This window comes from Thrips palmi, unplaced genomic scaffold, assembly GCF_012932325.1.
Source record: "Thrips palmi isolate BJ-2018 unplaced genomic scaffold, TpBJ-2018v1 HiC_scaffold_6, whole genome shotgun sequence".
NCBI classification, from domain to species: Eukaryota; Metazoa; Arthropoda; class Insecta; order Thysanoptera; family Thripidae; genus Thrips; species Thrips palmi.
In genome coordinates this window covers 8,033,379-8,104,594 of record NW_023144633.1, presented here as the reverse complement: position 1 = coordinate 8,104,594, position 71,216 = coordinate 8,033,379, and the positions used below count along the sequence as shown (strand labels likewise).

At 43.5% G+C, this 71,216-nt stretch overlaps 4 protein-coding genes across 7 annotated transcripts; 2 read left to right on the top strand and 2 right to left on the bottom strand.

Moving 5' to 3' along the window:
• Window positions 1–28,584: 28,584 nt before the first annotated feature.
• On the bottom strand, window positions 28,585–32,890 carry LOC117652028. The gene is made up of 4 exons (XM_034396660.1): window positions 32,732–32,890; window positions 30,779–31,006; window positions 28,698–29,009; window positions 28,585–28,596 (listed from the first exon to the last, which is right to left on the bottom strand). The coding sequence occupies exons 1-4, from the start codon at window positions 32,837–32,839 to the stop codon at window positions 28,585–28,587; spliced, it is 660 nt and encodes a 219-aa protein (XP_034252551.1). The 5' UTR covers window positions 32,840–32,890.
• A 4,538-nt stretch (window positions 32,891–37,428) lies between these two features.
• On the bottom strand, window positions 37,429–49,364 carry LOC117651890 (putative beta-glucosidase 6). Of its 4 annotated transcripts, none has more exons than XM_034396433.1 (12): window positions 49,152–49,364; window positions 48,385–48,496; window positions 47,898–48,054; window positions 47,170–47,309; window positions 46,851–46,985; window positions 46,391–46,516; window positions 46,078–46,261; window positions 45,641–45,847; window positions 44,145–44,326; window positions 42,635–42,772; window positions 42,105–42,211; window positions 37,432–38,113 (listed from the first exon to the last, which is right to left on the bottom strand). In XM_034396433.1, exons 2-12 carry the CDS (start codon window positions 48,397–48,399, stop codon window positions 37,915–37,917), a joined length of 1,590 nt encoding a protein of 529 aa, XP_034252324.1. In that variant the 5' UTR covers window positions 48,400–48,496; window positions 49,152–49,364; the 3' UTR covers window positions 37,432–37,914. The 4 variants fall into 4 exon arrangements, with proteins under 4 accessions (XP_034252323.1, XP_034252324.1, XP_034252322.1 ...); XM_034396431.1 differs by lacking the exon at window positions 49,152–49,364 and adding an exon at window positions 49,012–49,134 and having other exon boundaries at window positions 37,433–38,113; XM_034396434.1 differs by having other exon boundaries at window positions 37,496–38,113; window positions 48,385–48,505; window positions 49,152–49,351.
• An 8,424-nt stretch (window positions 49,365–57,788) lies between these two features.
• LOC117651478 lies at window positions 57,789–59,476 on the top strand. The gene is made up of 2 exons (XM_034395508.1): window positions 57,789–57,923; window positions 59,128–59,476. Exons 1-2 carry the CDS (start codon window positions 57,879–57,881, stop codon window positions 59,410–59,412), a joined length of 330 nt encoding a protein of 109 aa, XP_034251399.1. The 5' UTR covers window positions 57,789–57,878; the 3' UTR covers window positions 59,413–59,476.
• Window positions 59,477–62,047: 2,571 nt separating this feature from the next.
• Window positions 62,048–64,827, top strand: LOC117651479. Its single transcript, XM_034395509.1, has 2 exons — window positions 62,048–62,198; window positions 64,479–64,827. Exons 1-2 carry the CDS (start codon window positions 62,154–62,156, stop codon window positions 64,761–64,763), a joined length of 330 nt encoding a protein of 109 aa, XP_034251400.1. The 5' UTR covers window positions 62,048–62,153; the 3' UTR covers window positions 64,764–64,827.
• Window positions 64,828–71,216: the final 6,389 nt, after the last annotated feature.

Genomic DNA, 71,216 nt, shown 5'->3' with positions numbered 1-71,216 from the left:
TCATTGTAAGACATTTAGAGTGCACACTTGCTGCCTACGCTAGCTCTGTGGTTTAATGCCAAGGGTCCCACGCCTGCAAGTGGAGGACAAACCGTGTCTCGCACTTGCAAGTGTGAGACATCGATGTGTCACACTTGCAAGCGTGAGACAAGCGTGGCTCACACATGTAAGCGTGAGACAAAATGCCCCACACCTACAAGTGTGAGACTGTCTTACACTTGGATTGGCAGTGTAAAGCTAAACATATTAGTTTTAAATTTACAAACAAATTAACTGGTCTCCGATAGCCCGCCCTTACCGGCCCTTACTCTGCAAACTCAACCGTGTATCCAGTCACTCTCATTCCAGGAACGTGACATCATATACACAATGCTCAAAGGAACGTGATCACGTTCCTTTGAGCATTGTGTCACATTCGTCTGAATGTGAATTTGTTTGAATGTGAATTCGTCTTAATGTGAATTCAGACGAATGTGACACAATGCTCCAGGGAACGTGACATTCTGTCACATTTTTTTGAACGTCATGTCCCGTTCCTGGAACGAGAGTGTACTCTCTCTTTAGAAAGTACTGACGAGTACACTCTCTTCAGCGTGTACTCACGAGTACACTCCCACGAACGTGTACAGTTGCACATATTTGCATGGGGCTCATGAGAACACTTCAATGACAGTGTACTGAGTGCTTTATTGAGTTTGTACACGGTATAAGTGCCGCCTTGAAGTCCAAGGGAATATCTTTTTATCCCAGTGAATTTTCCAAGGGGTCCAAATCAAGATCTTCTTACAGTAATGGATTCATCTCGTCAAGACAAACAAGAAATGTCAACACATGTCAAGGTTTGGATGGAAAATGAAAAGGCTATTCACCTACAAACTTTGTAGAATGGTCAAAAAATGACCTTTTTGGTACTTTTGAAGCTCAATAACGTTTTCATTTCCCATCCAAGACCTATGAGATGTGTTGACATTTTTTGTTTTTCTTGTCGCGACGAATCCATTTCTGCCTTGATTTGGGTCACTTGAAAAATTCACTCAAACCTTGGAAATATAACAAGACATCCCCTTGGATTTCAAGGGTCACTTTTACCGAACAGAGCATGAGCCGGGCGCCCAGCAGGACAAACCGGAATCGAGCCATGGATCGAACCACAAAGAAGGCACTTGATTGTTGCACACCCAGCACATGTCTTGGTGCGACCTGCCTGGCGTGTAACGAACTAGACTGTGAAAACGGTTCCTGCTTTTCACAAGTAGCAAAGTAAAGACAAAAGCGGGGTCCCTTGGGAAAACCAGTAGCCGTTTTTACAGCAGGTGGCAACTACTAGGGCTGCCCGTGAACCTCGCCCGTTGGACCGGGCAGCGCTGGCGTCGCGCCATTTTGAGTTCTTAAAATCAAGACAGTTTCAATACAAATCTTAATTAGACTGAAAGATGTATCGTTTCTGGTAGAAAAAAGGTCAAGGAACTGATTGGCATACATGAGATATGTCGAAAGTGACTGAAAAAAATGAGAATTGTATATACTCTACAAACTGAAGTGTGTACTCAGTATGCATCTACAGATGCATACTTGCAAGTACACACCTACAGATGCGTACTCAGCTGAGTACACATCTACAGATGCATTTGGCTGAGTACACACCTACAGATGCATACCTAACCTCTCCAAGTATGCATCTGCAGATGTGTACTCAGCTGAGTATGCATCTGTAGATGTGTACTCAGCTAAGTATGCATCTGTAGATGTGTACTCAGCTAAGTATGCATCTGCAGGTGTGTACTTGCAAGTATGCATCTGTAGATGCAAACTGAGTACACACTTCAGTTTGTAGAGTAAACACAAATGGTGCGGCAACTTATCTAAATCTTTTTAGGCTAGAAAAAAAGCTTCGGAGAAGTATACATGCTGCGCGAACCATTAGCGCTGGGTCCGATTTTTCGATATCACTCTGTAAAAGAATAAAATGGCCCTGAAATATGACGCTTAAATGGCGGTCGCAGCATGTATACCATTTCCAGGCCCAAAAATGATCCAGGAAGCGGAAGAAGGGGATGACTCCATTTTGACCACTTTTCAGGAGCAACAAAACACTATTAGCAGGGAAATTTAAAACTGAACAATGGAATGTTATAGATGATAACAAGTCAATAAACGTAAGTTAAATTTTGAGATAAACATCAGGAGTGTCAAGTCACTGCGTATAGGTTATCTGCACTCTAAATGTCTTACGAAGAAATTTCCCATAATACGAAGGAAATGGCGCATGCATAATACGAAGGTGGTTTTCCTTCGTATTACGAAGGTTTTTCTTTGTATCTTACAATGAAAAGCTAAAAAGATTCGTATTACGAAGGAATATTGCTTCGTATTATGCTTGCACCGAATTCACTGTAACATACGAATAACACAGGTCAAATTTCATTGTAAGACATTTAGAGTGTGTGACCTATCACTTTCCGCTAAAATGGAAAACAGAGTCATCTCAACTTATATTTCTTAAACGAAGTGGAATTTGGAGACATGTCAAGTGGATCTATAGTCAGCAGAGAGTGTTGGTTCCTCTGGTGCATTTTTTGGACTTAGCTCTTTTTTCCGTTTAAGTTCTTAAAATTAAAGGGGGGAAGTTGACTTGATTCTTTTTACAATGGATACATAAAAACACAAGTTGAGTTAACTCCTATCAACAAAATGTTGAACGTAGTCATGTTGACTTTGGTTGGGATGATTCCATTTTCCGCTAAATTGAGAGTGTAAAAGGGGTCAAGTTGAGTTACATCCTTTTTCGAAGTGGATTTTCTCTTTAACTGCTAGGAATTGAGTCAAATTATTTGGTGCAATGATGCAAACCATTCTAAGGCACAACGACATAGTAAAAACTCAATTTGGAGTTAAGCCGAATTCGAGGGATCCTATTCAAAAGATCTTATCTGCGCGTTCCCCCCAAGACAATCTTATCTTAAACGCAGGCGAATTTCACTCAGTTTGACCACTTGGGATGGCTACGAGAGTAAGCGGGATATATTTCTGCATGCACTATTGGTTTCTTTGATCTTTCATCTTTACATTTCAGTGAATTTAATCACAAATTTTATTGATTTGTAGCTGTATCAAATGATCAAACTGAGTGAAATTTGCCTGCGTTTAAGATAAGATTGTCTTGGGGGGAACGGGCAGATAAGATCTTTTGAATAGGACCCCTCGAATTGTTCCCCTCTTCCGCTTCCTGGATCAAATATAAAAGTAATTTTGATTTCAAAATCCATAGCCACCCTACGCCATGTGAAATTTTGTCTAATTTCCGAATCTGTGCCTGGACGTTTGTCTACCAGAAACGATACATTTTTGAGTCAAATTAAGATTTGTATAGAAACCGTCTTGATTTTAAGAACTCAAAACGGCGCGATCCAACGCCCGGTCCAACCTCCCGAGCGGCTGCGAGGGTCACGGGCGGCCTTAGTAGTTATGCTACCGGCTGGTTTTTACCTTGCAGTGTGGGCTCTGCGCACCATGTTCAACTCCAGGGTGCTGCGTGCATGGCGCACACAGCGCTCTGCAGAGACGTTTTGCACAAGGTTTTGCAAGTGCTTCGTTCAATTTTATTTCGCCGCGCAACGCAGAGAACCGCGCAACGTCCGCCGGCCCGTGCGATGTATCGTTTGACGCGCGTTCGATGCTGTTACCGCCCCCTGGTTTTAAGTGGGCAATACACTGAAAAAAGCTGAAAATCTACTTGTGCGTTTGCTTCAAAACGAGTTATTTCACGTGGTTCGAAATTCTAGTTGTCAAAAGTGCATACACAACTAACACTGTAAGACCAGAAAATCGTCGATCAGACTTCAGGGAGCGGAGTAAGCTGCCATCAAGACACTAAATGTCATGGGACTTTGATTGATCCATGAATGACGCAATTTTAAGCACATCCGTCGGTGATACAATTTTGTATCGAACAGGTAACACAAATTGACCAACGAGAGAGCAAATTGCAATAGGCATCGGACAATTTGTGTCACGTGGTGGACACAAAATTAATCATCGACGGACGTGCGGGACAAAACAGTGCCATGACATTTAGTGTGAAAGTTCCGTCAAAAATCCAACTGGTAGAAGCCCGCTAAAATTAGGACCTCACAACCCCGTTTGCGCCAAAATGTAGGTCATTGAAATACACTCTCAGACCTATATGAACTTTTCTCTCTCTTGCTTATAGCGTTTTTTGAGCAAACGTAAAATGTACTATTTTCTTCTTAACTATGCACAATTTTGATCGTATAAAAAATAAAACTGTCAATAGATCATGTAGAAATTGAAAAGTACATTGAAAGTGACAATAAGTCCGGTTTAATGGACTAAATACATTATACAATGAACAAAATAGTGCATAGCTATAAAGAACATAGTACATATTACATTTGCACAGAAACCTTTATGGCAAGAGATAAAAAGTCAATACGAGTCTGAGAGTGTAGCTATCGCATGAACTACAACCATGAACATGGAGACTTCAAAAATAACACGGAAATCGTGTTTTGATCAATTCTGCTAAATCTTTTAAAACTGTTCTCGGATGAAATTTGCGGAAATTTGTATCTTGTAGTTGCCCTTTCTGCATGGTTGTGGTCCATGCGATAGACACTTCAACTACCTACCTTTAGTCGCAAACAGAGTTTGGATATTTGAAGTTTTGAGGCTGAGCGACTTCGACCAGTCGGGCTTTTAGAGCTGCTCCGTTACCTGACGTCCAAACGACGCCATTCGAATGGCTTTAAAATGTTTCTCGTTTTATGCCTTTCAGACGTGGAAAGTTTTAACAGCGGGAACAACCTCCGATAAAGAAACAGCATAAGTCAGTTTTCGGATACTTTCAGTGTATTTGCCTCGTTCGTAAGTTTTGTCATGGTCGTGGCTCGTAATTTAAAAGTGTCCGTTGCGGGGTCACACACTGTCAGAAATTTTGTCGTAAATTAGCGACGAAAATGTCGCTAATTTTGGTAGCGATGGTTTTCCAAAGAAGGGTCACATTCCGTTGGTTTGCAGGTTTGAACCGAGGGGTCGGCAACTCATATATTACTTCGTACGCGGGGGCTATATTACCCGTATATTACCTATTACCACAATTTCGCCTCTATAATACCCCTATATTACTATATAATATTACTTTGTATTACTTTATATTACACATATATTACCTATATTACTGGTAATATACGTATACTCCCTCGTACACGGCCAAGGGAAGTTGCCGACCCCTCGGTTTGAACCGAACGGTGGGACCAAGAGAATTCAAACTTGGGTGAGGACACGGCAAATGCAAAGGCGACACTTAAGTACACAGTAAAAAAAGATTCGCCGATTCGGTGACGTCTGGGCGCCAAAACGAGAATGTTACAAGAACAGCGACACCCTCAAACTGTTCTGGCGGCCCTCTGTTCGTTTCGGCGACGCTCGGTCTAGTTTCGGTGGCGCTCGGTCCGTTCCGGAGCGGCCACCTCACCAGAACGGCACTGCAGTCACCCTCCCGCCAGCGACTTTTAATCGTCGTATTAATGTGAAATAGGACACAAAACAAGTCAGGGGCTGTCAGTAAACATTCGCGTGACTCATCAAAGCGTAACGTTGCCGGCGGGCACGCACAAATATACACAAACAGCTCAAAAACAGTTGTTGTGATCATCCTAACCTCTCTGGCGGAACACCACCTGGTGACGCAGGTCACCGTTTTGGTGACGGACCGTCGCCGGGTTTGTATCGGTACCCGTTTCGGTGAGATTGGATATAGAACGACCACCAAAACAGCGAATCTTTTTTTACTGTGATACATTTTTGGCGATACCATATAGTATCACCAACAAACGGCCACACTGAAAAGTCTTGCCTTCAGAACGGCGATACACAATTTGGCGATACTTTTGTGTATTGTCGTTTTGAAGGCAATACTTTTACGTAAGGCCGCTAATTGGCGATACTCAATTGTGTCGTCAATAAAGGTACTAAGAGTATCACCTTTGGATTTACAGTGGAACGTTGTCGCGTGAGGTAAGGAAAAAAAATTAAAATTCTTTTTAATATTTCAAACTGCTCAAAAAAAAGTTTGGAAATATGCAAACGGCAATTTGAGCCCACCCCGCGAAAATGAATACCCGGGGACGGGCAATGTGCGCTTGTGCGCTGTTACGTTTCGAATCGGATTGAAAAGGGTCTTTAGACTGCGTGCCATTGAACATGCATCTGCGAAGGGGGTACTTGCAAACTCAACAGTACACTCTCCTCAGCGTGTACTGACGAGTACACTTTCTTCAGCGTGTGCTCACAATCACACTCCCGCGAGCGTGTACTCGACTACATATATTTCCAGGATCTGAGCACACTCTCGTTAGAGTGTACTCATCTAAGCACACTCTCGTTGGAGTGTGCTCATCTAAGCACACTCTCGTTGGAGTGTACTCATCTGACAAGGGAACACACTGATTTTTTAAGTGTAATAATGAAATAATTTAAAAAGCAATAACATTTTTATTGCATTAGTAGCGCCATGAAAAAGTTATTGCATTATAAGTGCAATAATTATTGTATTGCATTGGCGCATTTATCGCATTATTAGCGTAGTTATCATTTTATGGCACCAAAACTGTGATAATCTGGGCACAGATCGGCCAAAACCTAAGGGACTTATTGCATTTTTAATGCGATAATTTTTTTATTGCTGCCACAGATGCGATAATTTGAAGGAATCACACTTGCCTTTTTATCGCAGCAAATTGTATGAAACTTATCACATTAGAAATACCAGTGCATATTCAGGTGGTACACTATTTCAGCCAAACTCCTTTTTTTCGTAAGAATAACATATAAGATTAAGAATGCACCCCAAAGTTGGTACCAAGATACATATCCACACCCCTCCTGACTTTTTTTTAAACCGAAAAAAGGGGTAAAATGGCCTATGATTTTACATGCAACGAGCAGATTTTCGGTCGTAATTGGGCAGTCCATCCAAATATGTGCAAACTATGGTAATATACTCTACAAACTGAAGTGTGTACTCAGTATGCATCTGTAGACGCATACTCGCAAGTACACACCTACAGATGCATACTTAGATGAGTACACATCTGCAGATGCATACTCAGCTGAGTACACATCTACAGATGCATACTTGGCTGAGTACACACCTACAAATGCATACCTAACTCATCCAGTAGACCGTCCCTTATTTTTTCAAATTGAACCGAGACAAAAGTTCGTGGTGCCAAATTGTTCCATTTGGTGAGAAAACACCTCTGCCAAAGTTTGGTGGTGCTACGATATCGCATGGCCGAGCCTGAGGGGCATAAGTGCAAATTTCAAAAATCGGCCGATTTCGGAATTTGAAAGTTGTCTTCCAAGTAAACACGTCATTTTGATGCCCGTAGGGCGAAATTTCAAGCGTTTTGCCGTATCTCGAACCGTTATGGCCGAAACGGCGCTCTGAACGCGCTCCGCCACCGCGCGGGAGGCCGATCTGGACCCAACTACGACGCTTTTGGGCTGCACCGAGCCGCCCCGGAGGGCAGTGGATCGCTGCGTCGCTGTCAGCACCTTCCCAAAACATGTATCTGAACTATCTCTGAAAATTCCAATTTGGTTAGTGGGATTACTCAATAGGAAATGCTGAAATATGCCCTCAAAGTGTCAAATTTAGCCATAATAGCATTTTTCGCGTGTTTTGGTGTAAAATTTGGTCTTAACCACGTCTGTATTGAAATCTAACCTACCAATTACTATGCAATTAGTCAAACACATGTTTTGGGAAGGTGCTGACAGCGACGCAGCGATCCACTGCCCTCCGGGGCGGCTCGGTGCAGCCCAAAAGCGTCGTAGTTGGGTCCAGATCGGCCTTCCGCGCGGTGGCGGAGCGCGTTCAGAGCGCCGTTTCGGCCATAACGGTTCGAGATACGGCAAAACGCTTGAAATTTTCGCCTACGGGCATCAAAATGACGTGTTTACTTGGAAGACAACTTTCAAATTCCGAATCGGCCGATTTTTGAAATTTGCACTTATGCCCTCAGGCTCGCCATGCGATATCGTAGCACCACCAAACTTTGGCAGAGGTGTTTTCTCACCAAATGGAACAATTTGGCACCACGAACTTTTGTCTCGGTTCAATTTGAAAAAATAAGGGACGGTCTACTCATCCAGGTATGCATCTGATGATGTGTACTCAGCTGAGTATGCATCTGAAGACGTGTACTCATCTAAGTATGCGTCTGTAGGTGTGTACTTGCAAGTATGCGTCTACAGATGCATACTGAGTACACACTTCAGTTTGTAGAGTATGAAACAGACCAAAATGTTCTCTCATTTTCGTCAGAAGGGGACCAAACATTGAAGGAAATGATAAAACTCAACTTCAAATTTTCCGATTCGATGACCGAAAATGACCCATACACTGCAAAAAGGCTTATTTTACCCCTTTTTTAGGTTTTAAAAAATTGGGAAAAGGTGTAGATATATATCTTGGCAGCACTGAGAATGAGAGTCACCACCATCGCCCTTTCATTGGGTAACGCAGGCACCGTTGCCCAAATTTGGGTGACGAGCCCGCGGTGACCAAATTTTGGGCAGTCATAAAATCGTCGCCCAAATTTGGGTAACGTCGTCGGCGACGCCGTGAGGTCCCCGATGACGCTCTTCCGGGGCCACCACGATGACCCAATGTGGCGTTGATAGGCCTCCGGTCATCGTGGTGGCCCCGGAAGGACGTCATCGGGAACCTCACGGCGTCGTCGACGGACGGCGTTACCCAAATTTGGGCGACCAAACGCCTGTTACCAAATTTCGGGTGATGGATTTTTCGTCACCAAAATTTGGGCAACGAAGTTGCATCACCCATTTAAAGGGTGATGGTGGTGACCAATTCATTCTCAGTGCAACTTTGAGGTGCATTCTTAATCTTATATGTTACTCTTCCGAAAAAAAAAAAGTTTGGCTGGAATCTGAGTGTATCACCTGAATATGTTCCCTTGTGAGTACTCTCTCGTCGGAGTGTAATTGTGAGTGCACGCTGAACAAAGTGTGCTGAGCACACTGTTGAGTTTGCAGAGTAGCCTCAGATAATTTTGTTCAACCAGAACATAAATAAAATCAATTTCGTTCTGGACTATTAGTATTTAATGAAATCGTAATTTTTAGCAGTGGTTTCGAAAAATAGGAGGAAGTCTACTTCCGACTGCAGTCCCAAATTTGTGATTTTGGTCCAAAAATTTGACGTATTCCCTTTGTAAAAAAATTCCAAAACCCTCCTTTTAAACTTGAAAGTTCTTTCCCCGAATTGCCCCCCCTGTACAAAATTGTAAAAGCCCCCTTGAGGGTTCTCCCCCTTTAAAGGTTTTGGGCCCCCCAAAGGGGGGTTCCCCATTTTAAGGGGTCCCACGGAAATGGGGTTTTTTGGGGGGCCGGGTAACAGGAATCCAACCCACGGGCATTTTCCCTTTTACCGGTTTTTGGGGGTTTTCCTTTAAATGGGGAAAATCCCTTTTTGGGGTTAATTTGGTTTTTTTGTTTTTTGGGAGGTATTTTTTAAATAAAAACCGGTAAAACCCTAAAATGGTTTGGCCCCCTTTAAGGCCCTCCAAAAGGGGCGTATGGTCCCCCTTCAAGGATTGTTTTCCTTCTTTCCCAGTTTTTCAAATGGAAAAATTTCCAAGAAATTGGGAACAATATTTCTTAAATCCTCATCCCCAAAAGAAATCTTTAAAAACTTGGACCTTTTTGCCAATTTGGATTTTTTATGTCCCAATAAACGGTATACCCGCGGGGCACCCAAAAAGGTCCAGGAAAAAATTGTTGGGGAAAATCCCGCCTACGGCTTTGTTTAAAAGGGGCCCAAACATATTTGGGGTTTGGGGCCCCGTTTCAATTTTAGAAAATCGTCCCCAACGTTACACCTAAAGATGTAAAGGAACCCAAAACATTGTTGGGAAAAAATTTTCCCGCTTTTTAGAAAAAAAACTGCACATTTTCCATGGTCTAACAAAACTTTCTTGGGAAATTGTTGCAAAAAAAATGGATGCCGAAAAATTTGAAAGCACTTAGTGTGTACAGCTCGCGCCTTTTACCAACACAGCCCTGAAGTTCTTCGTAATCCCTGCGGGATTACGACGTTTACACTGTTCCACAACGCAGGCATTGCAGAGCTGGTCTCACAACAGCCAGTCCTCCGCAGGCTTGGGTGGGGTCCAGTGGGGTGCAGCGATGCCAGCCGGAGTCCTGCAGCTCCGTATCTGTAGCCAGTGTACCTGGAATGCATCGCATCACACTGCAAATCCAAGTCTAAGACAAGACAGGTCGATACTTTACGGCATAGACCACTGTGTCCTACGTTCGGATGTGTCGACCAGTTGTGTCCGACGCTTTGAAGTGTCGACCACACTGTGTCCGACGCCTGTATGTGTAGGACACTGTTTGTCCTACGGCAAATTACACTGACTTTCCTATTGTGGCACTTCAGCCGTTGGACATGCTGTGGTCGACACTTGCAGGTGTCGAACACTCTGTGGCCGACACTTCAAAACGTCGGACACAACTGGTCGACACTTGCAAACGAAGGACAAACTGGTCTACGCCTTAAAGTGTCGACCTGTCCTACACTTGGATTTGCAGTGCACATTTCGCACCAATGGAGTATTCTAGTCGTCGCCGGTCGAAGAACTAGAAGAAGAACAAAGTCGGAACTGTCCCCGGCAACATAACCTCCCAGACTTTTATGAAAGGACTAGTTTCTGAGTTTTTTGTGGAGTATCTCCTTCAAAAGCACTTTCGTTTCACTTTTTGACTCAGGAAATAAAAATATTTGTCGACATTTCTCGTTGAAACCGGGCTCGATACCTACTGTGTTTCTTCCCGTTCTTCGATCGGCGACGACTAGAATGCTCTATTCACCCCGCCTCCACTCTCATTCCGTTGAAACGAACGTGACAAAATGTCACGTTCCTTGAGAGTGTCGTGGGCCACAGTGGGTTCTTACTAAATTAATTTGAAAGTGACTACCATTCATTTTTGGAGGACTAACCATCGTGACAAATTTCGTCAAGACTTCATTGCTAATTCAAGTAAGGGACAAAGTCGACACTTGATGACGTCGACCAAAGCTTCACTCTCATTCCAAGTACGTGACAGCACGCTGAAACGAACGTGACAAAATGTCACGTTCGTTCGAGCATTGTGTCACATTCGTTTGAATGTGAACAAGCTAATTTTTGACCGATTCACATCCAAACGAATGTAACACAACGCTCGTGACATTTTGTCACGCTCGTTTGAGCGTGATGTCGCGTACCTGGGATGAGAGTGTCACCAAAACCAGAAGAATTCAAAGATGTTTGCGTCACGCTTGAAAACGTGTTGAGTCCATAGGCTTGGGACATTTTGATCAACGTTGCTGGGTTTGTTACCAGATAAGCAGTGTTCAAATTAAGCTTTTAAAAGGCGTTTTCTTTCCTGTGGCAGCAACCTACACCAACATACCCTTCTTCGCCTCGTGCAGCTCGCGGAGTCACGGACCTGCAGTCCCAAGGATGCGTGTAGCGCTGCTGCAGGGTTGTTGCCAAGATGCAATATTGGACTACCCCCTCCATGAACATGCAACGTCGTTGGGGAATAATTATCACCAGTCTACTTCACTGAAGCAGGGGCCTGTCCTTGCAAAAGAGATGAAATGAACCGTACTTCTGTGACCACTTTGAAGATTGGCGGTTGTAGAATCAACGCAGGATTATGAGGGCAAGTTCGCATGCCCTGGCAATATCTCAATCCGATATTCAAGTGATTTGGAACTCTCACGGCATACCGAAGACGGTTTAACAAATCGATATTATAATGAGGTGCTGATAAAACCCCGCCATTTGAGGAGCTTAAGTACCCTATTGGCGCCATCCCTACGCAATTTGGTACGCGACTTTCTAGCACAGCAAACCGACTCCGACACGACTGTAGAATTTCCACGTCGCGCCCGCGCTTGACACGAAACCGTGGTTGTGAGCCCTGCCACTTCTCCCAGGCCAAGCAGACCGCAGGGCAAAAGCCCTTGAGGTGCACCCACGGGTGCTACCGGGGCGAAACCAGGGAAGGAGTCAATTAACGGCCAACACGGAGACGAACGACCGGGGCGCACACTGCACAGCCAACTTCGTGGCCGCAGCTGTTAGCACGTGACGGGTCGACTTAGCGGCACAAATCTGGATAAGCCGTCAAGGCACCGGAAATTTGAACTTTGAAGCAGACGGGGGCGAAGAAGAGTCCGGAATCTACCGCGTGCCCAGGGAGTCTCGTCACTGCCTGCGGGCGCTGGACGGCGTGGCGACTGAATACCGACAGCGTGCGACTGCTCACAGCGCCGCTATTTGAAACATCGCAGTGTGTGCGCACTGTGCGTGCGGGAATTGCCGAGCAAGCGGAAACGATCCCCCCGCGGCGGCGAGCGAATAATTGAAAGCCTCGGTGTCGCGAGTGGAGATCCGCACGCAGCATGGCTTATGCAGCACCGCCCCTCCGCGGCGAGTGGTACCCGCCCAGCCGACGCGCCGGGGCTGCGGCGGGGTGCCTCTGACGGCGAGTCCCTGCAGGTTAACGGTGGCGTGACGTCGCGGCCATGGAGGGTCGTCCAGCAGCGCAGCGTGTTCCTCAAGGATATCGTCGTGGGAAAGAAACAGTCGCAAATCCAAGTGCGGGACAGTCTCTCTGAGTTGGCGTGAAGCTAAATGTCTCACGCTTTCATTCGTGTGATGCACTCTTCGGACAAGTTTGGGGATCGAGGGTTCTGCCACTGACTGAAATGAAGTGTAGTATACTCTCATTCTAGGAACGTTACATCACCTTGAAACGAATGTGACATCATGTCACGTTCGTCTGAGCACTGGGTCACATTCGTTTCAACGTCAATAAGCTACATGATGGCTGATGATTCACAACCAAACGTATGTGACACAATGCTCAGACGAACGTGACATTTTTACACATTCATTTGAACAGGACGTCACGTACCTAGGATCGAAAGAGAGTTGGGCTATGCCTTTTCGCCACTTGGCGTTCGTGCCTCCTTACAGAGGGTTTCGTGGTGCAATTACTAAAGAGAGCTCGGAGCGTACAAGCGCAGAAAGTGTCAGGTCAGACTCCTCGTAAGGGATCCGTGAGAAATGTAGAACCAAATTTCCGAGTAAATGTGCTCTAAGAATACATTTACTTTGCATCTAAAAGCCGAAGTTCGTGTTGTTTTTTCCATGAGAAAGAAAACGACGTTTGGATGTTTAATAATGAAACATTGCGTGAAAGCCAATTCTACCGGTACTCAACTAAAACAAAAATTTATTTGTAGATATTTATTCAACACCCTTTTTTGCAGTTTCCACAATTCCCATCGAATATCGACTCGCAGCAGGGACATTCCATGTGAAGTCAACCAGGCCTTAGCCACCATGGGCTCCGATCCGGTTCTCGTTTTCAGGGTTTGTTAGCCCTATGGTCCCATGAAATAATCGGTACTTGGTTTGGGGTCCGGCCCCCCAGGGGCTGGGCTATGGCCAATTACTTTTTTGCTAAATATTGGAACAACGCAACTTTGGAGGGCAATATCTCAGCAACCATTGGTCGTAGGTCAAATCCGAGACCAGATTTGGAAAGAGGAAGAAAAGCTGAATCTTTTTTGTTTTTGAAGTTTTTATGTCCAAAAACTTTTTATAAGTTTAAAACTTTAGTGAAGTATTCAAATTAGCGCCATTTCCCAGATCCTCAACCGATTTTGACCAATCTGGGCTTAAAAGATAGCTTAAACCCTTTCCTAAACGAAAATGTTAACCAAAAAATGTGTTAGGCTTCGTTCCCGAGAACGAGCCATTTTCGTGAACCCCTGCAACCACGTATTTCACCAAATTGTAGTGACGGCCGCACTCGATACCACACTGGACGCTCTCTTAGGTGTTTTCGGCTCAAAGCAAGTTTCCGGGTTGCTTTTCTAAGGTCAGGGGACCCAAGCGCCTGTCAGGTAGGCCAACAACCAGCAGATCTGCAACGCACTAGTGATGACAGGGTGGCCTACCTTGCCCCGGAAGAGTGGGACAGGCAGCGCGCTCTGGGCGATCGGACCAGTACTACACCCCGCCACCTCGCCGTGATATCTGCACGTGGGGGTGGGTGTTGTTGTTAGTTATTGTTGCACGGCAGGGCAGGGTAAAGGATGTTTCAGGCGTTTCAGTCAGCATTTGGGTACAAAAACATGTTTGAGTTTTCTGACGTCAGTCCCAGCAGATTTGACAGCACGCTTCAACGGCACTTTAGAATTAATCTGAAGGCGTCAATGACATCGAAGAAAGAGGTTAGTAGTGATAAAGAAGATACTTTTAATTAGCTGGCCAAGGAAAGTATCTTCTTGGTATGCCTTCAAATTAATGCCAAAATGCCGTTAAAGCGTGCTGTCAAGTCTGCGGGAAAGAATAAAGAAAAGTATCTGCTTTAACTATAGCTAAAAGTATCTTCTTTATCACTACAAGGTAGGTTTACGCCAGACCGTGTCTTGTCGTAACAGGCTTCGCGATGTCTCGCTGCCTGTTCCTCCAATCCACGCCTGGCGTACCTACCTTGGCCTGCGGCGCTAGCCTGCCTGCGGCAGGCAATGGCTTGTCCGTTGTCGGTTATTTTTTAACTTGTCGAATGCTGGGGGGCTCCGCCCCCCAGACCCCCCTACATTGTAAATAGAGTTGTTTTATCTACAGATAACACGATCTTGACCCTTGTCACTTTTTAACTTGTCGAGGCTGGGGGGCTCCGCCCCCCAGACCCCCCTTTCTCCAAGACAGAAGTGGTCTATCTGCAGAAATCTCTATTTTTCGCCGTTTTTAGGTGTTTTTCGCCTATAAAAACTGAACCAGTTGAGCTAGGATGGTGAAATTTCGCGTGTGCCGAGCCAAGGACATACCCAAGAAGTGTGCAAAATCTCACCGAGATCGGCCGAGCCGTTCAGGAGGAGTAGTGCGGACACACAGACAGACAGACGGACAGACAGACAGACAGACAGGAAAAACTTTTCAACCCCACTGGAGTAACAGGCTTCGCTATCGCTCAGCCAACTAACCTCTATCTTCAATGTCATTGACTATGGTATGCCTTCAGATTAACTCTAAAATGCCGTTGAAGCGTGCTGTCAAATCTGCAGGGACTGACGTCAGAAAACTCAAACATGTTTTTGTACCCAAATGCTGACTGAAACGCCTGAAACATCCTTTACCCTGCCCTGCCGTGCAACAATAACTAACAACAACACCCACCCCCACGTGCAGATATCACGGCGAGGTGGCGGGGTGTAGTACTGGTCCGATCGCCCAGAGCGCGCTGCCTGTCCCACTCTTCCGGGGCAAGGTAGGCCACCCTGTCATCACTAGTGCGTTGCAGATCTGCTGGTTGTTGGCCTACCTGACAGGCGCTTGGGTCCCCTGACCTTAGAAAAGCAACCCGGAAACTTGCTTTGAGCCGAAAACACCTAAGAGAGCGTCCAGTGTGGTATCGAGTGCGGCCGTCACTACAATTTGGTGAAATACGTGGTTGCAGGGGTTCACGAAAATGGCTCGTTCTCGGGAACGAAGCCTAACACATTTTTTGGTTAACATTTTCGTTTAGGGAAGGGTTTAAGCTATCTTTTAAGCCCAGATTGGTCAAAATCGGTTGAGGATCTAGGAAATGGCGCTAATTTGAATACTTCACTAAAGTTTTAAACTTATAAAAAGTTTTTGGACATAAAAACTTCAAAGACAAAAAAGATTCAGTTTTTCTTCCTCTTTCCAAATCTGGTCTCGGATTTGACCTACGACCAATGGTTGCTGAGATATTGCCCTCCAAAGTTGCGTTGTTCCAATATTTAGCAAAAAAGTAAATTGGCCATAGCCCAGCCCCTGGGGGGCCGGACCCCAAACCAAGTACCGATTATTTCATGGGACCATAGGGCTAACAAACCCTGAAAACGAGAACCGGATCGGAGCCCAAGGTGGCTAAGGCCTGGTTGACTTCACATGGAATGTCCCAGCAGGTCTCTAACATCTATAGAATTTACAGAAAAACCTTATGAAAATATCAAGCCGACACTGTTATCTTAACCTTTCCTCCCTTTTTTCCTGACCAAGCGGCAATCAGAGCACTCAGAAAAGCTTGCAAAGAAAAGTCCTTTGCAGTACAAAGCATTCTCCGGCATTGTATTACAAACTACCTTGCGAACTTTTTTCTTCGTATTGCAAAGAAATAGTTCGTTAGTTGCGAAGAAAAAAGTTTGCAACGTTGCGAAGCGACTGTCTCCAGTCATTCAAATTATTGCATTATCCATATTTTGCTAAGACAAAATTTCTCACCATCTTTTGCAAATGGATATTGTAAACATGCAATAAAAATGTAGCAAAATCTCGCAATTGAAGTATTACCCTTCTGCAGGGATCCTTAACTTAAGATTCGACCAACACGGCTTTCATAACATCAAAAGACAATGTTCGCTAAAGGTTAAGGGCACTGACTGTTGCAAGTCCTTCCAATTACAAAAAGCTAGAAAAATAGCTTGAAAAGAAGTCAGAAGTTCCGGGCTATAGGTTTAACGCAGAAGATAACGTTATGACGCCTTTTCGAGGTAAGTTAAGGATCCCTGCTTTTTTCCATTATTGCATGCATACAAGGAAAAGTCAACAAAAAGTTTATTGCAAAAATTCTCTCAACACGAAATCATGCAACAGCTGTATTTTTGCACTCCAGGGTGCGATAAATCGTGGGGGTCACAAACTCGGTTTTATCTCAAAAATTTGTAGCAGAAGCACCGCAAGTTGAACGACAGTGCAACAGTCCGGTTTGTCAATCTCTCACTCAAAAAACCTTGCAAAGTATTCTCCGGCATTGTATTGCAAACTCTCTTCACTGTGGCAAAAAGGTACGGAAAATTCTGTTAATTTTTTTGCCAGGATTCTCCGTAGCCCGTAGCCCCCTTATCAATATTCTCCGTAGGCTCTTACAGTATTCTCCGTAGGACCGCACAGTATTCTCCGTAGGACCTGGAAGACTGTATAGTCCTACGGAGATCACTGTAAGGTCCTACGGAGAATACTGTGCGGTCCCACGGAAAATACTGTAAGAGCCTACGGAGAATATTGACAAGGGGGCTACGGGGAATTACCACAAGCTGTTTACAGAATTTTCCGTAGCTTTTTGCCACAGTGTTACAAACTATTTTCTTTGCATTGCGAAGTATTTCTTTGCAACTTGCAAAGAAAATGCTTTGCAACGTTACAAACCAATGCTTCGCAACGTTGCAAACTTTTTTCTTCGCAACTAACGAACTATTTCTTTGCAATACGAAGAAAAAAGTTCGCAAGGGAGTTTGTAATACAATGCCGGAGAATGCTTTGTACTGCAAAGGACTTTTCTTTGCAAGCTTTTCTGAGTGCTCTGATTGCCGCTTGGTCAGGAAAAAAGGGAGGAAAGGTTAAGATAACAGTGTCGGCTTGATATTTTCATAAGGCTTTTCTGTAAATTCTATAGATGTTAGAGACCTGCTGGGACATTCCATGTGAAGTCAACCAGGCCTTAGCCACCTTGGGCTCCGATCCGGTTCTCGTTTTCAGGGTTTGTTAGCCCTATGGTCCCATGAAATAATCGGTACTTGGTTTGGGGTCCGGCCCCCCAGGGGCTGGGCTATGGCCAATTTACTTTTTTGCTAAATATTGGAACAACGCAACTTTGGAGGGCAATATCTCAGCAACCATTGGTCGTAGGTCAAATCCGAGACCAGATTTGGAAAGAGGAAGAAAAACTGAATCTTTTTTGTCTTTGAAGTTTTTATGTCCAAAAACTTTTTATAAGTTTAAAACTTTAGTGAAGTATTCAAATTAGCGCCATTTCCTAGATCCTCAACCGATTTTGACCAATCTGGGCTTAAAAGATAGCTTAAACCCTTCCCTAAACGAAAATGTTAACCAAAAAATGTGTTAGGCTTCGTTCCCGAGAACGAGCCATTTTCGTGAACCCCTGCAACCACGTATTTCACCAAATTGTAGTGACGGCCGCACTCGATACCACACTGGACGCTCTCTTAGGTGTTTTCGGCTCAAAGCAAGTTTCCGGGTTGCTTTTCTAAGGTCAGGGGACCCAAGCGCCTGTCAGGTAGGCCAACAACCAGCAGATCTGCAACGCACTAGTGATGACAGGGTGGCCTACCTTGCCCCGGAAGAGGGGGACAGGCAGCGCGCTCTGGGCGATCGGACCAGTACTACACCCCGCCACCTCGCCGTGATATCTGCACGTGGGGGTGGGTTGTTGTTAGTTATTGTTGCACGGCAGGGCAGGGTAAAGGATGTTTCAGGCGTTTCAGTCAGCATTTGGGTACAAAAACATGTTTGAGTTTTCTGACGTCAGTCCCTGCAGATTTGACAGCACGCTTCAACGGCATTTTAGAGTTAATCTGAAGGATACCAGTCAATGACATTGAAGATAGAGGTTAGTTGGCGAGCGATAGCGAAGCCTGTTTCTCCCGTGGGGTTGAAAAGTTTTTCCTGTCTGTTGTCTGTCTGTCCGTCTGTCGTCTGTGTGTCCGCACTACTCCTCCTGAACGGCTGGCGATCTCGGTGAATTTTGCACACTTCTGGGTATGTCCTTGGCTCGGCACCGCGAAATTTCACCATCCTAGCTCAACTGGTTCAGTTTTATAGGCGAAAAACACCTAAAAACGGCGAAAAATAGAGATTTCTGCAAAATAGACCACTTCTGTCTTGGAGAAAGGGGGTCTGGGGGGCGGAGCCCCCCAGCCTCGACAAGTTAAAAATGACAAGGGTCAAGATCGTGTTATCTGTAGATAAAACAACTCTTTTTCAATGTAGGGGGTCTGGGGGGCGGAGCCCCCCAGCATTCGACAATTTTAAAAAAAAACCGACAACGGGCAAGCCATTGCCTGCCGCAGGCAGCTAGCGCCGCAGGCCAAGGTAGGTACGCCAGGGGTGGTTGGAGGGGGAAAAGCAGCGAGACATCGCGAAGCCTGTTACGACAAGACACGGTCTGGCGTAAACCTACCTTGTAGTGATAAAGAAGATACTTTAGCTATAGTTAAAGCAGATACTTTTCTTTATTCTTTCCCGCAGACTTGACAGCACGCTTTAACGGCATTTTGGGATTAAATTTTAAAGGGATACCAAGAAGATCTTTCCTTGGGCCCCTAATTAAAAGTATCTTCTTTATCACTACTAACCTCTTTCTTCGATGTCATTGAGCCCTTTAATTAATTCTAAAGTGCCGTTGAAGCGTGCTGTCAAATCTGCGGGGCTGACGTCAGAAAACCCAAAAATGTTTTTGTACCCCCAAAGCTGACTGAAACGCCTGAAACATCCTTCACCCCCGCCCGCCGTGCAACAATAAATAAAAAAACCCCCCCCACGTGCAGATATCACGGCGAGGTGGCGGGGTGTAGTACTGGTCCGATCGCCCAGAGCGCGCTGCCTGTCCCCCTCTTCCCGGGGCAAGGTAGGCCACCCTGTCATCACTAGTGCGTTGCAGATCTGCTGGTTGTTGGCCTACCTGACAGGCGCTTGGGTCCCCTGACCTTAGAAAAGAAACCCCGGAAACTTGCTTTGAGCCGAAAACACCTAAGAGAGCGTCCAGTGTGGTATCGAGTGCGGCCGTCACTACAATTTGGTGAAATACGTGGTTGCAGGGGTTCACGAAAATGGCTCGTTCTCGGGAACGAAGCCTAACACATTTTTTGGTTAACATTTTCGTTTAGGGAAGGGTTTAAGCTATCTTTTAAGCCCAGATTGGTCAAATCGGTTGAGGATCTAGGAAATGGCGCTAATTTGAATACTTCACTAAATTTTTTAAACTTATAAAAAGTTTTTGGACAAAAAAAACTTCAAAGACAAAAAGATTCAGTTTTTCTTCCTCTTTCCAAATCTGGTCTCGGATTTGACCTACGACCAATGGTTGCTGAGATATTGCCCTCCAAAGTTGCGTTGTTCCAATATTTAGCAAAAAAGTAAATTGGCCATAGCCCAGCCCCGGGGGGGCCGGACCCCAAACCAAGTACCGATTATTTCATGGGACCATAGGGCTAACAAACCCTAAAAACGAGAACCGGATCGGAGCCCAAGGTGGCTAAGGCCTGGTTGACTTCACATGGAATGTCCCAGCAGGTCTCTAACATCTATAGAATTTTCAGAAAAACCTTATGAAAATATCAAGCCGACACTGTTATCTTAACCTTTCCTCCCTTTTTTCCTGACCAAGCTGCAATCAGAGCACTCAGAAAAGCTTGCAAAGAAAAGTCCTTTGCAGTACAAAGCATTCTCCGGCATTGTATTACAAACTACCTTGCGAACTTTTTTCTTCGTATTGCAAAGAAATAGTTCGTTAGTTGCGAAGAAAAAAGTTTGCAACGTTGCGAAGCATTGGTTTGTAACGTTGCAAAGCATTTTCTTTGCAAGTTGCAAAGAAATACTTCGCAATGCAAAGAAAATAGTTTGTAACACTGTGGCAAAAAGCTACGGAAAATTCTGTAAACAGCTTGTGGTAATTCCCCGTAGCCCCCTCGTCAATATTCTCCGTAGGCTCTTACAGTATTTTCCGTGGGACCGCACAGTATTCTCCGTAGGACCTTACAGTGATCTCCGTAGGACTATACAGTCTTCCAGGTCCTACGGAAATACTGTGCGGTCCTACGGGAATACTGTAAGAGCCTACGGAGAATATTGATAAGGGGCTACGGGCTACGGAGAATCCTGGCAAAAAAATTAACAGAATTTTCCGTACCTTTTTGCCACAGTGAAGAGAGTTTGCAATACAATGCCGGAGAATACTTTGCAAGGTTTTTGAGTGAGAGATTTACAAACCGGACTGTTGCACTGTCGTTCAACTTGCGGTGCTTCGCTACAAATTTTTGAGATAAAACCGAGTTTGTGACCCCCACGATTTATCGCACCCTGGAGTGCAAAAATACAGCTGTTGCATGATTTCGTGTTGAGAGAATTTTTGCAATAAACTTTTTGTTGACTTTTCCTTGTATGCATGCAATAATGGAAAAAAGCAGGGATCCTTAACTTACCTCGAAAAGGCGTCATAACGTTATCTTCTGCGTTAAAGCTATAGCCCGGAACTTCTGACTTCTTTTCAAGCTATTTTTCTAGCTTTTTGTAATTGGAAGGACTTGCAACAGTCAGTGCCCTTAACCTTTCGCGAACATTGTCTTTTGATGTTATGAAAGCCGTGTTGGTCGAATCTTAAGTTAAGGATCCCTGCAGAAGGGTAATACTTCAATTGCGAGATTTTGCTACATTTTTATTGCATGTTTACAATATCCATTTGCAAAAGATGGTGAGAAATTTTGTCTTAGCAAAATATGGATATTGCAATAATTTGAATGACTGTGGAGACAGTCGCAAGGCCTTCACGACTGCGACGCCGCAACGTTGTGACGATTGCGATGGTGCGGCGTGTCACTGCTGGAGTTGACCAGCACGCTGCAGCAGGAGTACCAGGTACGCAGGGCGCCCGCCGCGCTCTTGAGGCTGAGGACGCCGAGGCCGCGGAGACTGAGGTGCGCCGGCCGGCCGGCCGCCACCATCACCAGGAGCAGCGCGCGCCTCGCGTTCAGCGCCCACGGTTCGCTGCAGGCACTGGAACTCTCTACCTTGAGCCGATGGGCCAATGGTTGAAACAAAGGCATTCTACTCTTAAAACCTTACGAAGTATTTTGAGCATACATATAACAAACTAAAATACTTTGTTATACGAAGAAATAGTTCGTTAATTACGAAGTATTTTCTTTGTAAGCTTACGTATGCTCAAAATACTTTTTTATACAAACTACTTTTCTTTGTAAGGGCCAAAATAGTTTGTAAGGTTTTCTCCGTGAAGAACTCGAGGGGGCAACCACTCGAGAATTTTTTGTACACAGGATTCTTTGAAGGTAGGGATTTCGTCGAGATTTCGCAAGATTTCGCGTCAAAATTATGCCAAATTTCGTGGGATTTCGCAGATTTTGATGGGATTTCGTGAGATTTCACCACATTTCGAAGCGATTTCGCGAGACTTCTGCCGATTAAGTGTACACAGGACTTCGCGAGTGGTTGCCCCCTCGTAAGAACTACACTGAAAAAACTGTTTCAGTAGATTCTACTGAACGCGTTCAGTAGACCCCTTAGCAGTATATTGTATGGAGCGCGCAATACCTGCTACTGTTCGAGTGGCAGTAGATTCTACTGAACAGTTCAGTGCGCGCCGTACAGTAAATGCTACTGCAGTCCGGTGGATGCTACTGCACCTTAGTCGTCGGGCCCCCCACCCTACACCTCCTCACCCCCGCCGGAGCCCTCGGCTCCACCCGCGCGCTACCCCCTCCCTCGCTCCTTTGGAGACGCACTGGCGCGCTTTTGTCCGGGCCGCACCGACACAGATGTGCTTGTCTACCGTCTCCGGATGCACTGCCTTCAACGCGCAGGCATGGCTGAGTGGTACAGTCATGACTCTGTGATCGGGCGGCCCGGGTTCAACTCCGAGTCGTGGCCGTCGCAGTTCGTCGCAGCAAGCCAAGTCGAAAGCTAGGATTGACGAGTGTGGAAGGGGAAGGGGAATAGAATAATAGAATAGAATAATTTTTTATTTAGGTGCTTACCAAAGGGCTGACAAGCCCCACTAACGGCAACGCACCTGCTCCATAAAAGTTTCTTACAATTTGTCAAGTACAAAAATAATAACTAATTTAGGTACACAGTAGTCATAATAGCTATAGACAAGGACATATGAAAGCTGACATGGTTTGGCACTTACAAAGAGACAGAATTCATCACATATTTACTTAGAGCTAATTCTGTTAATGCTTTCTTAAGTTGACTACAAAAGTTCAAATGTAGGTAAGTTGAGATGTTACATTCATTCCCCAGGCGACACGAGGAAATAAAAAATGAATTAGCATACTTTTCAGTGCGGTGACGTGGTATTTGAACAGAGAGATGGGTATAGCGATTAGTGCGAGAGTGGACAGAAAACATGAGCACATAATTTTTATAGAGATAGCAAGGCATTTTGAATTTATGGATTTTCCAAGTTAGCAGAGCAATAGCTATTCTTCGCCGGTCCTCAAATTTAAGCACTTTAAGACTAATATATGAAGGGGTGATGTGATCAAATTTTCTTACACCTGTGACAAATCGAATACATGCATTTTGAGCCCTTTGCACTTTTGTTGAGGTATCAACGAGCATGTCAGTAAACAGAATATTACAGTAATCAAACACAGGGAAAACAAGTGATTTGACAACTCTGAGCCTTATCGCTGCTGGTAGGTATGCAAAGTTCCTTCGAATTTGTGCTAGTGTGGCAAACACCCGGTTTACAATATTTATTCCTTGGTAATTCCAGCAGAGAGTGTTGTCCATGGTCACACCCAGATTAACAACTTTTGACTGATATGGTATAGACACTTCTATTTATAGAAATTTGCGGGATATTCAAATCTTTGAGCTTGTTTATGTAAGCATTAGAGCCCACTAATATGGGGCTTGTTTTGCCAATGTTAAGAGAGAGAGATTGTGCTTTGCACTAAAATCAACGATTTTCGACAAATCAGAGTTTGCATTACAACAGGCAGCTACATAGTCTTTAAGATAAAAGCTGATGTAAATCTGGAGATCATCTGCATATAAATGGTATTTACTATAGCAAAGCACATCTGGGATGTCATAAATGTACAGTGAGAAAAGCAAAGGCCCTAGCACACTGCCCTGCGGTACACCAGTTTCTGGGCTTAGCCAGTCAGAAATAAAATCGTCACCAGACATAATTCTTTGCAGTCTATCTGTCAGGTACTCTTCAATCCATTTAATTACAGCAGCAGAAAAGCCAAGTGCTTTGAGCTTCACGAGTAACAGTTTGTGATGGACTTTATCGAAAGCTTTACTAAAGTCCAACAGAATCAACAAATTTACCATCCCTTGATCAATAGATTTCCTCAAATCATCAGTAACTTTTATCAGAGCTGTAGTTGTATTATGCCTTTTCTTAAAACCAGATTGGAGTGGATTACTGATGCCATTACTTTCAACATATTCTGTTATTTGCTGGTGAACAATTTTCTCAAGTGCTTTGGGAATCACACATAGAACACTAACAGGGCGAAAGGGGGTGGGGGTGGGGTGAGGCCGGGCGCGCCCCCTCCCCCGACTGCTTTTGACCAGCAGTCCCATTTACTGTACGCGATCAGTAGCATCCACAACAATTTTGTAGTAGCGTCTACTGAATGGCCGTTCCGTAAAATCTATTTGAATTCCCAGCTAACGATATTCTACTGTACGGTTCAGTAAGAAAAAATGTTATGTCCGTTGGATATACTGAAATTTTTTTTCAGTGTACACTCCCAATTTCCTACTGAGAAATGCCGTGCAGTCATAATACTTAGCTAATTCTCAGTACTTTACGATACAAATCTGTCTTGGTACACAGAAATTTGTTCGTAATAAGAAGGAAGTGGTCACAAGTTGCCCTTTATGCAGGCTCTTATAAAAGCGTGTGAAGGTGAGGCCGATGCCTTTGGATGAGCAGCCTAGAAGTCTGATACTAATTCACGCCGCTCTTGTTCGCGAATAGTTTTAATGCCTTCGTTTTCCCCTACACTGTTACAAATAAGCTCCGAAATTTTATGGAGAAAAAAACCCTATAATCACGTTCATGGAGACTCCATTCATTTTCCATCTTTTTTTCGGAGACATTTTCTCAGGGCTTAAACAGATGTTCTTCGGAGCATTACTTGGGTCCTGATGGGAGGTAAAATGCATGTCTTTTCTCAGATGTTAAAAAGGGCTTCGCTGAAGCATTCTTTAGTCTGAAATGGTCAAAGAAGGGAGAATCTCCTTCGAGCTCATTTGACTAATATCCTGTAGCTTTCCCTTAATATTATGAAAAACTGAGGTAAAGCCTTATTTCCATCAATTTTGATTGCCGTTTAAGTTGCAGACCTAGTAAAGTCCCAGTGACCCGCAGTAATCACTTCTTAGATTGTCCTGGTTGTTTGTACACAGCAAAATATTGTTTTGAAACAGCAGAAGTCAGAAAAATAATTAGCAACGAATTTGTCGTTTTAAAACAAGCAAACTTGTTTATAAACAACAGCGTTGTCAAGGTTGGTAACTGTGTTGTTGTTTTGGAACAACCATTTTTAACAGTGTACTATTGACAAAATGTCAAAACCATGTACTAAGTCAATGGTCTGTCTGAGAGTGAATATGAGTTTCAAAAGTGCCAAATTTTCCTTTACGTGGAAAATATATAGATGTTTGGCACTTTCGAAGCTTAAATGCTTCCTTACATCGCAACTTAGCCTATGGCATAAATTCACGTTTTCTGTTTGTCGTGCTGAGACGAGTTCATGTTTGTGAGTAGGTCTCTGCGCTGGGAGGCACACAGACCATACTCTCTCGTATTGACTTTATCACTCTATTATTGACTTTTTATCCTTTGATGAAGTAGTTTTTAAGCAGCAACAATATGCAGTGTTTTCTTTGTAACTATGCACAATATTGTTCTCTATAAAGACTAAATTGTCAGCAATCATTGACATTTTTTAAAGCCAATTGGGTATGGACTCTTCGTCAATAGCAAACTGACTAAGTCACTATAACAAACAAAACCTTACATAGATATTGAGGAAAAAGTCCTTTTTATTGCTTTGTAAAATGATCCAGGAAGCGGAAGAAGGGAATAACTTGACTTATCCCTAAATTGAGTTTTTATTTTATTATTGTGCCTTAGAATGGTTTCCATCATTACATCAAATTATTTGACTGAATTCCAAGCAGTTTAGGAGAAAATCCACAAGGAAAAAGGGTATAACTCAACTTAACCCCTTTTACGGTCTAAATTTCATTGGAAAATGGAGATAAGTCAACGGAAGTCTACATGAGTCCGTTTGACAAATTGGCAAAAGGATATAACTCAACTTGTATTTTTATGAATCTAGTGTAAAAAGAATCAACTCAACTTAACCCCCCCTTAATTTTAAATTTCAATTTGGAAAAAAGAGCCAAGTCCAAAAAATACACCAGAGTAACATACACTTTATGCAGACTATTGTTCCACTTGACTTGTCTCCAAATTCCTCTTTGTTTAGGAAATATAAGGTGAGCTGCCTCTGTTTTCCATTTCAACGGAAAGTGACAAGTCGCAGAAATCCTCTACGGAGTGACCTTACCCTTTTGATTTTTTTCCAAAATTTTATTAATGCTTTTTGAAATTATTAACATCTGCAACATTCATTTGTTTTGTTTTAGTTTTCCCTGCTAACAGTTTTTGGTTTCTCCTGGAAAATGGCCAAAATTGAGTTATCCCCTTCTTCCGCTTCCTGGATCAAATACTCTTTGACAAAAGATAAAAAGTCAATGTCAGTCTAAAAGTACACTACAGATTCTGCAATTTTAATTTCCTGTTAGAAAATTTGGTAGAAGTACGAAGTCTACCGATGGGCATTTGATTGTTCACTAACTCCATGCTGGCTCCGGAACGATTCATGTGACCATGAGAAGCCCTGGTGTTATTCTTGCAACTTTGAAATAGAATAAGAACCATATTTTAGGTCTCATCCCAGCATGATGTGTCAAATTCACCATCCTTTCGATATCAGTGCAATCGGGATCTTTCTCGCGCTGCACAAACAGGTGGGATCCAACTATCGGAGGCCTAGGCGTATTTCAGAGATGTGCCACTCGTACCCGGTTAGGCTGGAAGCCGCCTCAAAGGCGCGATCACCCACATCCGCGCTGGCGTCCGCGAGGTCCTGGCTGAGAAAAGCCAGTGGGAGGAAAACTCCGACTATTAAAGGTGATCCCGTGATGGTCATGGGGTCCAGGTCGCGAAACATTATCTGCAAAATAAAAATCACGATCCCTGCACTGAAAACTGAAAATTGAGTCTGATCGCCCAAATTTGACCAGACAGAAGAGTCTCGCCATAGTGTGGAGAGAAACAAAAGTCTCGCCAAAATATGATTACACTCTCAGATTGTTATTGACTTTTTGTCCTTTGTTAAAGAGTTTTTTGTACACAGCAATAAAAAGTACTATTTCCTCAATATCTATGTAATATTTTGTTCGTTATATTGACTTAAAGTCAATTTGCTATTGACAAGTCAAGGACAATTGACTTCAAAAATAGTCTTTAATTGATGACAATTTAGTATTTATGGTGAACAATATGTTACCGTGAAACGGGGTAACTTCGAACACTTTTGAGAAGTTTTTGGAAATTGTGAAAGTTGTGGCGCTGTCATGGATTTGAGGGTTAAATTTTATCATCTACCCACCTTAAGCTTCGATTCAGCGCTAATTTCAGGTACCGTAAACCGGGGTAACTTGGGACAGCAAGGGTAACTGGCGCAGCATCGCGAAGCGTATTACGACAAGCCACTGTCTGGCGTATACGCCTACACTCGTGTAAATCTTGTCAGAATGTCAGAATTGTGTCTGAAAACCTGATCAAAACCTGATCACGCACCTCTGACAGCTGAAAACATGTTCTGACATTCTGCAGAACTCGCCATCAATATCAGCATAAGTTTTCAGAATTTCAGCTTTCAGAGGTGCGCGAATTTTGATCAGGATTTCAGACATGTTTCTGACATTCTGACAAAATTTACACGAGTGTACCTTGTTCCCATTCAAACGAATGTTACACAATGCTCAAAGGAACGTCATATTGTGACACATCCACGTGATGTCACGTTCCTGGAATGAGGGTGTAGCGCGGTGTAGCGGACAAGAGGGAATTTGTGAAGATTTGGGCTGGTTTAATCAGCAAGCCCCGGACACACTAAATGTTTATGTAGAATTTTGTACGTGCCACTTGCACGATTTTGTGCATGCGGGGAATTTGCATAATATCATGCGTGAAAATGCATAGATTTATGCAAATTCGGTTACCGGTCAATTTCACACGCTCAGACTTATATGGACATTTTTCTCTTTTGCTTATAGCGGTTTTTGAGCAAACGTTAAATGTACTATTTCCTCCTTAACTATGCACAATTTTGATCGTTTTAGGGATATAATTGTCAATAGATCATGTAGAAATTGAAAAGTACTTTACAAATGACATTAAGTCCGGTTTAATGGACTATAAACATTATGCAATGAACAAATTAGTGCATAGCCAAAGAGAAAATAGTACATATTACGTTTGCACAAAAACCTTTATGGCAACAGATAAAAAGTCAATACGAGTCTGAGAGTGTATGCACGACGGCACACAAGTTTAAAATTATGCATCACCACGTACAAAATTGTACATAAACATTTAGTGTGGAGACCTGGACCCGTTCTCTAGTCGGATTAGTCTGAGTATTCATTGCAACCTGCCAAGCAAAGTTCATGACCCGTGTCCCCCACTTGCCTGAAGTGCACACATCAGTGGAACAGTGAGCACACCCAGAAGATGATGCACCAACATGTCGTTAAAAAGCAGTTCAATTTCTCGCGCCTGTCGGTTGACGCGTTGATGCAGCTTCACAACTCGAATAATCTGGAAATCGTATCAAGGATTTGGCTTCGGGAACTTTAACTGTTAGGGATTTTTCTGCAAAATAACGATTATTTTGCTGTTAACTCTATATACTGCAAACTTTTCGTAAGTACATAGAATGAATATGCCTCCCCGGTCAAACGTTTGCCACCAACCTGAGATCGCTGATTGGGTGAGGCAATCATTCCTCCCAAGGCCAAGTACAGGCCGCCGAGGGAGGCCGTTGCGCAGCCCAGTAGTGCAATAAGTGAGAAGTAGCTGACGCAGCCGACCAGCATGGCGATCATTTGCAGCACGCCCGAAGACCACGCACCCCACCGGCCCGGGCCGAGCGCGGGCCACATAGGGGCCTTGGGCTCGCCAGTGGCAATGACTTGGACCCAGACGACCCCCGTGAGGACGAAGAAGAATTGTAACTGCACCATGACCATCCGACGATTGGTCCGAGCCGCGTTGGCCAAGGCTTTCTAAGGAAAAACGTCTTTTACTACGCTGGAGACTCCCTAAATAGTTCTTCAGATGTGACAGGACCGGGAGGACATTCGCTCGGCTCCATACAGAAAGACGTTTGGGCTAAATTTACCAGAGTAGTTACCTAAATAATTTGTGCAAACGATCTTTTCGTTCTCACAGAATAATTAATTAACTGTTGTGTGGAGCACTTGCAATTTCATTCCACAAAGTACGTTTAGAAAACAATCACTCACACTTATTTTAGAAGATATAATCAGTGACAATTACAGTGACTGTTCAATTGGACGAACGGACGAATTAACTCTCTCAGCCTCGAATTGACTTCTATTTCTTGCCAAAAAGTTTTTTTTGTTCAAACGTTACATGAATTATTGTTGTCTCTTTAGCTCTGCACTTTTTTGTTCATTATGTAGGGTGTTTAGTCCATTAAACTTGACTTTTTGTCATTTGCGATGTACTTTTAATGTCTACATGATATGATCTATTGACGATCTATTGACCCTCTTTAAAATGATAAAAATTGTGCACGGTTAAAGAGGAAATAGTTCGTTGTACGTCTGCTCTAAAAACTTTACAAGCAAGAGACAAAAAAGTCTATAATATGGGTCCGAGAGTGACGAACGCACAAGCTTCAACGTACAGACATGTCTTACTTACGCATCGACTTTTGTGACACAAAACCTGTAACAGTCGAGACATGAAACTAATGTCGACAGCACAGGTTCTTTCAGGAGGGCGTAACCTTATTGTTTCAGTTCAGTTTGAAATGCGAAACTCTTAGTTCAAATTCAAAACTGCAGGCAACAGTAGTTTAGAGAACGCTATTCATAGTTCAGTGTCACCATCAACTTTCGCGTACCGTGGCCTGTTATCCTCCAGGAGCAAACATCAATAATGTACCATAATTCCCAGGTCATAATTGTTTTATGTTTATAGTTGTTAATACTAAATTACTATTTAGTTTTTGTGTATAAGCTTTGCCCTTAATTGTGCATGCGCTTTAGTATGAATTTGTGCGTAGCTACGCATGAAAGCGTGCGTTGTTTTCTAGCGAACCGCGTTCACGTGAAATTGAACCCTGAACAAGGTTAACTTCCATTATACCGGATGTGGGGAAAAATACAGGACAGTATCGTGGGCAGGCGCACCGGTTCTGTCAGCTGAACTGTATGCATTTGTGTAATTCTCCGTAGCCCTTTTATCAATGTTCTGCGTAGGATCTTACAGTCTGGTATAGTCCTACGGAGAACACTGTAAGGTCCAACGGAGAATACTGTAAGGCCTTACAGAGTATATCGACAAGGGGCTACTGAGAATTGCTACAAGCAGTTTACAGAAATTGACCGATACTTCCAATTCAACCGAACACAAGGGCGGAATCATTTACATCAACATGGCGCATTCGAGTTTTTCCTAACTTTTATGATTTCTCGTGATTTTTTGTGGGAGTTTCGAGAAGAGCAATTAGCCTAATGCACCCTAAATTTAAAGCCCTTTCCATCGGTGGAAAGCGTTTAGAAAAACACAGTCTAGTTTTCATAATCTCGAACAAGTGCGCAACCTCTGCACTGACGGCGCGAGCATCGCTTCACGCTCTCCCTAGGCCGTTGCCACCCCCTGGCCTATCCAATCCTATCGTAGTGTTATATTTTGTCTCGATCCTCTCCTGGTCATACAGTTTCGTTTCTAGAGTTAAGGGCTCACGGCGTTTGACGCGACTGCCACGCGCTCATGGGAATTCACGAACGGGAAGAACACCAACCCGTCCCTCGGGCAGAGCATTCGCCTCCACGATGACGGCGACTTGCTGAATATCGTGAAGGACGTTCGCCACGCGCTCGCCCCGCAAGCGATAGAACATTTGGGTCGCCGAGCACGAGTACACGCCCGACAGCATCAGGATGCCGTTGGTCGCTTCACGCAGAGTTGATGACTGCACCACTGCGGCCAGGAGCATCAAGTTGGTGACGGCCACCAGCACCAGGGATCCCTGCAACCACCGAAGCCGACGAGATTGTTGTTCGGAAACAGAAGTGGAAAGATTAAAGTCCGTACCCCGCCTCAGTGCTTGGGGGGTTGATTTCGTCTTGAAAAATGTCGAAACTTAATGGACAATAATGCATAATACTGTTCAGAGATCACAGTAAAAACTCTACGAAGAACCGCACTGTTAAAAAAATTCTGAAAATTCAGACCAATTTCGTCAGACTTAGCGGTCTGAATCTGTAAATCAGACTTTATTCTGAAAAATTAGAGTTTTTGTCTTACTTCTTGGACGCTTTCACTACAAATCTATTGGCGGTACACATGGTGTGGAAAAGGCGGTAAAACCTGTACCGCCTTTCTATTGGCGGTAAAATCTGGAGCCCGCCAATTACGCACCCTACAAATTGAACGAAAAAGGCGGTACAAAGTATTACCGCCCATTGCATGCCATTGAGATGGTGCGAAAAAGGAGGTACAAAATATTACCGCCTTTTACGTTCTCTCAGTGCGCCAAGAAATCGGCGGTAAAGCTCTTTAAAGGCGGTACAAACGGTTCTGTAAGGGCGGTAATTTCTGTACCGCCTTCGTATTGGCGGTAAAACCTGGAGCCCGCCAATAGCCAATTACCGCCAGTAAAGGGTGGAAATATTACCGCCTTTCGATTTGGAGTGTTGTCTGAAAGCTTGGTTCAGACTCGAAGTGTCTCAATATTTGTACTCATTCTCAAAATTCGGATGAACTTGCGTCAGACTTTCCAGACCTCAAGAGTCTGAATTTCGGATTCAGACTACTTTCTGAAATATGTTCAAACATAAGAGAAAATTGGACAACTTTCTTCCAACCAAACATTAGGTTAACACACAATCAGTCTTACATTCAATTTAATCCGACTTCGTTTCGGGGACTTTAGACAAAACGAAAGTATTTTTCTCTCCGCTAGGTGGCGCTAGTGTCGCTAAAGAGCTTGCTGTTGTTAAAAACGCCTTTTTCTGTTAAATTTTTAATATTTCCAACCCGAAATAGCTATCACTCTCTTGGCTATGACGAAACACACGCTCCGATACCAAATTTATATTGGTAGCAAACGCGCGAGTTTAACAATTGACATTTGAAGATACCTCTCGCGGGTGGCTCCGTGCCGTCGTTTCCTTGGGAGCGTCAGGCCAGCTCCAGATAAGTGCAGGGAAGAGTCCCACTTCGGGGACGTTTCCCTATACTCAATTTTTTAATTGGACGGTTCCCTGGAATACGTCTTTCCTTTGAAGTTCGGATGCAAACATTATGATTTAACCGAGTTGTGGGAAAACTGTCCTGCCGCAACTTTCAGACAAAAAAACCCAATAATTGAGAAAATCTTGCCTGAATTTTTCAGACGACGACCTGCCTGAAAGGTTAAGACTTATGTAAGTCTGAAAATTTCAGACCAGGATTTAGTCTGAATTTTCAGTAGGATGTTCTGCATATTTACTTCAGTCAAAATGGTCTGAATTTTCAGCAAAATTTTTTAACAGTGCCGCTTTGTAATACGAAGAAACGAATGCTTCCTATTGTGAAGCAAAATCCTTCGTAATACGAAGAATTTCTTCAAAATACGAAGCAATTCTACAATGCCTTCATTTTCTCTGTAGTTATGAAGCACATGCTTCATAGACTTCAATGAGTGATGGTGCTGGTGCCTTTGACCGGTCCATCGCCCTCCAAAATTGGTGCCACGACTGGGAGAACTTACGGTGCTCCTGAGAAGTAACAACCACAAACGCTGCAGTCGCGCCTTCGGGCCATCTATGCGGAACAGCCAGCACCACGGAGCCAGGGAGGCGCTGAGCGTCTGGTGCATTTCGGAATATGCCACTGTTGTTGTCGAAGTATGCTGCCCATGCAGCGCCAAATCTGGGCTGTGAAACGCGATTTTTCGATATTGTAACGATTGAGGTTCAGGGATTCGTGCATTGAAGGGGGGCAACGGCACAGAGGTCAGCACGAAGGAACAAATGTTCTAGTGCCCAGGAGTGGCTCTGGACACACTCTCATTCCAGGAACCTGACACCACGTTGAAACGAACTTGACAAAATGTCACGTTCACAGTAAAAACTCTCCGAAAAGTCGCTTCGTAATACGAAGAAAATGACGGCATTGTAAAACCTACGAGGAAACACTTCGTATTAAGAAGCAAAACCCTTAGTAATACGAAGCATTCTTCATAATTACGGAGCAATTCTACGATGCCTTCATTTACTTTGTAGTTATGAAACAAATGTTTCATAGGCTCTTAAGAGTGTTTGTTTGAGCATTGTGACATATCCGTTTGGGTGTGAATTGACCAAAAATCAGGTTGTTCACATTCAAACGAACGTGACATATTGTCACATTCAAACGAACGTGACATATTGTCACATTCGTTTGAACGTGATGTCACGTTCCGGGAATGAGAGTGCATATCGGAACCAAATTTTGTCCTGATCATGTTGACATGATTGCCTACATATTTAAACCTCGTTCGGACGAAAGCCTGAGTTCTAACCGAGGTTTCTGGAGAGGTTTTTACTAACTTATAAAACTTGTCAGAATTCAGTGATTTTTTTTTTGGTTCTAAATAATCCTAGCGAGTCTCTGATTGCCTCCGTGCGTTTCCTGTGAGCTGCCAACGCCTCCTAGATCACGAAAAAAAATATTCACGGTGGTCTTCCGGACGACCGCTAGAGAGCAACACGACAACAAGCCCGAAGAAAGTGCGCTTTGTCACAATTTTCCCTCATGTCTCATATCACCCCGTTCTACGGTGCCCGGGGAAGTGCAGGCGGTGGGTTGTGGTATGAAAAGCCGGGGATGCCGTTCGCTACGCCTACCTCTGTGTGCTGGCTGGCGGCTGGCTCGCAGCGGGCAGCCGATACGCGCTCCACTGGTCCTGTCAGCGCAGCACCTTGTGTCGTGTCATCCAAACACCATACGAACAGTCACCGGTGCCGGCACACGGCCGCCTGGCACTGCTGCGCCACGCACAGTGGGTCAAAAAGGTAAAAATCGGGAAAAAAAATATTTTCCCGAAATTACTCTCCCGACCGGAACTTGAGGTGGCCAGATTCGGATTCGTCAAGAAAATTTGAGTCAGAATCATGAAAAATCGCCGTGGCTTTTTCAAATGCCGCCGATATATGGGCCTCCAAACAGCTAAATGGGCTAAAATCAAATATTACACTCTCTTAATATGACCCACACATCGTCGGGTATTCAAAAAGCCACGGCTATTTTCATGATTCTGACTCAAATTTTCTTGGGGAATCCGAATGGCCACCTCAGGCTCCGATCGGGAGAGTAATTCAGCGTACGAAAATATTTTTTTCCCGATTTTTACCGTTTTGACCCACTGTGCCACGGTGACCTAATCAAAGCGAAGTCAGCTGATCGCCTAGCGGCTTGTCCTCGGGTTATAGTCACTAGCCTGCAGATAAGTGTGCACTAGTCGGCTGCCCACTGCTCGCTGCAGCGAGCCAGCCGCTTGCCGGCGGAAACTGGGTGTTTCAGCCCTTCCAGCCTGCGGGGACTCTAGTTCCACGCCGCGCTGACGGAACGTCGAAGGTGCATCCGCACCCCCTGCTGCTCCCACCTCCACTTCTCGGAGCAGAAGCGTAGCGAGCAGCATAACCGGCTTCTCTCACCTCAACCCACCGGCCGCACTTCCCCGGGTAGCCCTGGTGGCCAAACCATACGCCACACGTGACTGAGAGTCAACATTTGCTGTAATTTTCACGAAAATAATAGCGTTTTTTCAACTTTCAACCGTTCTGGAGCTCGAACCAAAAGGTCGTAGACTTTTCGGCGACGGATTCGGATTCCTCGGTGAATTTTACGTCGAATGGTAATGCAGACCTTTTGAGTCGAAAACTTCGAAAGCAGGAGGGATTCCCTCAAAAGTTGACACTTTGTACAAAATCACTAAAAGAAATTTTAAAGAAAATTTCAAATTGCAACATCCGGAAATATTCATAATTCGACCCTAAAATTTTAGGGTCATCTTACCCTAATGGCAGGTAAAATTTGAGCGCGAAAGGAACGAAATCGGGAACGCGACCTGCTAATTGCTCTAGAAACTGAAGAGAGTGCATGACATGCTCCTCCAAGGAGTCAACCACAAAGCACGCTCTTCCCAAGAGCATGCTTGCAAGCACACTCTTACTAGGAGCATGCTTGGCAAGCACACTCTTACTAGGAGCATGCTTGCAAGCACACTCTTCCCAGGAGCATGCTTGGCAAGCACACTCTTACTAGGAGCATGCTTGCAAGCACACTCTTCCCAGGAGCATGCTTGCAAGCACACTCTTACTAGGAGCATGCTTGGCAAGCACACTCTTCCCAGGAGCATGCTTGGCAAGGACACTCTTCCCAGGAGCATGCTTGACAAGCACACTCTTCCCAGGAGCATGCTTGACAAGCACACTCTTCCCAGGAGCATGCTTGGCAAGCACACTCTTCCCAGGAGCATGCTTAGCAAGCACACTCTTACTAGAAGCATGCTTGCGAGCACACTCTTCTCAAGAGCATGCTTGGCAAGCACACTCTTCCCAGGAGCATGCTTGCAAGCACACTCTTCCCAGGAGCATGCTTGCAAGCACACTCTTCCCAGGAGCATGCTTGCAAGCACACTTTTCCCAGGAGCATGCTTGGCAAGCACACTCTTCCCAGGAGCATGCTTGCAAGCACTGTCTAGGATGAAAGCGTGCCTCTTCGTTGATATGAGTCCATATAATAGTGAGGCAGCACGCTTTATCCCAGAGAGTGCTTGCAAGCATGCTCTTGGGAAGAGCGTGCTTTGTGGTTGACTTTCAGGAGGAGCATGCCATGCACTCTCTTCAGTTTCTAGAGTGGGTGTGGAATGCCCCTGCTGCCCCTTCGTCATGCTTCTAATCCTGTCCGAATTTTGCCACGCACTCAGTTGCCCTGCACGTTCCCAGAGCGAATCGACATTCAACAAACATTGGGCTCACATTGGGGCGCACACGCGTCAGTTGTGCTCGCCTCCTCATCCGTTCGCACGTGAGCATGCACGGCTTATCCGGCACGCGACGCCTACTCTCATTAATTCAGGAGGAAAGGGGGGGGGGCATCAGCGAAAATGACAAGGAAGGTTCAAGGTGCTCTGCACAGAAAGGGTCATGTTCGATAGTCCTCGCATTCTTGGGGATCGCGGATCGGTTGTGGGTATGGCCCGTATTAATTCAGGAATTTTCAAGACACCCAAATTTGACTGAAAAATGACGGAATAAGGGCTTATAAAGAATGAGGTTTGAGCCGCGAAGCTTCGGGGCGGGTTGGCCGCTAGATGACAGCACCGGGCGAGGTCGCTATGAAAAATTCACTGTGAAGCGTAGCGTCGGTGCGCGGGAGGCGTGTCAGGTGGGCGTTTGCGGGAATGGATGGTGGCAATATTAAACCATAGTTAGTTAAATAGTAAATGACAAAGAATACAAAATGTCCTAGAGCGTAGAAGGGTGGGGAAAATTAAAGAAGACTCAACTTCAAGACGAATGCCGTAAACGAGGCCTGGGAGTGAGCGGGAACAAGACGCAACTGATAGAAAGGTATGGAATTTTGCAATATTTTTTGCGCGGATTGCTGTTTCATTTCCTGATGTCACATGAATTGAACGTACATTAGTTTTAAATTGCATTCTAGGTCATCGTTTTATGCTGTCTATGTAATTTTTGTGCTGTGTTGTTATTTCCCCTGCCATAACCTATCGAATCACATGGACATCAGAATTCAATTAATGTATCAAAATATGCAGTGTAGTACCTGATGTCGTGTTACTTTGTACAGTTCAAGCATAAGTTTTTAATATCGAGGGGTCCTATTCAAAACATCTTATCTGGGCGTTCCCCCTAAGAGAATCTTATGTTAAACGCAGGCGAATTTCACTTAGTTTGATCATTTAATACAGCTACATATCAATATAATTTGCAATTTAGTTCACGTAAATCTGAAGATGAAAGATCAATGAAACCAAAAGTGCATGTAGAAATATATTCCGCTTACTGTCGTCCCAAATGAACCTAAAGAGTGAAACTTGCCTGCGTTTAAAATAAGATTCTCTTGGGGGAACGCCCAGATAAGATCTTTTGAATAGGACCCCTCGATATGTGCTTTTGTTCTCACTCCCGTTAGGCTCACTCGTCCTGATGGCAACAACAATGATGACGATGATCCTGGAGCCACCAGGCCTTTGCCTGTTGGGGATAAGGAGACCACCTTGAGGGTCAGATTCACAAAGCTAACTATACCAGAGCCGAAAAAAACTGTAGTTAGCTAAGCCTTAAGCCTAAGAATAAGAAGAATGAAATCGGAGACTAGGTTTTGGCTCGCGCTTCCGAGCCCCTAAACACAGCCGCACATGCTGAAGACCCTCAGCACCCTGTCATCTGTTTAAGCGCTGTTTCGACACAATCTAAATGTCTTACGAAGAAATTTCCCATATTACGAAGGAAATGGCGCAAGCATATTACGAAGTTGGTTTTTATTCGTATTACGAAGGTTTTTCTTTGTATCTTACAATGAGAAAGCTAAAAAGATTCGTGTTACGAAGCAATATTGCTTCGTACTTTGCTTGCGCCGAATTCATTGTAACATACGAATAACATTGGCCAAATCTCATTGTTAGATATTATGGTGCACTCTTACTTTACATTCAGACATAGCTGAACTTTCGCGAGCTACAATTTTACGAAACTGTACTACACAAGCGACGTTTGATGGTGTTATGGATTAGGTTTTATAGATATTGTCCTTGTTTAATTGTGCTGTGCACGAAGTATTACAGCAGTCAGCCCCCATAGTCACAAACAAATAGGTTTGAAGTGTCATGGGGTTCGCTTTTGCCTCTCCTCCTGACTGGCAGCACTGGTTGTATTTCGAACGATTTCAGATGTCGCTGACTGCCCTGGCGAACGCGAGGGCGAGTAGCAGCGCCGGCGAGACGCGGTTGAAGGGGGACGACGAGGGCACCACCAGCGGGACGACTCGCCGCTCGGCCAGCTCTACCCAGAAGGACGCGGAGTCCTTGAGCGTTCTGTTGAGGCTGCCGTGTTCGTAGTCCACGTGCACCAGGCCGAAGTCACGGCTGCGAGCGAAACAAAGTCACACGTTCAGTACCCTGCGAGAAAGAGGTACGCAGAAAAGGCACGGAACATGTCTGGTCAATAATTTGCCTGGACCGCCCGCACCTGCCCAACAAACTTAACTTCCGTACAAGATTGCACACTGGGAATCCGGGAATGTGACGTCACTGATTTTCTTAGTGTAATAATGATCTTATTTCAAAAGCAATAACATTTTTATTGCATTAGTAGCGCCATGAAAAATTTATTGCATTATAAGTGCAATAATTAATGTATTGCATTAGCGCATTTATCACTTTATTAGCGTAGTTATCATTTCATCACATCAAAACTGATAATCTATGCCCAGTTCGGCCAAAACCTAAGAGCCTTATTGCTGCCACAGATGCGATATTTGAAGGAATCACACTAGCCTTTTCATCGCAGTAAATTGTATGAAACTTATCAGATTAAAAATACCAGTGGTCACGTTCGTTCAAACATGATTCGTGTCACGTTCGTTTTACACTGCAAACCTAACTGTCTACTAAGTACACACTCACAAATGCATGCCTGCACACTGTCATTCATTTTGCGATACTTTTACTACAAACTTTTGCGATAAAACCGAGTTTGCGATTCCCACGATTTATCGCATCCTGGAGTGCGATAATTTTGTTATTACACTTTTTTTGCGATAACCACCCCATAATTTTTGCGATAATGGAGCGTTTTGTAGTAACTTTTATCACATTTTTTTCTGCGATAACTTTTTATTGCATTTTCTTTGTAGTCATTATCGCAAAAATGTGATACTTTATTGCAAAATTTAGCTATAAATTTTTTATTGCAGATATTTAGTTGTCATTATAGCAGAAAAAATGTGATAAGTTTTTTATTGCAAAATATATACGGTGGTTATCGCAATTTGAATAACAGTGCAAGCACGCACTTACAAATGCATGCTTGCAAGTACACACTTACAAACGCATGCTGGGCCAAGTACACACTTACAAATGCATGCCTGACGCATGGAGTTATACGGCGTCTAGCATGCGTTTGTAAGTGTGTACTTGCAAGCATGCATTTGTAAGTGTGTACTTGGCCCAGCATGCGTTTGTAAGTGTGTACTTGCAAGCATGCATTTGTAAGTGTGTACTTGCAAGCATGCATTTGTAAGTGTGTACTTAGTAGACAATTAGGTTTGTAGTGTAACTCGACACTGTTAAAAAAATTCTGAAAATTCAGACCAATTTTGTCAGACTTAGCGGTCTGAATCTGTAAATCAGACTAAATTCTGAAAAATCAGAGTTTTTGTCTTAGTTCTTAAACGCTTTGTCTGAAAGCTTGGTTCAGACTCGAAGTGTCTTAATATTTGTACTCATTCTCAAAATTCATATGAACTTGCGTCAGACTTCCCAGACCTCAAGAGTCTGAATTTCGGATTCAGACTACTTTCTGAAATATGTTCAAACATAAGAGAAAATTGGACAACTTTCTTCCAACCTAACATTGGGTTAACTCACAATTAGTCTTACATTCAATTTAATCCGACTCCGTTTCAGGGACTTCAGACAAAACGAAAGCATTTTTCTCTCCGCTAGGTGGCGCCAGTGTCGGTAAAGAGCCTGCTGTTGTTAAAAACGTTTTATTCTGTTAAATTTTTAATATTTTTAACCCGAAATGGCCATCACTCTATTGGCTATGACGAAACACACGCTCCCATACCAAATTTATATCTGTAGCAAACGCGCGAGTTTAACAATTGACATTTGAAGTTACCTCTCGCGGTTGGCTCCGTGCCGTCGTTTCCTAGGGTGCGTCATGCCAGCTCCAGGTGAGTGCAGGGAAGAGTCCCACATCGGGGACATTGCCCTACACTCAATTTTTTACCTAGACGGTTCCTTGGAGTACGTCTCTCCTTTGAGGTTCGGATGCGAACATTATCATTTCACCGAGTTACGGGAAAATTTCCTGCTGCCACTTTCAGACAAAACAATCTAGTAATTGAGACAATTTTGTCTGAATTTTTCAGACTACGACCTGTCTGAAAGGTTAAGACTTGTGTAAGTCTGAAAATTTCAGACCAGGATTTAGTCTGAATTTTCAGTAGGATGTTCTGCATATTTACTTCAGTCAAAAAAGTCTGAATTTTCAGCAAAATTTTTTAACAGTGTCTGCTAATCAAAGAGCGTGCATTGTACGCTCTACCTGGAGCAGGCCTACAAGCACGGTCTATAAAGCGCATGCCTGCAACGCATGCACTTACAGCAGCATTTGAAGCAAAAGGGATAGGGAGAATTGCCTGCATCAAGAAGCGTGTACATGGCATGTATGACTAGTAAGTGTATGTGCTTGGCAGGCACACACTACAAGATCAAATGTGTGCTTAGTTCACAGCTGTGGGAGCGTACTTGCAAGCACACATCTATAGGTGTATGCTTGGCAAGTACACATCTATAGGTGTATGCTTGGACAAGCACACATCTATAGATGTATGCTTGGACAAGCACACATCTAGATGTATGCTTGGCCAAGCACACAGCTGTAGGAGTATGCCTTTAAATGGGTGGGATTAAAGTGTGCTTGGCCAAGCATACACCTATAGATGTGTACTTGCCAAGCATACACCTGTAGCTGTGTGCTTGCCAAGCACACACCTATAGATGTGTGCTTGTCCAAGCATACAGCTATAGATGTGTGCTTGCAAGTACGCTCCCATAGCTGTGTACTAAGCACACATTTGATCTTGTAGTGCACTACAAACCTAATTGTCTACTAAGTACACACTTACAAATGCATGCTTGCAAGTACAGACTTACAAACGCATGCTTGACGCCGTATAACTCCATGCGTCAAGCATGCGTTTGTAAGTGTACACTTGCAAGCATGCATTCGTAAGTGTGTACTTGGCCAAGCATGCGTTTGTAAGTGCGTGCTTGCAGGCATGCATTTGTAAGTGTGTACTTAGTAGACAGTTAGGTTTGCAGTGCACGCGCCAGCTAGAGCGTGCTTGCGGGCATGCTTCAGGTGGAGCATGCAATGAACGCTCTTCGATTTGTAGAGAATTCTGTCACATTCGTTAAACTGCCAATCAATCGCCTGTTCCCGAGCCTGGACGAGGCCGGATTCACGTACAATCGAACATGACATGATATTCAAACGAACATGACGTCTCAGTGCACGAGTTATAAGTACAGACGTTTCGTACTTTCTTCCGTTCTTCCGTACTACGCTCTCATTCCAGGAACGTGACATCATGTTGAAACGAACGTCACAAAATGTCCCGTTCGTTTGAGCATTTTGTCACTTTCGTTAGAATGTGAACAAGCTGATTTTTTGCCATTTCACACCTAAAGGAATGTGCTTCAATGCTCAAACGAACGTGACATTTTGTCACGTTCGTTTCAACGTGATGTCACGTTCCTGGAACGAAAGTGTATCTTTGTACATTTCCCGATCAAAGTACGGAATTTTTTACAGCAACACTTAGAAGGCCTTACGAAGTGAAGGATAGTTACGCACTCAAGATGTCTTTCGATGAAATTTGACCTATGTCATTCGTATGTTACGGTAAATTCGACGCAAGCATGAAATAACTTTAGCTGTATTTCTTCGTAGTACGAATCTTTTCAGCTTTTTCATAGTAAGATTCAAAGAAAAATCTTCGGAATTCGAAGAAAAACCACCTGCGTATCATGCTTGCGCCATTTCCCTCGTATTATTGGGAATTTTTTCGCAACACATTTTGAGTGCGGAGCTTAGGCTCAGAAGAACAAAATCGGAAGTTAGAAACTACAGTTTCCATGAAAAATACACGCTGCGGATGAGCCGTAGGATTCATCGGCTGCGTACATTTCTCATAGAAATTGGTCCGTGGTAGCACTACGCGTGAGTACACTGCTCTCGTGGCAGTACACGCTGAAGATAGAGTACTGAGTGGTACACTGAAAGTTGCCGAGTGTGAGAGGAATTTTTTATGTGTTGAGAGTTTAGCAGTGTAACTAAACTAACCTGAAGCCCCATTGCCACTCGTAGCTGTCGATGAGGCTCCACGCGCTATAGCCCATGATCTTGGTGCCGAAGTCGTGTATGGTAGACACCATTGCTCGCATAAAAGCCTGCCGTGCGAAACATGCCTCAATATCATAATTCATAGAACTCATAGTTGCCCTGTGCAGAGGGGTCAGCTGGACAGTTCATATCACCGGCCGTTCCGTGGCCCGCTTCTGGTTCCTGAATTTCCGACTACTCAAGTTCTTCACTCGGTGACGAGTGAACGGCCGGGTATTAGCAGTTATTTTCAACGCAATCAGGTCAGCGAAAATTTAAATCGACTTTCACAGTTTGCTTGCAACTGCCATTGATTTGGAAGCTTTAATTTATTATGTGTGTCGAACTCGTGCTCGGGGAGCCTTAGTTATGATTTTCGAAGCATTTTAAGAGAAAATGGCATTTTTATCAGCATAGTCAGACCCGTTTTCCACCCAAAAAAAAAAAAATACTTAAAAAATCTCCAAAAAAAGGTAAAAAGAAAACCGTACACTGTGATAAACTGCTCTTTGGTGGTCGTGAACCCCCAGCATATCTTGATACCCGATGCCGTTTTCTGTGATCATGATGGGCAACTTGTACGTGAACCACGTCCACAGCAAAGCACTCCGCATTGCATCTGGGGCAATCTGCAACACACGAGTTAATGGAGACTGTTACGGAAAAACTGAATTCAAACGCTTCTCTGAAAACTGTCTGTCTACTGAGTACGTACTTAAAAATGCATACACTGTTATTCAACGAATGTGACATCATACTTGTTATAAAATGAATTTTGTCGCGTTCACTGGTGAAACAAAGGCATAAAAATTATGCCCTTAAAGGGCGTAGAGGATTTATGCCCTTAAAGGACATAAATCGTTAATGCCTTTGTGACGGGCATTAAAATTTTGCTTGAAATTCCTATTCCATTTACGCCCTTCCCAAGGGCATAAAACGATTTAAGCCCTTGGGAAGGGCGTAAAAGAGTATTTATGTCCTAAAGGGCGTAATTTTTATGCCTTTGTTTGATCCACGAAGCGGAAGAAGGGGTTTAGTCGAGTTGATTCAGTGACCTCTTATCAGTCTTTCATGTAAACATGAGCGAAAATTTGGTCCAAAAATAAGTGTGGTGAGACACGTCCCATCCTCTTGCATCTATTTTTAGATGACATTCCCCACCTGTTCTTCTACCTGCAAGGTTTATGCCTTGCAAAAGTGCACGGATTTAACTCGACTTACCCCCTTCTTCCGCTTCCTGGATCGTTTTACCAGTGTTCTTTTGAATATAATGATACATTACTTTGAACGTGACACGACCGTCTAATGAGGGTGACACATTCGTTTGATCGTGGATAAACATTCAAACGAACGAGAAAAAATTCACACTCTCACACCTGTTACCCTGGCCAAACGTCTCTCACCATGAAAAAAAATGATATAGTTTTGAGTGCCTGCCTGGCACAGGCACGCTCCAGGTGGAGTGGGTTCAGTGTGCACGCACAGTAGATAGATAAAGTCTAATACCTAAAGTGAGGTAATACCCGTAATTGACAGATTAGCTGTAGTAGGGTGTAATTCATGTAATACTTTTCAAAAGGTATTAGTATGTCGACCACTTTTAGGAGTGAATACCCCCTTGTCTATTTTTAGAAGACATTCCCCACCTGTTCTTCCCCCTGCAAGGTTTAGGCCTTGCAAAAGTGCACGGATTCAAATCGACTTACCCCCTTTTTCCGCTTCCTGGATCGTTTTACCAGTGTTCTTTTGAATATAATGAATATTACATTACTTTGAACGTGACACGACCGTCTAATGAGGGTGACACATTCGTTTGATCGTGGATAAACATTCAAACGAACGAGAAAAAATTCACACTCTCACACCTGTTACCCTGGCCAAACGTCTCTCAACATGAGAAAAATGATATAGTTTTGAGTGCCTGCCTAGCACAAGCACGCTCCAGGTGGAGTGGGTTCAGTGTGCACGCACAGTAGATAGATAAACATCAAAAACACTGACCATTGGCAACGGATATTCCTCCAGGCTTTCACCAGTTGGCGACCGATAGCCGACTTCCAGAAAGTTGGCTTCTTTGAAGAGCTGCAACAATGGCACCCTTATGTTTCGACGAGGTGTGGCGGGGTCCTTATACTGGACTGCCATCCCATAATACACGTTAAGACCAATGTAGTCCGTCGAATCTGTCAGAAAGACAAACGCAGAAATGTTCAGGGAAATGAAAGAACACTTATCAATAGAGTACTCAAGGAAGCTCTGGCCCGAAAGAAGAAGAACAAAAACGGAAGTAAGAAATTGCAGTTTCTATGAGAAATATACGCTGCGCATGAGGGACTGCAGCGTATATTTCTCATAGATACTGCAATTTCTTACTTCCGTTTTTGTTCTTCTTCTTCCGGGCCTGAGCTTCCTTGGAGCACTGAGAAAACCTTACAAACTATTTTGGGCCTTACAAAGAAAATTAGTTTGTATAACAAAGTATTTTGAGCATACGTAAGCTTACAAAGAAAATACTTCGTAATTTACGAACTATTTCTTCGTATAACAAAGTATTTTAGTTTGTTATATGTATGCTCAAAATACTTCGTAAGGTTTTAAGAGTACTAGTACTCTATATACTTGCGGAAGAAGTAGTCCTTTTGACATTCAAATAAAACGTGAAATAACTGCAAATGTGATACTGAATTTGTTACTTTTTAACTTTCATCCAACAGCATGAGACTGGTTGTATATCAAATGTGACCAATAAAAAGGAAAATGAAGAAAAGGGAGGGATAGTTTTAACGTCCTAATTTTAAATTTCAATTTGGAAAAAAGAGCTAAGTCCAAAAAATACACCAGAGTAACATGCACTTTATGCGGACTATTGTTCCACTTGACTTGTCTCCAAATTCCACTTTGTTTAGGAAATATAAGGTGAGCTGACTCTGTTTTCCATTTCAACGGAAAGTTTTAAGTCGCAGAAATCCTCTACGGAGTGGCCTTACACTTTTGATTTTTTTTTCCAAAATTTTACTGATGCTTTTTGAAATTATTAACATCTGCAACATTCATTTGTTTTGTTTTAGTTTTCCCTGTTAACAGTTTTTTGTTTCTCCTGAAAAATGGCCAAAATTGAGTAATCCCCTTCTTCCGCTTCCTACGCTGCGCATGAGGGTCCGCAGCGTATATTTCTCATAGAAACTGCAATTTCTTACTTCCGTTTTTGTTCTTCTTCTTCCGGGCCAGAGCTTCCTTGGAGTACTCTATATACTTGCGGAAGAAGTAGTCCTTTTGACATTCAAATAAAACGTGAAATAACTGCAAATGTGATGCTGCATTTGTTACTTTTTAACTTTCATCCATCAGCATGAGACTGGTGACCAATAAAAAGGAAAATGAAGAAAAGGGAGGGATAGTTTTAACGTCGAAAAGCTTAACGGCGTTAAATTTAGTAAAAAAGTATTTTAAGAAAATATCTACCCTTTCAGTTGTACACAAGTACAATTTTCACTTACTCTTAAGCATTTCCTTCTCGTCGTCAGTGAACTTCAGCAGCTTGTCTCCGGCGATGTTCTTCACTATTTGGGGGTAGTCCCCGTAGACCAACGGATGCAGCAGCATGCCAGCGAACATTTGGTTAAATGACTCGGAGGCGTAGACATCTTCGGGAGATGTGGACGTTGGTCGGGACAAAAGCGTTGTCACGGTGAATCCAATCTTACCTGAAACAAGAAATATTGTACCCACCTCTAGCGCCATTGGAAGTGAAAAGTTTCAGTTGAGGAGAGAGGGGCACCATGTGCTATGTGACACTTTGCTACACTGAGAAAACAGGTCAGATTCCACATCGCGAATGAGAAGATCTCTGAAATAAACTCACAAAATATGTTGCAATTGCATGTGAGGGGGGTCGGAGCATCTAAAGTGCCACCAAATCTTCCCTAAACATTACCTTCGAAGTTTCCGTCGCGGAAGGCTCGGTACGCTTGACCATGCGCCAAGAGGAAGTAATGCAAGCATGGGTACACGTTGACGGTATCCGTTGCGTTCAAGGGTTCGCCGCGCCCAGTCTCGATTAAACCTTCAAGGAAACTGCAGTATATATTGGGCTCGTTCACTGTTGTCCACAGCTTAACCTGCAGCCAATGAGAGAGTACCCAAATATGAATCCTGTCTCCCCTTTTTTCGTCTGGCTGCTTTCGGCCTCGCTCTGTATCCTTTACCGTAGACTTTTACCAGCATACAGCTCACTCGACGCATCTTACCTTTGAACCATACTCTTTTAAGACGAATGCGGCGTATTCTCCGAACTTGGCCACCATTCTCCTGTCCAGCCAACCCTTGAATTCATCTTCCAGGATTTGTGGATGGTCGAAATGATACATCGTTACCTGTAAGCAGGAACCCTTTAATGTACAGCAATGTTGCTATAATGTGCCGACTGCAAGATATTTCATGTTCCAAAGCTTACGAACTTTTTTTTTGAGAATACAAACTAGTTTGCAATACGAAGAAATAAATCGTATATTGCGACATGTTTTCTTTGACGCGTGCGTGTGCTCAAAACACAAGCTACTTTTCTTCGTAAGGCCTAAAATAGCTTGCAAGGTTTTCAGAGTGCAGAAAAACGTTCTCCTGACACATGAGGTCATTTTCGTAGACGGGAAATCCCACATGTGTCAAGAGAACGTTTTACTCACTCTGAAAAGTTTCAAGGTAACGAACCAGGGGAGTTATGTTGCGCTTCAGAACCTCGTCGATTACAGTGTGATAATAGTCCACACCCTCCTGGTTGGGCTTTGAAGAGTCTGCGTCGGGCAGCAGTCTTGCCCAAGAAATGGACATTCGGTACATCTGGAGCTGAGGGCACAGACAACAATTCGGTCTGAAAGTGCAAGAGAGAGCACAGCCCGAGCCAAACAATTGAAGCCCCTGCAGGGTTTGAAACCCTAAGGGCTCAAATACAGATAAATTCCTTCACTTAAAAACTAAATTTGTTTCCGTCGATTTTTCATGTATTTCGTTAAAAACGTGACAAACGTACCTTCATTTGCACCGCCGCATCCAGGTCCTCTCTGAAGCGATGGTACGAGTCCGCGGCTTTGTCGTGAAGGTTCGTAGCGTAACCCAATGGTATGAGATTACCGGAGTGAAACGCCACGTCCCACACGCTTGGGCTCTTGCCTAGAAGTGGAAGGAGTTAAATACGGAAGCCACGCCGTTCGTAAGGGGGCTCCTCGTCTCGTCAAAAGTTTCGCAGGCTTCCTCAGGGTGACTTAAAGGGTGATCAAGCACCGTAAGGTGAGCCAGGCAAGTCGACAAGCCTTCTGCATGTCAAGATCATGAAAGTCACTCTCAGAAACTCAAGAATTTCATCAAACCATGAACCATGTCATGAACCAATGCTGCCCCACAACTTGTGAACTTGTGAAAACAAGAGCAAATAAAAAATAAGGAAGAAAATGCCGACTGTTGATCGTATATTGCAATTTCTGTACCCATTTTATACGTTATCAAATTATTCCCGTCCTGTCGAGCGTAACCCTAGGAAATTCACCCATCGTGCCCAAAACGTCGCAACTCTCAAAACTGTAGAAAAGGGATAAAGAAATAATTACTCATACAATGCCGCGAGCTGCATTGTTCAGTTCCATTTGAACAAAACCAACTAAGCCATTGAATTTTCTAGGGAAGCTCGAAGCAAAACCCGAAATCAAGGCGCGATTCGAAAAATCGTGTCTTTCCTTGACACCCTTAGGGGGAGCCACTGACCTCCTTCGTTCCAGGCACCCTCCGTCTGGATGGCGGCAACTCCTGCCCCTACGAGGAGATCGTCAGGCAATGCGAAGCGGGCTTCGTCGTCCTCTGTTGGGATGGCCGTCACCGAGCCGACCGCCAGAAGCCACAGAACCAGCATCATTTCCGTAAACTGTCAAACAAAGACCGGCAAGGGTCTCAGGCACCTGCAGAAACTTGTAGCAGGTGGTGGAGAGGTAGTTGTCACTACCAACAGCTTCATTTGACGAGAACGGACAGGAAAGTAACGATCAACCACTAATCTAATGGAAGTGATCATCGTATGAAAGGAACGATTTGTCGTTGTGCGCCTAAAAGGCCCTTTGTAAACATATAAAAGGTGTTGCTCGTGTCGCCTCTCATCGTGCGATGACAACAAGTTTGGCTTAGCCTGAAACTGGGCGCCCCTGTCGCATGCTCCGCTTTTTAGGACGCCAAGCGTCGCCTAGACTGGGCAACTTACCTTCACTCCTGCCATTGCTCGACAGCGCCAAAAGTTGCCCAGATCCGTAGCACCCTGGTCCAAGGGGGCCAATTCTCGAGAAGTCCTGTGTCCGCTGGGGCACTCTAAGTCTCTGCAAAACCCGAAATCAATCCCCAAAAGGGCTAGAAACTAGCTGATTTTAGACGTATAGCTGGACGAAATCTTGGAAATTTCAACCAAATCTCCCTGTGATGAAATCTTGCGTCCCCAAACCGAGAAAGTGGTTGTCTCCTCGCCTTGGTTACTCAGAAACCAGGCACCTGTGTATACTCTACCGGAGAGAGCCATTTGCGGGATGATTTGAGTACTCGGAGAATACGCAACAAACATGCCCTGAAAAGAGGACTCTCTCAGCACGTTATTGACTATTTGCTCATTTTGTCAGTACTTATGCAAGTAATTTGTGCAACCATAATACGTTCTTTTCTGTTTTTAAAGAACTACGTAGGAAATATTAAATAAAGTACTGAGAATTTTGTTTTGTACATAATTTTACAAAGGAAATTACTCATACTTACTTAAAAAATACTAAGTATTATTGCCGTTTATAAGAATACGTAATTAATGAGGAAAAAGTCAGTAACGCGCTGAGAGTGTAGAAATTACCGTTGCGTCGCTCTCTGAAGCGGCCGCGCTGCAAATTTTCCCGTTATGGGCAAAAAAGGCCACCCATCCTTCATGTCATAAAATTTCAGATGGATTTTAAAAGAGCGGAAATTGGTTTATCGCGTCTTTTCAGTGCTTACACTGTACGCGGCGTTGATTCAGTCACTCGCCCACTGCCTGGTTCGGTCTGCAAGACCTGTCGCGGTCGTACATTGTACGGAGTGGTACTATGTGCGAAACGCCGTCTGAGGCCAGTCTCGTCCTTTGCAGATAACGAAAGTGAAAACTTATCTTCCACTTGAACTGGTTTCAGTTTCAGGGTCAAATCATTCGAAACCTTCTGACAACCGAAATCAAGGCTCTCGTATTTGGACCTTTTTTTTTTTTTTCTATTCATTGACTACCCGCTTCAGTGTCGAAATTATTAGATCAAAATATCAAAGAGCCCAGACTTATTGCACAAACTCTCAGACGCGTATTGACTTTTCTCTCTCCATAATTGACTTTTTTTCCTTTGCTTACGTAGTTTTCTAAGCAGCAATAATATGTAGTGTATTTCCTTTGTAACCATGTACAATATTGTTCACTATAATGACTAAACTGTTGGCTACGTACTGACTCGTTGTCGATAGCAAATTGACTTTAAGTCTTACATAGATATTGAGGAAATAGTATGTATTGCTGTGTAAAATACTCCTTGACAAAGGACAAAAAGTCAATAACAGTCTGAGAGAGCATGAAACGTGTTGTTTTTTCTTTCCTTTTTGAACGAAAATCAAACATGCCCTCATTTTTACGTTAGTAACAAAACTCAATGCTCGGGCTTGGATAAATTATTGCATCGCTCCGCGGTTCATGATAAGACGGAGAGATTGAGTGTTTGATAATGTACAATTGGATCTGTCAACGTGACAAGCACTCCAACTGACGTGGACGTCCAGATTTCAGGCGATAAGATTATTTCTCAAATCTGGCATTGATAAAAAGCCCCCTTAGCCTTCTATACTTGCACCTGGCCTGGCCAGACCTACACCAGAATACCGCGGCCAACAAACTCGCCGCACGTGGCAAAGGGAATGCACCGACAGTGGGCCAGAAGACCGGCGGAGGCGGCCAAAATCCCGGACGGGTTTTGAGGTCTAGAGTCGCTAAATGGGACTCGAACCGAACGTATGACCCCAATGGATTGCTCTCCATACGAGGAATCTATTTGTGGGGTCAGGCGCTCGGTTCGAGTCCTAAATAGTGGCTCTCCGGCCGGAATCCCGCCTTTGAAGTGTAGTGTCAGCGCAGACGCGTACTTCCATCTGATTGTTGTCAGAAAATTGAACTCCTTTCTGCAAGTTCCCACGTAAAACAGGTAAAACAATATCCCAAATGTCGGAAGGATCTAAAAAAATCCTTCTGCTGAGATATTTGCTGCTGAGATGATGCATAATTTACTGACCACCCCTTATAATGGCCTCAGGTTTTGTCGGTACCGAACGAATGTGGCCGACATTAGTGGCCCTGCGCCCTGCATCAAAGTTCAAACTTCCAGAAACTAATAGAAGTGCATCACGCTACACTCTAAAAAAAATTGTGGTAGAAATCCTATGAAAGTATCGGACGCATTTAACCTATTCAGTATAGGATTTTTCCCACACAGGACATGGTAATTTTACCATATGTCGATATGGCAAAAATCCTATACATGTTGTTAGGTTTCTACTATATTAGGGTGTGGGAAAAATACTACACCGTGTATGGTAAAAATCCCATACGAATTGTGGGATATTTTCGTTACGTGAGGTGGTGAAACTCCTATTCAAGCATAGGAAAGCTTTTTTAGTGGATCATCATTCGGAAGAACATGGCGGCAATCTCACGGGAAAGGCTTTACCAAAAATGAAGTAGTGAGAGTGAGGACTCCAGCAGAAGTAATCTCAAACTCGGAAGACAGTTCAGACCTGTCAAGGTTACCCTTGGACGAGGTGGACCGCGTAGCTAGTGAAGATCTTGCGTGCACCCAACCTAATGGCCGACCGCAGTCGCCAGCGAGTGGCAACATGGAGATGCGTTTTTCTCGACTATAGTGTCATCAAGAATCAAGAACCTATAAAGCCCCAATCCGACTGACTCACTGACTGACTCACTCACTCACTCACTCACTCACTCATAGAAATGTTTGGGGTGAAGGAGTGGTCGTAGAGACTTGCGGTTTTTTTTCCCTTCGATTCCAAATTTAATGGGAAAAATTTGGGGAAAAAACCCAAAAGTTGAAAATTCCTCACCGTTTCCGAGAAAACCTACTTTATCTACAAAAAAGGGGAACAAATTTCTCACCGTTTCCGAGCAAACCTACTCAATCTTCAAAAAAGGGGACCGACCGACTAAAAATTTTTATTCGCCCCATCGGTAGGTCTGGTCGAGACATTTCCGAATCTGTGCCGCAATCCGGTCTCCGTCACTGGCAACATCCTAAAAACGACATAATAATATATAAAAATAGGCCTTAATTCAACAAAAACCACTCTATCTTCAAAAAAAGGGGGCCGACCGACTGAAAATTTTTATTCGCCCTATCGGTAGGTCTGGTCGAGACATTTCCGAAACTGTGCCGCAATCGGGTCCCCGTCACCGGCAACACCCTCAAAAACGATTAAATAGGCCTAAATTCAAAAAAAACCCCCTCAATCTTCAAAAAAAAGGGGGCCGACCGACTGAAAATTTTTATTCGCCCCCTCGGTAGGTCTGGTCGAGACATTTCCGAAACTGTGCCGCAATCGGGTCCCCCTCACCGGCAAAATCCTCAAAAACGATAAAATAGGCCCCAAAATTTAACAAAATCCACTCAATCTTCAAAAAAAGGGGGCCGACCGACTGAAAATTTTTATTCGCCCCATCGGTAGGTCTGGTCGAGACATTTCAGAAACTGTGCCGCAATCGGGTCCCCGTCACCGGCAACATCCTCAAAAACGATTTTAAAAGGCCCAAATTCAACAAAATCCACTCAATCTTCAAAAAAGGGGACCGACCGACTGAAAAAATTTTTTTTCGCCCCATCGGTAGGTTTGGTCGAGACATTTCCGAAACTGTGCCGCAATCGGGTCCCCCTCACCGGCAACATCCTCAAAAACGATTTTAAAAGGCCTAAATTCAATAAAATCCACTCAATCTTCAAAAAAGGGGACCGACCGACTAAAAATTTTTATTCGCCCCATCGGTAGGGCCCGGTCGAGACATTTCCGAAACTGCGCCGCAATCGGGTCCCCGTCACCGGCAACATCTTCAAAAACGATTTAATAGGCCTAAAATTTAACAAAATCCACTCAATCTTCAAAAAAGGGGACCGACCGACTGAAAATTTTTATGCGCCCCATCGGTAGGTCTGCTCGAGACATTTCCGAAACTGGGCCGCAATCGGGTCCCCCTCACCGGCAACATCTTCAAAACGATTTTAAAAGGCCTAAATTCAAAAAAAAATCCACTCAATCTTCAAAAAAGGGGACCGACCGACTGAAAAATTTTTTTTCGCCCCATCGGTAGGTCTGCTCGAGACATTTTCCCAAACTGGGCCGCAATCGGGTCCCCGTCACCGGCAACATCCTCAAAAACGATTAAATAGGCCTAAATTCAACAAATCCACTCAATCTTCAAAAAAGGGGACCGACCGACTAAAAATTTTTTTTCGCCCCATCGGTAGGGCCCGGTCGAGACATTTTCCCAAACTGGGCCGCAATCGGGTCCCCGTCACCGGCAACATCCTCAAAAACGATTAAATAGGCCTAAATTCAACAAAATCCACTCAATCTTCAAAAAAGGGGGCCGACCGACTAAAAATTTTTATTCGCCCCATCGGTAGGGCCCGGTCGAGACATTTCCGAAACTGCGCCGCAATCGGGTCCCCGTCACCGGCAACATCTTCAAAAACGATTAAATAGGCCTAAATTCAACAAAATCCACTCAATCTTAAAAAAAGGGGACCGACCGACTGAAAATTTTCATGCGCCCCATCGGTAGGTCTGCTCGAGACATTTCCGAAACTGGGGCCCCAATCGGGTCCCCGTCACCGGCAACATCCTCAAAAACGATTTAAAAAGGCCTAAATTCAACAAAATCCACTCAATCTTCAAAAAAGGGGGCCGACCGATTAAAAATTTTTATTCGCCCCATCGGTAGGTCTGGTCGTGACATTTCCGAAACTGTGCCGCAATCGGGTTCCCGTCACCGGCAACATCTTCAAAACGATGAAATGGGCCTAAACTGAACAAAATACAACCGTTTCCAAGCAATAAAAGCCATGTAATATATTGCGTCTTAAACCTGGCCGGAGAAATCTGTAGAAATCAGAAATGAAAGACGCAAAAGAGGCCCATTAGTTTGGCCTTCGGCCACATAGACCATAATGAACACAGATCTTATTCTTGTCAAAGCAGTCTTCAATATTTTCCGGACCTTGAATGCCGTTGACTGCCACAGTAGCCAATACAAGCTATCTATTTGGGCAGTAATAGTACCTTAAAAATTAATGGTCAAAAGCAGTTAAATAGACCCTTCCAAAAAGCAGTACAGTTACTTCATAAGAAAATTTTCCTTTGGTCACCACGGACTAACTAAAAATACTTCGGTACGCGCCCCACACATGCGGGGGTCTGGGGGCGGAGCCCCCAGCGAGCAGCGCGAGTATTTTGTTTAAAACTGAAAGCCAACGGCTAGGGCTGACACTTACTTAGGCAACAGATGATATAGTTGTCGAAAATTATTTTCTTTAGTAACATAAATCGGAAATACTTATTGGTGAACGGGCACGGCGCTCCAAGCGCCACCTAGCGGCAGGTTTGTGAAACCTGGCGCCAGGCGGCTGACAGTGGACCATATACCCTAACCCACAGTTTACGTTTTGCAAGGTAACTTAACAAAAGACGATGTCAAAATGCTTTGGAGCGCTACGTTTATTTTCAGACTCATTATAATATCACGTAAAATTTCGCAAGGATTTAAAACCATGGTTCATTAACATAAATAGTTCTCAGAGTTTCCGCGACTTTCAGAGACTTACCCATTTCAAGTTTTACTGAAGAAGTCGAAATAATCCAAAACCATATGAGATAATGGGGCAGAACAAGATACAAAATCACTTTAAACCAGTGTTAACGAATCGTCTACAGTGCCAATTTCTATACAACGGTTTGACACACATGAGCTTTTGTTTACTTTCCTCTGGGCAGTTTTGCCGCCTTGGTCCTTGTGCAGCCTGTTACCAATATTGAATATCCGTTTTGTTCCCCTCTCTCCTCCAAAGATTTTTCAGAAATGTTTGGGATTCTTACTAATGCGTTGTAGGAAAAGCACTATACAACGGCCTGAAGTAATAGGATTTCTACTAAAAAGTGTGGCAAAAAACCGATCACGAGTACAGGAAATCAAATTCCTATACTCGGTTCGGATTTTTACTACACCGCATTGGCAAAAGAACGAAAAGCATAGGAATTTTCCAAATCATGTATAGGATTGTCATTTCCCATACCGAAGTTGGTACTTTAACCATACGACGGTGTAGTAGAAATGCCATTATTTTTTAGAGTGTAACTTATGGAGAAGTTCATCGTAGTATGAGTGGCGGTCTGAGAAACATGATTTCAACCAAATACTTGGTCAGGTTAGGGTTGGGTGGGTAAACAAATGTCAAACAGCCCGTGGTTCAGAACGAGATTTACCAACGCACGATTTATGTCAATAGCTATGAGGGTTACAATGGAAGGGGGCAGGAATTCAAGGTTCCTTGAGCCAATTGCATACAACATCAAGGTGCAGCCGGATTGTCTGGCCATGCACGCGATTGTCATATGACAAGCCAATGTTTGTTAAATGCTAAATGCCATTTAGAAGCCTGCCAAATACAAGTAATTGAGAACGGACTTCGTTTATTTATGTCACTATGGATAGAGAGACAGTTGGTCCCTTGAAAATGCGGCCAAATGATTCGATGGCATTCTTTCCACACGGACATACTTCTTCACCGGACATTGACATATTTCTTCACCGGACATTATTTCTGTATGGACATAACTTTAGTGGACATTTTCTACACACTAAATGTTACACTACAAACCTAACTGTCTACTTAGTACACACTTACAAATGCATGCTTGCAAGTACACACTTACAAACGCATGCTTGGCCAAGTACACACTTACAAATGCATGCTTGCAAGTACACACTTACAAACGCATGCTTGACGCATGGAGTTATACGGCGTCAAGCATGCGTTTGTAAGTGTGTACTTGCAAGCATGCATTTGTAAGTGTGTACTTAGCCAAGCATGCGTTTGTAAGTGTGTACTTGCAAGCACGCATTTGTAAGTGTGTACTTAGTAGACAGTTAGGTTTGCAGTGTATGTACAATTTTGTACAAGACATCACAGTTTTTTTGTGCACACGAAATTGATCCAGGAAGCGGAAGAAGGGAATAATTTGACTTATCTCCAAATTGAGTTTTTATTATGTCGTTGTGCCTTAGAATGGTTTGCATCATTGCACCAAATTATTTGACTCAATTCCTAGCAGTTAAAGAGAAAATCCACTTCGAAAAGAGATGTAACTCAACTTGACCCCTTTTACACTCTCAATTTAGCGGAAAATGGAATCATCTCAACCAAAGTCAACATGACTCCGTTCAACATATTGTTGATAGGAGATAACTCAACTTGTGTTTTTATGTATACATTGTAAAAAGAATCAAGTCAACTTACCCTCCTTTAATTTTAAGAACTTTAGTGGAAAAAAGAGCTAAGTCCAAAAAATGCACCAGAGGAACCAACACACTCTGCTGACTATAGTTCCGCTTGACATGTCTCCAAAGTCCACTTCGTTTAAGAAATATAAGTTGAGATGAATCTGTTTCCCATTTTAGCGGAAAGTGACAAGTCACAGATATCCTATACGCAGTGACCTGACACTCCTCATGTTCATCTCAAAATTTAAGTTACATTTTTTGAACTTGTTATCATCTATAACATTCCTTTGTTCAGTTTGAGATTTTCCTGCTAACAGTTTTTTGTTGCTCCTGAAAAATGGTCAAAATGGAGTTATCCCCTTCTTCCGCTTCCTGGATCAATTTTCGTACGAAAAACTGCACATTTTTCGCCATTTTTGTACAAAATTGTACAGAATATTGTACAAATTTGTACGAAAAGTTCGTGTGCACAAAAAACTGTGATGTCTCGCACAAAATTTGTACTAAAACATTTAGTTTGTACAGCCATTCGTTCCCTTCACACCGGACACCGTTAGACATGCGCGAATCAGGTTTTTCTCCCTCAAACCGAATCGTGAAAAAAATTTTAAAAAAATCCCCGAATCGAAACGAATCTGCATCTTTTTTCTTGAATCGAATTATTGGCCCTGTTTTTCGAATCGAATCCGAATCTCAAGCCAAAATTAAAGGATTGCTTTACGTCACGGAAATTGGAGTAAATAGGATGTGTGCGGCGCAATAAGAGGAATGCAACACAAATATTAGTTGGACATATCATAATTATGTCTTTAGCTGTCTGTCATTAGCTGGCGGGTGTGCAGCGCGCGATTCAAACGGGAAGGGGTACGGACCGACGATTCGAAGGCGAATCACTCTTCACTCGAACTTTTCGGGTAGTTCGGATTTTAAGCAATTTTCCCGTGAGCGAGTCAAATCGAATCAGAGCTGATTCGATTCGATTCCGAACCTTTCGCACATCTCTGGACAACGTTGGGTACGACACCGTTCGTGCCATACCGAAAGTAATGTGGCAAAGCAGTATGGAGTTTTACATTCGTTTGCTCGTAATTTTTATGTTTGTCGCAGCTGACATCGCAGTTTTCACGCGCAAAAAAAAACGTGACTTTACACTCTCAGCATCTCTATGGACTTTTTTTCCAATATATCTATAGTAAAAAGAAATTTACTGTAGTCACAGTGAAATTTACGATCAGCCGTAGTAAAAATATACAGCAAACTAACTGAAAACCTTTTATTGACTTTATCTTCTGTAAAGCACAGTAAAAACCTACAGAGAAAAATAACTGTGTGAATGCAGTAAACATTTTTCATGAATATAGTATTTTTTACTGTAGATTATGGGAAAAGTAATGTGGTACTTATAGTGAAATTATACTGCGTGTACCACGGTAAAAGATTAATGAGTTAATTTAAGTGGCCTAAATGGGCATTTATTTGCAGCAATTGATTTGTATTGACAAGGCGAACAAAAAATGTCAAGGCATGACATAGGTTTGGATGGGAAATAAAGAAGTTATTGAACCCATTTTAGCACTATCGAAGTTCCCAAACAATTCCAAAAATATTTTTCTGTAGACTTACAGACTAACTTTTCTGTGCATCACAAAGAATTTTCACTGTTGTTGTAGAATAGTTTTACTGTATGCACAGACAATATATTCTGTTGTCATTGACATTTTTTCTCGTATCTGTCCACTGATGATATTAAATTACTATTGCTGCAGTAAATATTTGTCTGTAATACTGTATTTTCCTTCATGAAATTATCTGCAGCTCACAGAGATTTTTTTCAGCAAAATACCGTGATTTTTTACTATATTATAGTTACGCTCTAAAATCACTAAGCCACAGAAAAAAATTTTCATAATATAGAATAAAAAATCTATAGAAGATTGAGAGTGTAGGGACGTTACATTCGTTGGCCACCAGTAAATTGAGTTCATAAAGATAGTCGATTCTGCTAGTCAGCAGTGCTTTTACCGAAAACTCGTGACTCTTTTTCTTGTTTACCTCCTCGGAAGGCGTCATCGCGCTGCACGAGTCCGTCCCGAAGCGTGCCCTGATCCCGTATAAAAGGAAAGACTGAACCTCAGACGGCACACTGCACCATGAACTTCCAACTGCTCTCAGTCTTCGCGCTGGCGTGCCTCGCGGTGAGTCCACAAAGATTACCGCTTGTTAAGCGACAAATTTACAATTATTGGCGGTACAGTGCATTACCACCGATTACGGGTCCGAAACAAAGAATTCGGAGCACGTAATCGGCAGTAATGTTTCGTCCCGTAAATAACGTGCCATCCAAAAGGCAGTGTGTTTCTTTGAGGAGCCAGTGGAACCGGTGTCAAAAAAGCGACAGCCCCCGAACCTAGTGAAACTAAGGCTACATGGATGATGACCTTCTCGATCCCTACTGAGAAATGACTGGGACCCAGTTCTCTCGCAGGATATCGCTACTGATGTCGGCCGAAATCGCTTATAAGTTCGCCTATGTTCTCCAAAATTGTTTGAGATAACCTAAACCCGGAAAAGAGAGGGTTGGAAAGCAGATAAAAACCTGCAAAAAATGAAATTTTTGCAAAACAATTTGAAAGAGTTAAGTTCTTGTTTAGTTTGAATAAAGTATGAAAAGGAGTATCAAGTTTTAGTGGGGCGTTCGAAGATGGCAGACTGAGGGGGAAACCATTTAAAGAAATAGTGTACAAACCAGGTGGTTTACGTAATACCACTACAAATCTGAAGGCAAGACTTCTCGCGAGACATACGTGTCTCGTCAAGTTTTGGTCAGACCTGAGAGTCTCGCCAAAATATGGTCAGACACAAAAGTCTGACCACAAAATGGCGAGACTTTTGTGTCTGACCATGGCCTGGAGGTTGTAAACGACGGACGGTCCCGGTCTAAGGGCCGTGATCAGACACAAAAGTCTCGCCATTTTGTGGTCAGACTTTAGTGTTTGACCATTTCGTGGTAAGACTTTGTTGTCTGACCAAATTTTGGCGAAACTTTCAGGTCTGACCAAAGCTCCCGCCGTATATTAGCACGAAGTCCTGCCGCTAATTTGCAGTGATTACGCTGGTTTAAGGCCTACGTGAATTACCGCCTTCAAATGCCGAAATTTGACACATTTAGACCTAAAATGGCATTACGGGCACGTGTATTACACGGTTTTTGTGTACAGGGTATTACGCGAGTGTTCATCCCTTCGTGGCAGACTAGCTCAGAAAATCCTTAATCCAACAAAATGTACCCGCCACGAAAAAAAAAACAACAACAAAGAACGTTTCGTTCTCGAGTTTTCTTAATCCTCCTGTTCACGTTCGTTGAACAACAGTGAAGTGGATGACGGTTTTGCTCCGCAGGCCGTGCTGGTCCACGCCGAGGAGGAGCAGCCCCACCTCTTGGTGAAGCGCTCCGGCAACGGATGGTTCAAGAGACCCAACAGCCCCACCGAGCGGAAGACCGTCAAGGACAGCGGCATGGAGATCCACTTCACCCACGACCCGAAGTCGGGCCAAAGGACCACTGGCACTTGGTCCACGGGAGAGGCAGCCAGGGATCCCTCGCCCAACGGTCGGCGCGGCCAGCCCAGCACCGGCGGAGCAGCCAGCACCAGCCAGAAGAAGCCCAAGAAGAAGGGGCACTAAGAAGCAGTCCGTGCCGCCGGCGTGAGGGAATGCAACGAATAAACGCCTTGCCCTTTGAATCCAACATTCCCAACATTCATTGCGCCCATGTCCCTGCTGTCCGAAATATGGTTCACCCTTGAATACTGTGGCGGATCCGGAGGCGACCTTTGGGAGTCACAGTAGCACTTTTTGCCTACTTACAGGGGCGAAGCACGGCTTTTAGCCGGGGGAGATTCGTCCTTGACACCGTAATTTTAGCAAATTTCAGGCTTTCATAAAAACTCTTTCCAATAAATTTAAAGGGAAGTGGGGTTTCCCAATAAAAAACTGGTTCTTTGATGTTCATAAAAAAAAAAATATTCCAGGCTTCTAGGCCTCATAACCTAGGATCTGTAATCTTTCTGCGCATGATTTTTAGAGAATGCGGCATCATATCATAAATGTCTTCGTTACTCCTTCGAAAGGACTCCTGGCATTGTAGATTGAACTAGGTGCTCAACTTAAGGGGGGACTATACTGAAAAAATTGGCCGTTTTCGGCCAAAAAATGTGAAATTGGGTTTTCACGAAAATACCTTTTAAGGGGGCAGTAGCGTCTTTTGCAAGTTTTTTGGGACGATTTTCGAACCTCCTGTTCAACTTTAAATATAAAGATAAGTATGAATGCCAGAGGCAAACGGCAGGCACCATTTGAAAGATAAAGTTTTTACAACATTTTCAAAAAAAAATATTTTTTTTAGCATTGAATTAGGATGTTTTGTGTTCTATGCAAAAATGGTCTGCAAAATTACATGGTTTCCCCTGCGCGCACGATTGCAGCCAAATTTTTTTTAAACTTTTTACCAATGGGTTAAAATGCATCTGAAAAAGCATGAAATTGCCCATAAAATGACCCTTGGGTTTTAATTTTGGGCCAGAAAAAATGTGGTTCTTTTCCATTTTAAAGTTGAAGATGAGCGTTTCAATATTTTTTTCTTGCCCAATATTGAAACCGAAGGGTCATTTTATGGGCAATTTCATGCTTTTTCAGATGCATTTTACCGATTGGTAAAATTAAAAAACTTTGGCTGCAATCGTGCGCGCAGTGACACCATGTAATTTTACAGACCTTTTTTGCATAGAACACAAAACATCCAATTCAATGCTAAAAAAATTTTTTTTTTTAAAAATGTTGTAAAACTTTTATCTTTCAAATGGTGCCTGCCGTTTGTCTCTGGCATTCATACTTATCTTTATATTAACGTCTAAACAGGAGGTTCGAAAATCGTCAAAACACGTGCAAATGACGCTACTGCCCCCTTAAGACCTTTGTCTAGCCGGTACAGCTATTGTTCCGTCTCACAAAATTTATAAAGAATCTTTAAGAGCCGACGGAAGGAACGCAGCGTCGCGTAGACCCACGCAAAGTGTACGTTTTCTCGTGTTTTTTTTTTTTATAAATTTTAGTTTTAACGTTGGCGTCAAAAATTGGACACCTTTCAACATCCGATTTTAACGCTAAAATTTTGTCACACATGTTTCGCGCATACCTCTTGACCTAGATCCTGACCTCCCCTTTCGAATTCTGTAACTAGTTAGGCACGAAGTAGCCCTATAGTATACCGAGGGTTCAGCTGGCGGGAGATTCAATTCGTGTTGCCCTTTATGCATTTTGGAAATTTTCTATAGGATTTTAATGAGATTTTGCAGACTAGTAGAACTTTGAACGCTGATTCTGATGATGAAATGTGGTTAAAAAGTAAACGACCAATTTTGAGAAATTTGCTGTCAAAATCGCCGTTTCCATGGCAAAACTCGACTCGTCAAAGAAAAAAAATTCCAATGCTAATCGCATTGCAAGGTGTTCCCATTTTCACATTTGGCTATTTTGAAATAGCCATGTATTGGACCGTGCCAGTGACAACTGTTCAATGATGAGAAAATCCAAAAATTTCAAAGTGCGCATGCGCTAAATTCAAACTAACCAATAGAAAATAGTTCTGGTCAAACCTGATTCAGTTAACATCATGACCACCTCCCTCCATCTCGCGACTTACAGTTGCTTACTGTGCTCATGTTCGCTAAACGAAAGTCTCCCGCGTTCCGAAATCACCCCTCCCGAGTTTATAAAGTTTGTCAAACCAACCATCGTGCTGTTTTTACGTTGTGAGTAAGAACTGTTCTACAGAATTAAGGAAAACATGACAAGACAACTGCAGCCTTTAAAAGCATGCCAAACAATCCAACCACAGCAACAATGGAGGGGCAGTTTTAATGCTGAAACGTGAGAATCGCTCAATAGTGGATCATTTTGAAGGACAAAAATCACCATCTCATTGCGCAAACCGCGTCTTCCTAGGACGAACCGTTTCGTCACAAAGGGGCAGGGACATCAAATTGTAACATTTCTGTAGAATGACCCACATCTCTAGACACCGTTGGGTATGACACCGTTCGTGCCAAACCCAAAGTAATGTGGCACAGCAGTATGGAGTTTTGCATTCGTTTGCTCGTAATTTTTATGTTTGTCGCAGCTAACATCGTAGTTTTCACGCGCAAAAAAAAACGTGACTTTAGGGACGTGACATTCGTTGGCCACCAGTAAATTGAGTTCATAAAGATAGTCGATTCCGCTAGTCAGCAGCGCTTTTACCGAAAACTCGTGACTCTTTTTCTTGTTTACCTCCTCGGAAGGCGTCATCGTGCTGCACGAGTCCGTCCCGAAGCGTGCCCTGATCCCGTATAAAAGGAACGACTGAACCTCAGACGGCATACTGCACCATGAACTTCCAACTGCTCTCAGTCTTCGCGCTGGCGTGCCTCGCGGTGAGTCCACAGGGGTTACCGGTCATACAGGTGATCCCAATGCTTGGGAACGCTTGCAAGAATCTTCGCCGCATGTGTCACATGATCCCGAGCTTACGATACGCGCTTTGAACCATTTCGATCGCAGTTTCCCCCACGACCCTGGAAAAATGGGTTTATTTTCTAGAAGTCGCCTGGGAATCCCACGTTATGCTTTTGCCGTGGAAGCGGAAAAATGATTATCGATATTTGAAAGCGGTGCAAAGATTGCCGCTTGTTTACGCGACAAATTTACAATTATTGGCGGTACAGTGCATTACCACCGATTACGGGTCCGAAACAAAGAATTCGGAGCACTTAATGGGCAGTAATGTTTCGTCCCGTAAATAACGTGCCATCCAAAAGGCAGTGTGTTTCTTTGAGGAACCAGTGGAACCGGTATCAAATAACAGGAAAAGTAGCGATATACATCGGCAACTTTGGCCCGTCCCGTACATTAACAAATGTGCGAATTTCGCATTTGTTCAACCCTGACGGGTTTGAACCTGAGTCTGGGGTCAAAATAGATGTTATTTTCGTCATCAGCGCCCTCAAAAACATTAGAAACAATGCAAAAACTCGAATAAAAAGAATGTTCAAAATATACCCCACTGGGATTTGAACCCGGGTCCAAACTTCTCCGATTCGCTTGAAACTGGCACCGTTGGTTTTGTCTCGTCGCCCCGATTCCAAAAATACCCCTACATGCCCTCCTAGCTGTATCCGTTGCCGAAATCCTCCTTGACCCCATGTAGACCATGATGCACCTGCAGCAGCGCCCCCGGGGCTCGGATCGGATTTGCTGCCACCGGGCGGTTCTTAGGGTCACCCCAGCAAAAAAAAACTTTTGTTTTGCTATTTTTCTGTTAAATTTTTTTTACAAAGTCATCACATAAAAATTGAAAATTTGTTTTATATGAATTTTCATAAGCAGGAAACAAAGAAAAACAAAAAAGAGAGCAAAATTAATACAGATTTTCAAATGCTACAGTTGGTTAAACTGTCCAACAGGTTGCAAACCTACTGCGCATGTCCAAAAACACTCCGATCAAGAAGTATTATTGGATAGTTCTACCCGAAAAACTGCGTTCGAACCGACACCAATTCTATTGTTGTATCTTGTCTACCTGCAGTCAAAGAAATTTTTCATTTCGAACGTGCTATTTCAGCTTTTGAAGTAAGCTGTACAGACCCAAAAAGAAGCTCGGCTATTGGTCCGCCCCGGCTCGGACTCCCCCCCACTCTCTTTTTTTTCCTTTGACGAGTCGAGTTTTGCCATGGAAACGGCGATTTTGACAGCAAATTTCTCAAAATTGGCCGTTAACTTTTTAACCAGACTTCAGCATGAGAATCAGCGTATAAAGTTCTACAAGTCTGCAAAGTCTCATTACAATCGTATAGAAAATTTCCGAAATGCATAAAGGGCCACACAAATTAAATCTCGGGCCGGCTGAATCCTGGGTATACTATAAGGCTACTTCGTGCCTAAAAACAACAACAAAGAACGTTTCGTTCTCGAGTTTTCTTAAGGGGGCTCATACAAGTTAAAAGCACTTTTTTAAAAAAAAATTTTGATGTAGACGGATTAAGATTTTACAATTTCTGTCTTAAAATCCTTTTAGATAATTGAGTAAGCTTCATTTTGGCTTAAGGGAAAGTGACTTCGGACATTTTTTGGAGATTTAGTCGAAACGTTTAAAATTTGGCTTCTCGTAAGATTTTGTTCGCATACTTGCTCAGATCTGTGGGGGAAAAATCAGGGAGACTCATCCCCAGTAGTGTCATAGAATTGACTACAATGGGCTTTATATCTGCAATAGTTTTCAAGAAAAAAAATAAAAACAATTTTTTTAACAATTTTTTAAACAAATTTTTCAACAAAAAATTGTTTTTATTTTTTTTTTTGAAAACTATTGCAGATATAAAGCCCATTGTAGTCAATTCTATGACACTACTGGGGATGAGTCTCCCTGATTTTTCCCCCACAGATCTGAGCAAGTATGCGAACAAAAATCTTACGAGAAGCCAAATTTTAAACGTTTCGACTAAATCTCCAAAAAATGTCCGAAGTCACTTTCCCTTAAGCCAAAATGAAGCTTACTCAATTATCTAAAAGGATTTTAAGACAGAAATTGTAAAATCTTAATCCGTCTACATCAAAATTTTTTTAAAAAAAGTGCTTTTAACTTGTATGAGCCCCCTTAATCCTCCTGTTCACGTTCGTTGAACAACAGTGAAGTGGATGACGGTTTTGCTCCGCAGGCCGTGCTGGTCCACGCCGAGGAGGAGCAGCCCCACCTCTTGGTGAAGCGCTCCGGCAACGGATGGTTCAAGAGACCCAACAGCCCCACCGAGCGGAAGACCGTCAAGGACAGCGGCATGGAGATCCACTTCACCCACGACCCGAAGTCGGGCCAAAGGACCACTGGCACTTGGTCCACGGGAGAGGCAGCCAGGGATCCCTCGCCCAACGGTCGGCGCGGCCAGCCCAGCTCCGGCGGAGCAGCCAGCACCAGCCAGAAGAAGCCCAAGAAGAAGGGGCACTAAGAAGCAGTCCGTGCCGCCGGCGTGAGGGAATGCAACGAATAAACGCCTTGCCCTTTGAATCCAACATTCCCAACATTCATTGCGCCATTGTCCCTGCTGTCCGAAGGGGCACACCCTTGAATACAGTGGCGGATCCGGAGGCGACCTTAGGGAGAGGCAAAGTACTCTACAAATCCAAAAGCATGCATTGTACGCTCTACCTGGAGCATGCCTACAAGCACGCTCTTCCTAGCGCATGCCTGCCAAGCATGCACTTACTAGTGCATACATGCCATGTACACGCTTCCTGATGCAGACCACTCCCTATCCCTTATGCACCAGACGCATGCTTCAGTAAGCGTGTACTTGGCATGTATGCACTAGTAAGTGCATGCTTGGCAGGCATGCGCTAGCTAGAGCGTGCTTGCAGGCATGCTCCAGGGAGAGCATACAATGTACACTTTTGGATTTGTAGAGTAGCACTTTATGCCTACTTACAAGGGCGAAGCACGGCTTTTAGCCATCTTAGGGGGGAAGATTCGTCTTTGACACCGTTATTTTAGCAAATTTCAGGCTTTCATGAAAACTCTTTTCAATAAATTTGAAGGTTAGTGGGGTTTTCCAATAAAAAGCTGGTTCTCTGAGGTTCATTTTGAAAAAAAAAAATGTTTGACTCTAGGCTTTATAACCTAGGATCTGTAATTTTTCTGCTAAACCTCGAAAATACGCCAAAAATTCACCGCGCGCATGATTTTTAGAGAATGCAGCATCGTATCATAGATGTCTTTGTTTCTCCTTCAAAAGGACTCCTGGCACTGTAGATTGAACTAGGATAATTGAAATAGGTGGTACCTAAGTGCCTGAAACTTACATTTTTAGGTGTCCCAAAAAAAGTTTTGAAATTTAAACATTTCAATAATTGTTTTCGGCCACTTCCGCTTGTCCTACTGAAGATATCCCAGTTCACAGTAACGGCCTTATGGAGATGAAACATTGGAAAAATTATGAAGCCTAAATAATCAACGGTCTGGCTTAAATCGTGCGCGCAAGACCCAAAATATTGCCATTAAGCGAAATGGCTTCAAAGTTTGAACGGTCTAACCTATCGCGTGGAAAATAAATTACAAAATTCATCCTGTGGCCAAACGGTTTTGAATTTCGCCAGCAACCCAATTCAAGGGCTCGACACAAAGAATTCAAGAAACTCACTAACGAAAATCTGATTTTTTGACGGAAAATGACGTTTCTCGCCCCTTAAATGCCCACTTAAAAGTTGCAGGCTGCCAGTGGTGCGAGCTTCACACTGTCGCAGTGCTAAAAGAGACCACTCCTAGAGGTGCTAACTTAGCACCAAGTTGTCAGTCGCACTCTACGGTGCAATGGTTGACCAACACTACAAACCTAACTGTCCACTAAGTACACACTTACTAATGCAGGGCCGAACTGGTGTCATTTGGCCCCGTCGGGAAATTTGGCCAGTGGCCCCCAAAAAAGGAAGGATTGGCGGCAGGAAGGAAATATGTATTTAAAAAAACATTTTTTTGTTTAAAAGCATTTTTAATTAAAAAAAGTTTGCTAGAATACATAAATAGCAATATGTATCACATTTTACGGCAAATTAACTTAAAAATCACAACAAAAGAAGTTTTTGCAGTTCAGAGGGGTGGTCCATATTTCCCGCTTTCACGGCATGTGATCCATACAAACTGCAAACGGGAATAGAAAATAAATACGGAAGTTACGCAGTAGGCTTGGCACCTCTGTGCCACGTGCTACGAGCTGCTCAGTCCCCTTCCCTTCATTGCCGCTTCCCCCACTATGACTGCTGGGACGCTACCGTTAAAGCTGTTACACAATTTTTTTTTCTGCTTGTGAGGTCCTACGCCATTAACATCATATGACATGGTCACGGACTCTCTTTCCGTGTGGGCAACACCATGTGCGTGAGTTCTCACAGGGCTTGCCACTTCTGTTCAGGATATACCTTGGCCAGCGGCGCTGCCTTCAGCGAGCCTTCGTGTCAATGGGTTCGTTTTGACTATTTTTCGAAAGTCTGCTACCGCCTCCCTGGTGGAATTCTGTCACGAAAATTAAAATCAAAGGCCATTGAACCTCAACATTTCAAGTTCAGAGAGTCTGTCAAAATTTGACACTTTCTTGATACACTTTCGTCACAATTATAACCAAAGTGTGATTCCCACACACTAAATGTTTTGGTACAAATTTTGTACGAGACATCACAGCGTTTTGTGCACACGAACTTTTCGTACAAATTTGTACAACATTTTGTACAATTTTGTTCAGAAATAGCGAAACATGTGCAGTTTTTCGTACGAAAATTGTACGAAAATTTCGTGTGCACAAAAAACTGTGATATCTCGCACAAAATTGTACATAACATTTAGTGTGCAAGAATCATTGCTTTTCAGGGGCAGTGATTTTTGGTTTCTATTAATGCCGCAATGGTCGTTGCACATTTCTGCCACAAAAATCGGGACATATAAACCACAGACTTTTACTATGAAAATTGTGAAGTTCTTCGATACAGCAGCTAATTACACGTTATGGCGAAGATCATCACAGAAAAGTTCGAAGAAATTTGCATCATGCTGAAAGTGCTGTGTTTATGGAACCCTACCTGCCCATGTAACGCATGTTTTACTCACGTATAACGTCTGTAACGCATAGAAATGTCGGACATGTTTTCGTTAACTGCTAAGCTGTCTTAACGCTCCTGTCGTTATCTTTTTATGTTCAAATTTGTTTCATAGTGCTTTGCAGTCTGTTTTTCGCTTGAGCAAAGTCGAATCCTCAATTTTTAAAAGTTCCAGTTTTATAAGTGGTTTCCGGTCGAACCATTTGTCCTGATTGTACACTCTCAGCGCGTTACTGACTTTTTCCTCATTAATTACATATTTGTGTAAACAGCAATAATGCTTAGTATTTTCTAAGTAAGTATGACTAATTTCCTTTGTAAAATTATGTTCAAAACAAAATTCTCAGTACATTATTTAATATTTCCTAAGTAGTTCTTTAAAAAAGGAAAAGTACGTATTATGGTTGCACAAATTACTTGCATAAGTACTGACAAAATGAGCAAAGAGTCAATTACGTGCTGAGAGTGTAGTGAAAAACTAAGTTGTTGCGTGTGGCAAAGCCAAGGACATAGCGGGTAGCAACTCCTGGGCCTGATACAAGGTTTCGCCGCGCCGAGCGTGGCACGTGCGGCACTTTCCCTTAATTCGCTCGTGAATCCCTTGGAACGCGTATTCACTACAGAAACGACGTAAACTGGACATAATTGAGTCCAAGAAACCCCCTTTGAATGTTTGTTTCTGTTCGGATTTCACGATTTCCTGCGATCACGGGAGTGAAGAGGGGCGTTAGAATCCATTTGCCCACAGTCCAGGGCAGCAGTATTCAGCAGTTTCAATATAAATCTAAGGTTTGGGTAGTCCGTTCATCGTCTGTTTGGTAGACCGAAAGATTAGTAGAGATAATTAAAGCGATTTAGAGGCAATGTTACGTCAGGGACGTGTAAAAGTGACCATCCCCGGTCGTCTACGTACAAGCGATTACTCACCGGAGTAAACGTCAAGGCATCTTGATTTTAACGCCTTCAGGGCCGAAAAGCACCAACAAACGCAGGCTCATCGAATACTGTCCTTAGATTTTTTGACTGCCTTGAAAAACATAACATACTGAAGTTTCCTTATCGAAATTGCAGCGAAATTATCAACTCAGAGCTACACAGACTTTCGCAAATATTGAAAACGATATGAAGTATTAGACGCTGTCTATGTGGGAAAAGCAGAGTTTTCGACAAAGGTTGTCCAAATCAAACCGAACTTTGGTTCGGGGTTCTCCTCAACCCAAAGACATGTGAAAATTAGGAATTTTTTTCTGAGAGGACGCGGCAATTTGATTTTTGAAAAAAAAAAAATTAAAGATGAACCAGCAAGGAAGGTTTTGAGTTGTGTCCCATGACATAAAATATTTTGCGTTTTGTTGTACGATGTTCCAGGTAGGAAAGCGATTCTTTTGGTCAAGTCTCTGTTCAAGTAGTTTACAATAACTGTCGGCATTTGCAGGTCTGCGCGTCGGTCCACGTTTCTTTTTAGTGTTGTTCACGATGTCCACTCTGTCCTTGAAGCTGTGCCGATCTGGGAGTAGGATCAACACGCAGGCAGTAAGGAACGACCGCAGTGCGTGGGTAGCAATCTGTCACAATTTATACGCACTGCAAGAAAAAGTGTAGATAGTACAACAAAAGTACAACAAAAACTGTACAATGAAAGTACAACAGGGATTGTAGAAAGTACAACGAGAATTGTACAAACCATACGAGCCTCGGACGGCACAGCACTCGTCATGCCGGTTCCATTGTACTTTGTACAACAATTGTTGTACTTGAAAGGTACACTAAATTCCTGATAAAAAATTTGCCAGAACTTTGTGTACTTTTGTTGTGGTTATTTCCTGCAGTGCGATACTCGCAAGCCTAACAAGAGGATCTTAGGAGCGTAAGACAAAACTCGTTTGTTAACTGTCTCTTAAGAGACAGTTTAAAAATTTGGATTTTTTTTCGGGTGTGTCTGTGTGTGTGTTCAAAATACACTGTAGTGACAGGCAAAACGGCGATATATATCGTCAGCTTTGTGCCTTCCCGTAGACTTCAAACATTCGCGAAATATATCTGAACTACACCCCAATTACATCCGATACTCGGTCGGGGTCACACACTTAATTCCTGTGTACAATTTTTGCACGTGGTCTCACACAGTTTTTCGCGTTTGTGCTTCTCGTGCAAATTTGTACGCATGTTTGCATGTTTAAAATTGTATGAAAACCACGCTCAAAAGTATATGAATCGTACAAATACATTTCGTGTGTACTGGTCCGTCGTCAAAGTAGATGTCATTTTCACCATCAGCACACTCGAAAACATGTGAAGCAACGTCAAATTCGAATTTAGGAACTCGATGTCGGATTTGAAATTCGAATTGCCGAAGGTCCACACCCCGACGACTTTAAAAATAAAAGGTGTAATTTTTACCAGATACAGCACTTGAAGTGCTTTGCTCAGAGTCTTTGTGTTTACAGTGCGCTTGCAGCCCTTGTTTCTTCCATTCCGCCTAGGGCCCCTTTCGAATCATTCCGGGTCACATTGAGCAATGTCCTCCCGAGCTCCTGCCCGCAGTCCCCGTCGTCTTTTACACTCACGGCGTTCGCGATCGTAAGAACGTGAACTTGTGGTACTACACGGCGAATTTGACGTACGCCTTCACGTTCGACGACTCTCACACGGTAAGACGACCGACTCGTTTGAGACAACACCCTCACACACCAAACTTCTGTGTAGTTTTTTGTGCATAGCTAGGCACGAATGCACAGCTTATGCACAAAAAACTACCTAGTAATTTAGTGTGCAGCACATAACTGACTTTTCATAGAGTAATTGCGTATTCGTTTTTTTAGCCAGGAAAATACGTAGTATTTTTAAAGTATGACTGATTTCCTTTGTAAAATTAGGTATGGTAAAGACAATATTAAGTAATCAGGTAGGTTTCTTGAAGATCTGCAGTTTTAAAGAGGGCTGCGCACTGCCAGAGCCGCCTTGAACACCAATGAGGCAGAGAAACACATAGAAAGCTAGTACACCACGGCTTGAGGCAGTCGCATGGGTCAGCTTTCGATTGATTCAGTACATTGCCCCTTAACGAATGTCAAGTTGAAAACCAGTTGGACGTGAACGCCGCATCATGGAGTGCGAGGGGGGGATGGAAGGACAACGCCTACGTAGCCAGCTTCCCTAAGTTCTGCACTTCCTTCAGGAACTTACTGCCAATTCTGTGGCGCAAGATCATGGTTGGTATTTACGATGACCCGAACGCCTTCTGCCCCTTCCCACCGGTAAGTAATTTTGAAGTGCCTATTTGGGGCTAGATGAAATTACGAGGAAAATAAGGAAAATAAGTGAAAAGTACTGCTTTATTGGGGACTTAATTTTTGTCCCTTTTGGCGAGACTTCCATGTCGGATCGAAACTTGTCAAATTTTTTCGTCTTACCGATCAAGTGGCGCTAAGTGTGACCTTTTGACTCGTAATGGAGTCGTTTGCTGGGCGCGCGGCAGTGCCAGACCCACTGTGCTGAGAAGAGACTCAGTTTTAGCGGTCCGTTCAGCCAGTTGCTGCTGGATTCACTCGTGTCAATTTTGTCAGAATGGCAGAAACTTGTCAGAAATTCTGGTCGCACCTCTGAAAGCTGAAAACTTTTTTCTAGCATTATGTGGAACTCGGGTCATCAATATCAGCATAAGTTTTCAGAATCTTCGCTTTCAGAGATCAGTGGCGGATCCAGAGGCGACCTATAGGGGGGGGGGTAGCACTTTTTGCGTACCCTTTAGGCGGCTATCTAAAGGCTAGGGGCTAGGGGGCGGGGAGGAAAAAACCCATCGCCCCTGTATTCGCGCC

Coding starts and splice junctions, on each gene's coding strand:
- LOC117652028 (XM_034396660.1), bottom strand. CDS start 32,839: ATGCACCAGACGCTCAGCGCCTCCCTGGCTCCGTGGTGCTGGCTGTTC. Junction 31,007..32,731: donor TGTTACTTCTCAGGAGCACC/GTAAGTTCTCCC, acceptor CGGTGGTTGCAG/GGATCCCTGGTGCTGGTGGC. Junction 29,010..30,778: donor ATGCTCTGCCCGAGGGACGG/GTTGGTGTTCTT, acceptor GTTTTTCCTTAG/AAAGCCTTGGCCAACGCGGC.
- LOC117651890 (XM_034396431.1), bottom strand. CDS start 49,085: ATGAAGGATGGGTGGCCTTTTTTGCCCATAACGGGAAAATTTGCAGCG. Junction 48,497..49,011: donor CTTCAGAGAGCGACGCAACG/GTAATTTCTACA, acceptor CGGGTTTTGCAG/AGACTTAGAGTGCCCCAGCG. Junction 48,055..48,384: donor GAGCAATGGCAGGAGTGAAG/GTAAGTTGCCCA, acceptor TTTGTTTGACAG/TTTACGGAAATGATGCTGGT.
- LOC117651478 (XM_034395508.1), top strand. CDS start 57,879: ATGAACTTCCAACTGCTCTCAGTCTTCGCGCTGGCGTGCCTCGCG. Junction 57,924..59,127: donor TCGCGCTGGCGTGCCTCGCG/GTGAGTCCACAA, acceptor TTTGCTCCGCAG/GCCGTGCTGGTCCACGCCGA.
- LOC117651479 (XM_034395509.1), top strand. CDS start 62,154: ATGAACTTCCAACTGCTCTCAGTCTTCGCGCTGGCGTGCCTCGCG. Junction 62,199..64,478: donor TCGCGCTGGCGTGCCTCGCG/GTGAGTCCACAG, acceptor TTTGCTCCGCAG/GCCGTGCTGGTCCACGCCGA.